General features: G+C 37.1%; 1 protein-coding gene across 1 annotated transcript; it reads left to right on the plus strand.

The window, feature by feature from the left end:
- Positions 1 to 6642: 6642 nt before the first annotated feature.
- PER2 (period circadian clock 2) lies at positions 6643 to 47208 on the plus strand. Its single transcript, XM_010290027.1, has 23 exons — positions 6643 to 6699; positions 16908 to 17382; positions 17967 to 18035; positions 21087 to 21241; positions 21740 to 21861; positions 23486 to 23687; positions 25266 to 25317; positions 26661 to 26803; positions 27146 to 27224; positions 31791 to 31897; positions 32518 to 32671; positions 33092 to 33200; positions 33594 to 33725; positions 35197 to 35290; positions 36029 to 36185; positions 36268 to 36395; positions 38014 to 38187; positions 38455 to 38715; positions 40059 to 40900; positions 42803 to 42989; positions 43511 to 43703; positions 45359 to 45509; positions 46607 to 47208. The coding sequence occupies exons 2-23, from the start codon at positions 17009 to 17011 to the stop codon at positions 46754 to 46756; spliced, it is 4035 nt and encodes a 1344-aa protein (XP_010288329.1). The 5' UTR covers positions 6643 to 6699; positions 16908 to 17008; the 3' UTR covers positions 46757 to 47208.
- The last annotated feature ends 5541 nt before the right edge of the window (positions 47209 to 52749 follow it).

A 52749-nucleotide genomic window follows, 5' to 3' on the forward strand; every position in this document is an offset into this window, starting at 1 on the left:
CGGTTGTGGGGCGCGGGCTGCGGCCGCATCTGTGCGAAAGGTCCGTGCCGAGGTTTGGAGGGGGCGCAACCAGACGCGGGTAGCACCTCTGGGGAACACGCGGGTCCCGGCCCGGCGAGCATGGACCGCGGCCCCGCACTCGGCCGTCCCCCTCGGCTGACTGGGTGGCCTTTTTCGCCTGAGGAGCTGTGCGTCAGTGAGTTACAGCATCTCGGCGCGCTGCTGAGATGCGTGAGCTACAGGTAGCGTAGGCAACAAGTGCTGTGGGTTTCTTTTTTGTGCTTCCCACAGTTGCAAGGACACTTTGTTCCTTGAGACCGTGTGGTTGTGCTGCTGTTGACATTAGTTGCATGCTATTGCATGCATGATTACAAAACAGTTTATGTAAGTATAGTTTCATGCAAATAGATGAGCAGTATGGCAAGAATCAAGCTGACACTTCACAACTGACTTTTTGTAAGAGGTTAGGATAGGGTATAGGGTTGCTCTGTGTACCAAAGCAGATTAAAAAGCCCCCAGAGAGGTCAGTATGAGATCTCTGGTACTTGGAAACTGCAGCGCTTTGAAATTGTATTCCAGTGAAACAGTAACTTGACTGAAACAGTGTATATGAAGGATTTTGTGGAAACATGCTGGTTTATGTTTCTAGGCTGAGAGCTATCTTTTTCTTTTCCAAATGTAAGACTCCGGTTTAGCATCTTGTATGTACATCTGAGATTGAATAGCTACTCCTTATGCATTTACAAGTAAAGGGGAAAAGGTGGAAATTCTGTAATGATTCTAGTGGTGGCATTGTCTGATCAAGTCAAAAGTAGACTCAAAAGCTGATTTAGTATAGTGAGAAACTGTTTCAAGTTGCCAATATAATTTTAACCAGAGTTTGTTTACAGATGACAGTTCATGTTAGTTAACATTTGTCAAAACTGCAGCTATCTTTTGGAGCTGACCTTTGCTTATTGTCAAGGTAAAATCTGAACTAATCACAATGATGGCAGTGAGGAATAGCTGTGTGAATGCAAATGGTTAATTTTGATAATGTAAGGTTGTTGATAAAACTTAAGGGTGCCAAACTGACAGCTAAGGCCTCGATGGTGTGGTCCCATTCCATAAATGGATCCTATTGTATATTAGATGGTTTGAGGGAGTTGAGCTTGAGGAAACTCAAACTGTTCTTGCCTTCTAGAGTGCTTCAGCATCTGTATGTGTCCTTGATCTTCTCAGCCTTGGACATAATGCTGTTTATGCACTTTAGACAGTGGCTCTTGAATACAAAATTTGGGAGCAGGGCCTAGTACTTGACTCATGTTAGGGAGAGTGCCCATGCTATTGTTCTGTAACATCGCATTCCTTCTTGCTTATGCTCAAGTGTGTTTGCATGGTCTTGTGATCTTTCTTTTTGCCCTTTCTTACTGAAACTTGCATTATTTCTGCAAAGTGAGGAAGTTTCACTGGAGAACTGGACTGTGCCCTCGCTTCATCGAAGGCTTGCCATTAGCCTTGTGATTAGGACACTGTCCTGAGGTGTGGAGTCCTTGTTCTGGATTGTGGAGGTTGTTTACCTCACTAGTAAGACATGATGGAAAAGAGAGGACCTTTGGCCCCGAGTAGAGGAAAAAAGTAATATCCTTTAGTTTTGACCTTTTTTTGGCTGTTTCAGGTGTTTGGGTTTTTTTCCAAGGTAGAAGGGGGAATGCTTTAGTTGGGTAGTTGGCATAAGTTTCCAACACTCTTCAGTGAAAGAGCATGGCCTGTCCTGCCCTGTGAAGAAGTAAAGTGTAGCTCTGCTTGACCTAGTCCAGAAGGTAAAGGCATGGAAAGCAGTATTTTGGCTTTTGTGTACTTTCTTCAGATTCAGTAGGTTTTCTGGTTTTGTTTATGATCCAAAGACTACATGGTTTTGCTGGGCTTTTTGTTTTTGTCATTTGGTAGGACTTGTTGTAGGCTTCCTATATTTATTTTAACACATGAATACTATCTGTGAAAATCTAAGTAATCTTCATTTTTACAGCTCTAATGTTGTTCCTCTTGGATTTCCACAGAAAGGCATTAAAGAAACATGATATTGTGGCAGTTTTTGAAGTAATATCTTTTCCACTTTTTTTTTTTTCCAGTCATAAGTTTAAAATATGTAACAACTCAGTTTATCAAATAAACTTACTTAAGCCTGTCCCTGCACAACACTTTTTTATGGTAATAATCTTCCCCTGTGAAGAATCACATTTGTTGAGTAAACGGAGATTTTGATGGAGTTTAGCCATAATATGAAGATAAAGGGAAATGGGGAAAATGATTGGAAGTAGCTCTGTATTTTTCTTTTACCTCAGACTTTATTATGACCAGGAAGTGTTTGGTTTAGATAGAGACTGATAAACCAATTTTCTTTTTCCTGGGCTCTTACCACACCCTTATTTCTGTAACTTCTTTTACAATATTAAAACATGCTTTACTGCAGAAAAGCTTTTTTAACCCCTTAAAGTATAAGCACATGAGCAAGTTACTGTGGGATGAGGTATACTTGTGGTTTAAAAGCAAGTAGATTACCACTAGGCAGTAGAACAAGTAAATTATCACTAGTCTAGATCAACTATAGTGTTTTATATAGTGTTGCTATGGTTGGCCTATGTTAAAAGGGAACATCATGTTCTTAGCAAGGTGTTGTGTAATACTTGGCATGAACATCCTGTAGACACTGTATTATACTCATAACATTAGCACATCATAATTACTAGATAATCAGGTGTATCTGAAAAGGAATTTTTGTGTCTAGTTTTGGTTGCATGGCCTAGAATTCTTCTATGAGGATGGTGGATTACAGAGACTTTTAACTGGATTGTCTTGTTGCATTCGTACTTAAAAATGACTTGCATTTTTGGGTACAGATGAGGTTGGATGCAGAAAATGGTTGTCTTGAAAGTAATGCTGCTGATGTTTTGTGTACTGTGTAAAGGGTGCCTGTCCCCTCTCCTGCTTTAACTGCTGCCTTAAACTTAACCACTGTTGTAGTGGGGGCCAGGCTGTTAATGCTGTATGTGGTGTTGGTAAGTGAAGAACAGCTCAACCTACTGACATGTAGAGGTTTTTTTGGGGGGTTGTTTCTTTTTAGATACAGGTGACATACTTCCTTCTGTGAAGTATGTTCAAGGGGCATGGGAAAAGAGAAGGCAGCAGTCAAAAACATGCTTCATGGGCTTTGTGATCTGTACCTGTGATTTCTCATGGCTCCAGGCCACTTTTGTGAAATACAGTATGGCAGAGAAGACCAAAATGAAGGAGGATCAGATGGCTTGGGTATGTCTGCAAAGGCTGTGGAGAGCTACCCTACCTAGCTCTGAAGCTACCCTTTCGGGTACATTCTGTTCATGCTGACAGTGAACCAGCAACCATATGTAGTACGAAAGCACCTGAACACATGGGAATCCACATGCCTGAGCATATGCACGATGATCTGGTACTCTAGTAAGCAGCTTAGTAGATCACCAGGCATGCTTGTGCAGCCTGCTTGTATTCTGCCTGCCAGCAGTGCTAGAACATGGGCAGATCAGGCTCCTGTGCTTCTGTGTTGTGTTACTAAGGTTATCTTTTAAGTATAGATAGGGTCTTTATGTCTGAATGCTTGCACTGGGCTTGTACCAGTCTGGTGTCTTCTTACTTGGTCCTCTCTGCCTCTTGAAGAGTTCCTGAAGGACAGCAGCAGTGTACTAAGTTTCATGCAAGCTGCACAGGCAGTGATTCTGAAAAGCATGTTTTCCTTGCTTATCCACATATGCAAGTGGGGTTATGCTATTTTTTTGTTGTGTGTGTGTGAAAGCTATTGTAAGGTCAATAAACGTATTGGTACATATGTTTTCAGCTGCTGTTGGACTGTTGCTCAAGTATTGTGTGGTAGTCCTAGAGGAGCCTTCTGATTTCTCTGACACTTTGGTAGTCTGATTTAGACAACTTTGCTTGTAGGACACAGGAAGAAGTGAGGCAAAATTTACCTTACTCAAGATATATAATCATGGAGTATAATTTTCCTTTTTCCTTTATTTTTCCTCCCAGTAGAAAGCAAAACTTTATTGGGGTGCTGAAGGGGTAGAGACTCAACATGCTGCTTTTACATGACAAGTGGACTGAAATACACAGAGAGCATGTTTCCTGGGGCAAGAATACGAGGTTATTCTGCAGATGGTGTGAGCAGGCTGCAGAAGTTCAGTACAAGCAGTACAGGTGTTCATCATGAAAAGATGTAATAGTGGGAAAGAGCTCATTTGTACATCAAAATGTCTGGGAAAGACTTTGAAGTTTTGCTTTCAGCTGTTGTTGGGTGTACTGTGGTCATTCTTAGTGCTTGATTTTTCTTATAGATGGAGTAGTTAGAGATTTCCTTGTACAGATGGCTTTTAAAAGTAGAACTGGCTTTTTAAAAGTAAAACCAAAGTTATACTGCCTTTCAAACATCCTGTCCTAAAACAGAGGCACTTCACTATTAAAGAAGACCTCTATTTTTTCATAATTGGAGCTTAGGAAGACAAGATGAAGTGGTGAGGATGTCCAGTACTTCTCTTTTTTGTTGGTTTTATTTCCTATCCTCCTTATTCCTTGAAGCTTTTGTATTTTAGCATGGTTTTTGTGCTTGATCTTATTACACGTACTTTTGTGTTTCTGCTACTTAGTTTTTTTATTGTACAAAGATCTTCAGTATATAAAGCACTTCTTTGATTTCAGTTAATCTCTACTAGGGGTTACTCTGATGCGAGCTCTCATTTCTCAGTACTAATATAGCCAACTTGCAGGACAAGTACATCATGTTTGTTAGGTTGCCACGCTTTGTGGAGTGTATTACTGATGTGGTGGGGGCTGTATTAGTATTAGTCAGAGAATTTATTTGGCATAGAGTCTTCGGGAATGGGACTTTCATTCTGACTGAAATCTTTAACTGGGTATGAACTGCAGCAGTGTCTAAGGAGCAGCTTTACCCTGAAATTTCTGTAAATATAATGCCCCATGGTGAAATTCTGGCCCCTCTTTTTAAGGGAGGGGAGCAATAGTCATTCAAACATACTGCTTGATGGAGGTGTCAACAAGTATTAAAGTTGAGATAAGGTGTTGTAGATACATTTCACCTTTATTATAGGTGAAAATAGGTCTAAAGTATGACTGCATGGTGGGGTGTGAGATTTTTTCCTCTTCTTTCTGTGACAACACTTCCTCAAACCTATAGTTTTTGTTATTTTGTAGAAAAAGAACAAGAGTTGAGATACGCAAATAGTAAAGAGTTCTGACTACTGATTTCCTACTTAATGATTTCTCCAGTTCCACTCAGGAAGAGAATAGCATTTTCTGCTTACAAAGGAAAATCAAATGTTTTTTTAATTTATACTTAATATAGAGAATTTTAGTTCACCTTTAAGAAGGTACCTATGGTAAGACTAGAAGGAAGCATGTCCAGAAGGATGTCTGGCAGAAAAGAGAACAATTCCTGCTAGACGATGGAGGAGTGTCTCTGACTGCTTTTTGGCAAGGGAGAAGGCGAGATTACTTTGGTACTTGGCTTCTTATAGTTACAGCAAAGAAAATGATGGATCAGGAGCTGACCCAGGTTGGTCAGCACAGTTTAGGTGAGATTGACCCTCCATGAGGTGGACTTGGTAAGTTTAACAATGTGCTGGTATCATGCTGCTCATAGTAAAACTGAGTTGACTTTGTCCTGTTTCCTCAGGCTAACTTTTTGCTGTTAGTTACTCCATGGGGAGAACAGGCAGCTTTAAAAACAACAAAATAAATCTAAAAATGGAAGGAAATTAACAGTGGTGCTGTAGGTGCTTCAGGAATAGAAGTGACTGGTGACATAAGCTTTAGGTCCATTTAGGAACCATCACTTGAGGACTGAGGGATTTCTTTTTTTCCTGTTTGTCCCTCTAGGACACAGCCAAGGAAGCCTCTTTTTTTTTTTTTTTTTTTTTTTTTTTAAAGCTATAAAGTAAAAGCAGCATACACTTTAGGAAGCTGGGAACAGCTTTTGCTTTAAGAATGCATCCTTATATTTTGGAATGTGAAACTAGTCTTGGTCATGATGTCAATGCTTTCACTCAGCTGAATTAGCTCTCTGGAGAGTTTTTAATCTGCTAAGGCTAATTTGGAATTTCTATTTCAGTGGTGAAATGTTTTAAGATTGTAATCTGTAGAAGAAGAAACATAACTTGAATTCAAATATGAGATCCTAAAATTTATACTAGATAATACTCATTCTTCATCTTGGATGCTCACAGATGAGTGAATGGTTGATTTTGAAGTATGCTGTGTTGATATCTGTATTATCTAAACAATGTTCTAACGATAAACAAAGATCATGGAGGTGGAATTTTGAGGGGTTTCTTATGTTTATAAAGGGAGCAGAATTCGGTGAATAGTTATTCTGTGCATGGCTTAAGGAACCGATTTAGAAGTTAGGTTACAATAATAGTAAATATTTTTATCAGTAAAATTTCTTGTATTTCCTCTGACTTTGTATTTGTAGTCTTTATAGCTGTTCTTCATCTGTAGAATGCGTATTTTGTATGGTTGGACTTGTATTCCATTATTAAATAGACTTGATTTACGTTTCATAAATTTTTTTATCTTGCTTATAAAACTTTGTATTTGTTTTTTGTTTTTATATAGGAATACACTGACGACACTTTCAGATACGGAAAGATCATGATTAGTACATTCATTAAGGTGAGTGTCTTATGCTGTCCCCAAGAAAATTACTTATAATATCAGTTTTTTCTCAGTGAGTCTGAACTGATTTTTTTGTTGTTGTTATTGCTGCTTTTGATGTTTCATTTGAGCTGGAATGTCAGAATACTGAAAAATAAAAAGGTATTCAGGGCATTAAACTTTTAAAGACCTGTTGTGTGAATCATGAAGCACATGGAAATGGTGTGGCTTCTCTAAATCTTAAGGAAACTGAAATTTAGTGTAGTATCCAGTATCAAATGCTACATCTGCATTGTTTGCTGTGCGGAAGTTTATTAGTAACTTCCAATGTTTTGATTGCTCTTGTAGGTGTTTAAGAATTTTTAATTATCAGGAAAATTCTTGGGTCCAGAAAATGAAGTAGCTAGTGCTGCTAAGATAATCAGGATGATAGCTCAAGAGAAGAAAAAAAATGGTATGCTTCTAAGCTTTGATTTAGAAAGGAAGTCATAGCATCCAACAGTATTTTTTGGTCAGTTATGCTCTACTTTCTAACAGGTTGATACTGTTCTAATCTCTGTTTGACAAGCTGAATGCATGGCATCAGAGATACTGACCTATGCACATTTATGTTCAATATGTGAGAAGCTGATGACAAAAAAACCCTTATTATGACTCAGGTGGGATGTGCAATGGATTAATAAAGCAGACTAGATTGTCAGAATTATGGAAACATTTTGAAAGTGAAGAAAAGTTGATGGTTTTTGGAGCAAAAAAAGGAAACGGATGAGAGTTTAAAGGAGAATGGCAGAGGCATGTCATCTATGATGAAAAGAAAATTTATCCAAGTGGTTTTGATGATGGGACAGTATTGTCCCGAGACAGGAAAGGGAAGGATAGCAGTTCTGGATAGTAGTGTAATATTCCAATACAGATGAAATTGTAACTGAGGTTTTGGAGATTAATACTACAGTGTCTGGTTAGTCTAAAAGATTGAAAAAACATGTTGGTTTTTTCTATGGCTACAAAATGTGATCCGAACAGGTTCTTAAAGTTGACAATGTTCTCTTTTCAATGCTGCAGGTGTGACTTCAGTTCTTTACAGAAAGTGAACTTGGTTGGGATCCTGTAATACAGGTGTGTTCCCTAAAGCAGGTTGTTCCTTCTTTTCTAATATTTGAAGTCTTCTATGCTTAGATATATGTCAGCATTGAAGGAAATGTTGTCACAAGTTCTATATTCTTTCTATACTGATCAAATTAATTTCCTTCTGTGGAAAAGACCTTCTTGAGATGCCATACATGGATGAACTCTTTTAGTTCTGTGGGCATACTCAGTCACCTGTATGTTTCCTCTGATAAATAATAGAAGACTAGAAGATTAGATCTGACTGCCTTTAATTCTACTCAAACTGATAAAGTGCCAGGTTTGAATGACTTGTATTTAGTTTCAGGTGAAAATCCTTTTGGTTTAGATATGTCAGCTTTTAGTTAAGTTGTAGAAAGGCTTATGAGAATTTTAAGTAGTTTACAAGTACTGTTTTTTCTTAACATATTCCTAAATGCATTAAGTGGATGAAGCCGATATTATACCCAATTAAAATGGTACATGCTGTTACTGCAAATATCCTCTTCAAACCTAGACTTTGTTAGACCTTTTTTATTTTTTTTATCTATGAAAATGTCATAATGGAGGTCATCAAACTGGAGAAGTGCTATGTCACTTCATAAATAGTCAGACAAGACATTGTGGATAATTTCTTGTAGATCTTGATTAGTGAAGGTAGAAACTTAACTCCATTAAGGAAATATAGACTACAGGCAGATGAGTTAATGCTCTTTAAATGAGGATTTAACTAGTGCTGAAAGATATTCCACATTTTCAGTGTCTAAGCTAAAAATTGCAAAATCTGCAAGTAGCTCCAGATAAGGCAATCTTGAACACTTCTCGTGGTCAGAGGTACAGAGCTTATAATTTAAATCCTGTTTTATCAATTTATGATAAAGACAGGGAAAACATTTAAAGAACCAATGTAGACAGATTTGTATCATAATCTGAGACTTGTAGAACTTGTATCGGCTTTGCAATGTTATGCAGAATGGAATGTTGTGAATAAATTCTTCCTTAAGTCTGGCCAACACAAATGTACTTTTAACAGTTGGTAGACATGCAGCATTTTAAATTAAGGCATGTTAACATGGGCTGTCTTCCAAAATGGTTAGCTTGGGATCTGAACACTGTTCCAAATTTTTGTTCCAAACATGCCTTCTGCATATTCAAATGAAACACTTAAAGTGATGTAATTGTTTGCCACACAAATGTTGATCTTCTGAACTTCTGATTTTTATTCTACTATTTCTTTGTGTTATATGGCAGTGGCACGTACCAATGGACTTAGTTTCCTACATTTACTAGAAGAGTTTTCAGATGTTTTTTATCCTGCCGAAATTCCCAGTGTCTTTTTTTGGAAGCTGTGTTTCTTAGGAAGAATAATAGTGTGGATGGACTTTGTTAGTACAGACTTCTGAATGTAAGGAAACACTTTTTGTTTTTAAAGTATTGTGAGAGTAAGTGAGTACTGAACAGATTGCCCAGAGAGGTTGTGGAATCTCCATCCTTGGAGATATTCAAAAGTTATCTGAAAGTGGTCCTGGGCAGCCTGCTCTAGGTGACTGCCTGAACAGGGGGATGGACAAGATGGCTTCCAGAGGTCCCTTTTGACTTCAACCATTCTGTGATTCTGTGAATTGGAATTTTGTAACTGCCTAGTAAACTCTTTAATGCTCATGCCAAGCCTATGGCAACGTAGATGAGTTTAGATCAGGTGTTAAAATGGTATTCTAAGCAAATTTTTAAGCACTTTGAGCTCATGTTGACTACATCAGGCATTTTGCTCCATTATCTATTGGAGAGGTGGCTGTGTCAGCCTATGCAGACTATGTACATACTGTGCATGTACGTAGCATGATACCATGCTGATAGTGAATTGGAAGGATTATTTTATCCACTGTAGAAGATTCTGTTATTTTAAAGCTCTATAAGACCTTGCTTTAGACCAAAAGTGTTTAAAATGCAAATTTGTGTCTGATTCCTCTGCTGGGTGACAGTTTCATGTTTAACCAACATTTATCTGCATAGGCATGGCATAACTGTGGGCATCTCTCTGGTATCTCTTTGAAGAGGACACTGTTGGGGGGCCCAGGTATTTCTTTTATATTTTATAGTTGTAGAGGTGTCCGGACTCTGTAATGGTCAAAGATTTCCGGTAGAAGAGGATGAGGCAAGAATTAAATGCATGTGGGAGACTCTGGACCTAGGCACTTCATGCTTTTGATGCTAGCTGGGAGGGAGCTTGATAAACACTTTTACCAACTTTTCATAGAAAAAACAGGTAAGAAACATGCATAATTGTTACAATTCATGTTAGTAGAAAGCTGGTTCCCCTGCATCCCCCCTTAGAACTTATGCAGTGTATATATTGTTCTGTGTTTGTTTATCTTAGAACTGTGATTTCAGTCATATATATACTCATTCAGAACTATTTTTTTGTGGTATAAACTGTAAGTTAACCTTATTTGAAGCGAAGATATTTTTAGCCTGAACCCATATTTATTCTTAAATTCAGGTTTGAGTTTCTTCACTGCAGAAACAATCTGATTGGAAGCATCCTTGCTATGGATGCAAGGGCCCTGGCCTGGTGCTTATGCTGACCTCTTCCTGTATAAGTGGTGCTGTAAATTCAGGGTGGCACTTGGATGGCTCTGTACCAGTGCTATGTCTTGGTCAGTTCCTCTGTTGTAAAGTGGCAGCTGTAAGCAGTGGTTAATTAGGATCACCTTTATAAAGATATTGCTAACTCTTATTTCAATAACAGTCCTGTGTTCAGGATTCTCTTGAACTGAAAGGTGAATCCTTATCAACAAATTGCGCAATGAATGAATTGAGATTCAGATTTTTATGTAAGAACTTGTGATATTCTAGATGTTACTGATAACTTTATTGACATAAGTAGAAAATTCTGACTTAGATCTCATTCCTTGCTAAGAAAAAGAGCAAAACTTGTTTATGATGACTTGCAGTGAGATGAGGAATCTATTAAAAAAGAAAAAGTTTATTTTGTTCATTCAAAAAGTCTTGCAAGAAATTGTTAAGCATCTTTTGTTACTTTTTCTTATACTGAAGTCTGAGAATACTGCCCTCTTTTTCTCTCCCCATACCCCGTGTCCTAGTGAAGGTATTCTGTTAATTGTTCTGTCTCTTGCCACAAAAAAATTAAGCTCTCGATGTTATTGCTGGTGAAGTCATATAGTTAGACAAGTCTCTGCTTGGATTATTGTTTGTTTTTCAGCACTTTTTCCTAACGTTTTGCTACTACCAAGCATTTAATTATTGTCTAATTGCACAAGGAGAATGCATTCATTGTAGATGTTAATTTTCAATTTTCTCTAAAATTACATGATATGATTAATTCCCTGCTAGTTATGTCATACAAATGAGACAACTTTACCATTTTGCAAAGCAATCATCCAGAAGACATGTGGAAATTCTTCTTGTTGATAAGATCTTCAGTAAAATTGAATCCTGACCATTAGGAATGTCTCCTACTGGTGCTAGTACAGTTAAGAGTCCTCAAATATTCGCATGTCTGAAGTATAGTCATAAACTATGGTGTGCCTCTTGCTTCATTTGTGAATATTGGTAAGTTCATATTAGTTGCAAATTTAGACTCAAATCTTCAGCTGTTCTCTTACTCAGTTCTTGAATTAGATAATTTTGACTCCAGATTTTTATTTTTTTGTTCTTTAAATGCCAGTACTAGACGTGATATTTTTTTGAGTGAAGAAAAAATATCTGGAAAAATCTGTTCTCTGAATACAACCAGATCTCTGCTGAAACAAGACTTTTTGAGTTTAAATGCCATGGTTTCATTTGCCTCCATGGTGTTTTTTCTACAGTCCTTCTTAAGAGGGTTTTTCAAAAGCATTAAACCATTATTTCTTCAAGCGTTTGTCCATACATATTTTGACATGTTTTTCTGGGGACACTAAAGTTCAGTCTGTTTCTATGGTCTTACTGCAGAATAAAGGAGCTTCTGTAGCTAATGAATAACCAGAAGACATTTTCTGCACATCTAACCTGGCATATTAATGCCTATGTTTGTCCTTAGTGCTCAGTGGAAGTATGTTGCCTTTTTCATACATTGCATCAAGATCTTAAAGAGCTCTAGTCTCTGCCAGAGCGACTTTGGGACCTTTGCTCTGTGTAGAAGAGTAGAACGTTTTTGTGAGCACTTGCCTTAAAATCAAGCTTAACTGGTGCCAATTTAAGATTAAAAAGAAGTTTATTTACAGAGTCAAGATAGACAACCTCCCGTAAAAGTTTAGGAAGATGTAGCAGAAAATAAAGAAAAAAATGGCTTAATGTACTTCTTTCAAGATCAAACCTAAAAGAGTTCTTCCTCTGTTTCCATGTGACTGTCTGCACTTGCTTACTGAACTTGGTATGAGATGCAATTACCTTCCTCAAACTGTGGTAACAGGAGAGAACCTCAGACTGGGAAAGCAGTCTAGTGCTAGCTTTTACCTTGTCATTCTTATTTGGTTATTGATTGTAAACTTATTCAAGCATGTCAGTGGGATGAATATGTGCAATTTATGATGGCATTTTGACTAAGATTAGTTTCAATGTTAATTAATCTCTCTGGGATGACAGACCCTCTGTGCTCCTGAAGTGTTTGCATGGTGCTTGTGTATGCATGCAGATGTTCCACTTAAGGTCTTCCTCTGTCTGAGAGTAAAGTCTAGCCAGATGCATTGGTTCTTATCTAAAATTACAGGCATAGAGGATAGTATAGGGTAATCGCCAGTCAGTTCTTTTTTTCACAGTTATTCCAATCTCTTCATAGAAAATGTCTCCAAACTTATGGCATATATTAACATTGCTACTTTTGGGTATCTTGGCTTTTTTATTTATTATATAAGCATTTGTTCTAGAAATGCTCCTCTTCCATCTTTCCCCAGAAGCTCTTGGAATTCTGTCACAATCTTTTTCTTGTTCTTTCCTACTTATTCTTCCTGTATTCCTTACTCTGGTATGTGCCTCTGGCACTGAGGCTTTTGAAACAGAAGAAATTTTGTGCAAGACTGACTTTGAGTGATATTAATCTTCCTGTCCTGCCTAAGAACACCGTTCCACCTCAAGAACTTGAGCCAATTCTTCTTGAAAGATACCTTTAAAAAGGTCAAACTTGTATCTTCTCCGTTACTGGGATACTCATTTTTGTTTCTGGCACCATTGTCCTTGGGGTCCAAATTGTAGTCACTGTAATGGAGTTATAAGCATAGATACTTACTGCGAGCAAAGCTGCAGAAGCTCCAGCATGTTGCTAGTCAGAGACAGAAGTAACACAACTTAAGCGTTTCCTGGCACCAGTTTCTGCCAGGTATCAAGAGGAAGAAAATTCACATGGTGTCTCCTATAGGCCAGTACCTATTTCTTTTCTACTGGTGATTCTCTTAATTTGAACTAATTGCTTAAAATAAAAATAATTTTAAAGACCTTGAAATCTTGACTCTTTATTGAATTACTCTTGTGCAAGGAGGCACAGGAAATTCCTTAAAAGCCTTTGGACAGTTTATATATATTTTTCTGAGGAACAACTCTCTCCTATCTAAGGAAGCGCTATTGAAGTTTCCTACAAATACTGGACAGAAGCTAGGCTAGGTGTCAGGAGAAGAAGAGAGGAGATGAGACAATAGGTGATATTTGGAGGTGGGAAAAAGTTACTTATCAGTGGTTTAACAGATCAGAATTTCAAACTGTAAGACTCTACTTACTAGCTATGGCACAATTTTATTGACTCTTAAACTTCCAAAGATTACAGAAAAGACTTTGTGGAAATAATTTCCCAAGGAAAGATTGTTCCAAAAAAGTATTTGTGGACAACTCTTGAGGCTGAAAATACTGTAGCATATGTGATACTCACTGGCTTCAGAATTCCGGAGAAGAGGTTTCTCACGCTTAAAGACTAAAGTGCAAAATGTTTGTGTTCAGAGTAGGAAAGCTGTGGTACAACCATTGCCCTCCCCATATATAGCACAATTTTCCTGATGTATGCATTGCTGTAATATTGGAATAGTTATCTTTAGAGAATTTAGGACTACACTAAGAGTCTATCTTCTGGCAGTTCATGTTTATGAACCTGTCAATAGTGATTTAAATAGTTTTCTTTTAAGGGATTTAAGTATAGCAGCCCAAAGTTTGGTTTTATGTTGGTTTTTTTGGTTGGGTTTTTTTTTTTTGAGAATTTTTTTTTTCCCCCCCTACCTCTAAAGAAATCATTTAACAGTTTACTAGCAGATAGCGTTGTGTCGGTTATGGCAGTATCTTGTATCTAAAGCTCCTTCTAAGTAGCATTTGGTCAGAATAATAGGAGGAAACCCCTACATTAGGCACAGAATATAGTAAGAGGAATGTTTGATTTCACCTCAAAATCCTACACGTCAGACCTTCTTTTCAGGTGATGCTGTGGCTCTCTTTTTTTCCAAAAGCTTGATTTTAATAATGATGGGATTAATTTGTATAATTTTGAGGTGCATAAGGCATTTATTTGAAGTGGAAAAAAACCCCCATAGTTTCATAGAATCTTTGTGTTGAAAGGGACCTTTTAAGGACATCTAGTCCAACCCCTCTGAAATAAGCAGGGACATCTTCAACTGGATCAGGTTGCTCAGAGCCCCATCCAACCTGACCTTGAATGTTTCCAGGGATGGGGCATCTGTAGGTGATCTCAGAGGTTACCTCTAACCTTCACAGAGAACGTAAAAAGCCATCCCATTGCTAGCTGGGTAGTTCGCTGGAGTACCTTTACTCACTGAATCCTCTATAGAACTTTACAGCCTCAGTGCCCTCTTGAGAAGAAATAGTACAGATGACACATGAGAAGTGGCTTCTTGAGAGTGGGTGCAGTTACTTAACCAGACAGCTGCTCTTATTTCTGCAATACTGAAGAAGTGGTAAGAGCATTTCCTGGGTGAGAATAGATCAACACATTTATAAATGCTCCTCACCTTTACAATAACAAGTTTGTCCCATGTGCTGTCCATATAGGTATTCCCAATGTGACCTTCTGTATTTGGTCACTGAGACAAAATAAGTTGTGGCTAGCCCTGCATTCTTAAGCACGGGCCATGATAGTGCAGATAGTGGCATGGGTACCACTAACCAGTTGGGCTCATTAGGAGCATGTGTGTCAAGAGTGGGCTATATACAGGGACAGAACTTCATTAAAATGTCTAGGGAAGTAAGGCAAGTGAAAGTGTGAGCTCTATCTGCTGCAGAGATTAAAAGAGAGATGAACTGACTGATCTAGTTAATCATTGGCCACCAGAGTATGTGCCATTGTGAAATACTACTAGAGTTTCATCTAAGAGTAAATATTCTTTTACTGCGTGTTCCAGTTATGTAATTTTCAAGGCAGAAGTGTCTTAGTCCAGAACAAAACGTTAGAGCTACTAAACTGTAATTTACTGCCTGTATACTGCCGTTCAATGCAACGGCATAACAATGTCTATTTAGTCTGGATTAGAGTACCTGAAGTGAATACATGCAGAAGTGAAATGTTGGTATATTTTAACTGTACCCAAAGGGGTTTTGTTATTATTACATATAATGAAGTAATAGTGAATAATTTCCTAAAGGGGAAAAAAAAATGTTTGTTTATTTATATTTGCATACCATTACTGATAGGTTAAATGAATGTCCTTAAACTACACTTCCTCTTTCAAATGCAAACAGATATCTTGCATATTACTTTGGCCAAACAAGGAGACAAGTAGTATTTTCTTCTGAAAAACTAAAAAATAAATGTAAAATGTCTGGAAAAACAGCAATTAGGATGGTAAGAAAATTAGTTTCAATGTTTTTTTTAGGGGGGGAGAGGAGTTGAATCATAGTGTGTTTTAAATGAATATTAAGTTAATGTTTTCTGTTAGAGGCCTTCTAAAAAAAATATTTGTATTTAAAAGGAAGCTGCTGCAGTTAATATTAGCAAAACTTAGTGTAGCTTTTTTCATTGACTTTTGTTATTCCAGTCAGAGGTTTATTAGTCAATAACTGTAATCTTGGATATTTTAAAGGAACTAAGAGGAAGGAACAAACATGTTTCTGTTGTTTTAAAAACAACCTTTTTTCCTGATTATGAATTACATTGTTCAGAGAATCTTAGTTCATGGGTTTGCAGCATTGTTGTCTCTGTGGGTTGCTGAAATAGAGGAGGAAATGAGTCAGATCATTTCGTATCAAAACACCTGTATTCATAAAGTTGAACTGCTCTCTAGTACTTCTTCTCTGATGGCTGTTCAATATCCGTCTGTTTTCAATTCACTTCCATATACACTCTGATTTTGAGCCTGGTGCATTAGAATTTGCTTTAAATGCAGGGTTTTTTGTTGTTTGTTTTTATTTAAGCTTACTTTTCTAAACAATGCAGAATTCCACCCCCCATCCCACCCTCTTAGTGGAAATCAGTAGATAAAATTATCAGGCATATTTGTGTCTTAGAATTTTTGTTGTTGATAAGTAGGTGGGTTTGTGTACTTGGTTTCCCCGTTCCTACTGTATGTTCAATCTACCTACGTACATGGCTCTTGTACAAAGAAAGAAATAAAGAATTGGTCAAAATGGCATAAGTGACCTTAAAAAAAACCAAAAACAAAAACCCCAAACACAAACAAACCACTCCCCCCCCCCCCCCCCCCCCCTGCTGCTTGGGGGCATAGGTGAAGCAGAGGGCTCCCCAAAAAACAAACCTAAACCTCCAAACAAAGTATGGAATCCTCTGATGTCTGAATGGAATCTTTTTTTTTATCAAGCTAAACTGGAAGCCAGGGGAATGGTTTCACTGAAAATAATAATAGCTGTTGTCCAAATCTAGGCAGTGAAATTGTCAAGTATTAAGTAGGAGAATAGAAAACAACTGAATATTTAAACTTTTAAGGAGTTTTGCATGTTTATTCCACTTCCTCTTTCTGTGTGGGTTTTTACTAAAAAAAGAAATACCTTTTCCATGATAAAACATTGTTAGATTTGTGATTATGTTTAACTTCAGCATTTTGACAGTGAAAAGTTTAATATATTAAACATGAGTATCACTTATCACTATTAATTTCATCAGTCAGTGAGAATTCCAGTTTGTCAGCAAAACCAAACAAGAAAATAATTTTTTCCTTCCTTCCCTTCTTCCTCAGATTTGTGGGTCTGTACTTCCAAACAGAATATGTACAGAGAGAAAATTCTGAATGTGGCTTGATTTGCTCTTGATCTTGGCAGTTTTTCTAATGAGTGTCCCATGGACTCTATCAAGTTCAGAGGGTTCTACTCTAGCACTGAGGAGCAGAACCCTGAGCAGCAACCTGGTATCAGTGAAAACATTTCTTCGTCATTCTCTTTAAAAGAGCAGCAGAAAATGAGTGATTATTCTGGACTTGCAAATAACCATAGCCAGATGATTGCTGAAGATTCAGAAATTCAGCCAAAGCCTGAATGCTCTCATGAAGTTCTTCAGGAAGATATTGAAATGAGTAGTGGATCCAGTGGAAATGAATTCAGCGGAAATGACACAAATGAAAACTACTCAAGTGGGCATGATTCTCATGGCCATGAATCTGATGAAAATGGGAAAGATTCAACAATGCTCATGGAATCTTCAGACTGTCATAAAAGGTAGTAGCTAATATTAAAAATATTTCACTTTTATCTTTGTCACTGGCTTCTTCAATTTGAATCTAATTTCTGAATAATAACTACGGAATAAAGTATTTATTATTCTCAGATTGAAGCTGAGTGTTCTTTTCCACTAGTTAACTTGTACTCTCAGATGATGTAAATTGTGTAATATATTATAATTCGTAAAGAGAAGGTCTCTAGTGTTCTGCAGGGCCAGCTTAATTTGATTCTTTCTTCTCATCATTGTGTGTTTAATTGGCCTTATTTATATATTTTCTTGTAAACCAATGTCTATAACTGTACATCAAAAAGCATCAGTCTGTTTTTATGTGCAAGAATGCAACTGTGCTGTTTTCATTTTGTAAATAATAGCTTTGTGTACAGTGCAAAGCTACAGTAAGAACCTTCTTAGACAAATACGTAACAGCTATAGTTTCCATTTGTTGTACAAGGCAGAAGCTTTTAAAGTTGTTTTTTCCTAGATAGCCAGTCATTAATAGGAAAATATAGAGCTAAAATGAACTAAAGGTCATTTGTTGGGTTTACTAATATTAACCTCTTTCTATCTTCCCTTATTCTAGTTCAAGCTCAAATGCATTTAGTCTGATGATTGCAAACTCTGAACACAATCAGTCTAGCAGTGGATGCAGGTAAATTCATGTGCATATATTTTCATTAATTTGCATGTATGTAATGCTAAATCCTGAAAACTAAATGGTATTGTGTTGGGTTTTTGTTTTGGCTAAACCTGGAGGAATACACAAGAAATCCTATCTTTGATTTCTTTTCCTGCCTGTAAGCAGTAGCATGTCCTATTAACCACTTGGTTGAATTAGAGCTTCTTGTTGCTGTTCCATGCAAGTTGTGTGATAACATTTCAAGTCATCTTTCTTTCTTTTGTTTGGTAGCTTAACTCTGTAATTTGATTTTTGTGGTTTGCTTTGAATATTGCTTCAGCTATAGTGTTTTTTTTTGAAGCTTTTCTTTAAATTTCTGGCTCTTCAGACATTAGTCTGAAGCCTTTGCCTGGGGACTACCTAGTAGTGTTTTAACATCAGAATTCACCCATTGAGTTGGATGTGTTCTGATGTCCAGCAGCCATATCATCTGCCTCTCCTGTGTTCCATTCGCCAGGATTCAAGCCTCAAGTTTGTAAGGATAAACCAACATCAGCTGCAGAAATCCCTCTGTATGAACTCTACTTCTGACCCTGATAGCCTTGAGAAACCTGGTGGCATTGAAGGCCCAAATCTGGACGCTTCAGAGTGCCCTGCTGTACTTGTTCAGTTTTTTTTTAAGTCAAATTCTGATCAGGAGACCAAAATATGATCCTGAGCAGATCAGCGATATCTAGCTATAGCATACTGCTGTTAAGACCCCTATCTATATGTACCTACCTGAAAGTGTTTTCACCTGATGCAGTTCCTAGAGAAGTACTAAATTAAAATGACCCCTTTACACTATTTGGTGCTTGATGAACTTACTGTCTGTGTCTGCCTTTCAGGCACCTGGAGATCTTGTTCCATGCTGTATTTTCAAGTGGAAATTGTGTTCTGGAGTTCATGTTGCTTAGTATCAACGACAGAGTAACCTTAAGGCATTTCTTGAGCTTCCTTTCCCATTGATTCCATTTTCTTCAATGCAAGATTTTTCGGGGGGGTTACTTATTACAGTTTTTCTGTAATTTCTCTTTATTTTAAATTTCATTAATAGCGCTCTGCTCAGAAATAAATAGGAATCCAGACGGTACAGCGTTTTCCCCAGCTGTCAGGCACAGTCCTAGAGGGTTACAGAGCAGAATCTGATCATCTTCTGGGCATGGGAGACTGAGGATATCTAGAGAACGATCTTAGAGAAGACTAAAATAGCGTGATAACCTATATGTTTAGTCTTCATTGGCACCAACTAACTACTTAGTTTAATGACTGTAGGTACCTTTCCAGTTCACTGTCTACATAAAGCAAAATGGAAAGCTCCTGTCTTTATAGAACTTGCTTACTCTGCAAGTCAAGCCTTCTCTGTGGTTGGCTGCTGTGCTTGACCCTACTGATCTTTGGAAAACCATTTTTGACTTTTATAACTGATTTGCCAAGGAGGCCCATCTTCTATATTTGCTGCGGCTGTAGACTAATTTGGAAAGGTTTCTATTCTTGCAAAAGGGTCTGACCACTCTTGTGAAGCATACTCAGTACAAAAACAGCAGTATGCGAAGTTATTTCATAATTTCCCCCCCGCGCTTTTCCGCCCTACTGCCAGCGTAGACAGTTTTTCTATTAACAAGGCCCTGTTTGATTGCATCAGTCCAAACTGTCAAGCCACATTGTAGATGTGATTTTAATATGCAGCATGAACATAACGTTTCCCAAGGGAGTACTATGCTCTTTTGTCTTATCCCTTGCTGTTACTTCTCAGTACAAAATGACCACTGATTAAGAGACTGCTGTGTTTCTTGTAGTACGTTGTAATGTAAACAAGAACAATGTGTATTCTCTAGTACAAGCCAGCTGTGTCACTGCCCAAGCGTTTTTGGTGAAACACACCCAACACCTGTCAGATGATTGATCTACCTGAAGAACTTTTCAAACTTCCCAGAAAAATGTTCAGAAATCCTCTTGAAAATTACCTGGAAGCTGAAGCCACTTTATTGAGCACTTCAGACAGGACAGTGCAATTGCCAAGACCATTGTTTTCTACAGTGGTTCTTAGGGTAACTTCTTAGACACTACCAGCCATGACAATCAGGTGGTAAGAGATGATGTTCATTTTGATGGGAAAGATTTTATTTTCAGGAAGATTTAAGAAAAGCTGTAGAATCCTCTGATTGTTGTGACTGATTAGCTTTTAAAATCTACTCCAATGAGAAAGACAAGGTGATTTTTCATTTTAACTGCTTCCTACCCACCTGCCACCCATCTTTGTCATCTTCCCCCTCCCTTCCCTTACCTCTTTCTCTCCTCCTTTTTGATTTTGTCAGCTGCTCTTAATAATGGAGAGAGATATCAGGAACTACAAAGGAAGGCGGTAATTTTCTGATGTTGGCACTGATAATCTCTGTAGTTTGACCTTCTACACTGAGATAGCACTTCTGAACATGGACCTGAGAAACATGAATGCAATTTCTGTCTCCAGCCTCCTCTGATTCTTTACCCTACATATTTAGTCAAGTTTCCTTTTTTAATGTATTGCCATGCTTAACGGGGATACATTGTTCCAAGGATTTCTCCATTTGTTTTGTTAACTTGATGCTCTCACACTGCCATTCCCTTTTTAGGGACCTTTCTTATGAGAACCTGCTCGAACAGGAGGTGAAGACTTGAATGGACCTCCTGCTTCTCTCCTTTGAAGTCCATGAACATTTCTATGAGTTTGAATTTTAAAGGAACTAAGGAAAATACTACTAAAAAGGGAGGAGGGAGACTGGCAAAAAAAAAAAGCTGTCTGGTGCTTGGGTATATGTACTGTTGCACATACAGAGTACATTTTACAATAAGACTTCAGGTGGTGGTAATCTTTAACTTTTCCAGTACTTAGTACCAACATTCAGAACTTACAATAATTCTTAAATTAGCTAGAATAATTTAAAATTAATGTGGCTAGTTGTACAAATTTAGGTACATGACAAGTGTCAGAGTATATTTGGGCTTTTATGAGGATGGTATGTCACTTAAGTGACGCTTTATTTTTTGTCTTTAATCTTACAGTAGTGAGCAGTCCACTAAAGCCAAAACACAAAAGGAATTGCTGAAAACATTACAAGAGCTGAAAGCTCACCTTCCTTCTGAAAAGAGAATTAAAGGCAAATCTAGTGTCCTAACGACATTGAAATACGCCCTTAAAAGCATTAAACAAGTTAAAGGTAATCAAGTATGATACTACCTAGATAATGCTAGCCTGGATAAAATTAAACATTTAAAATAGGAATTTAAATGTGGTTGTCTGTGTAAAGCTAAATTTGCTATCTTTGAAAACCTCTCTAAACAGATGTTTTTACAGTGTTCCCATTTGTTGGCTCTGTTAACTTATGTTCCTTTGGGAGTTAAAACAGCTTTCTAGATGCTTGATATTTTACTGATATTTGTTGAGTTAGAAAATTAGTTTGAAAACAATTTAGAATTTCATGCTATTTGAACTGTCAAACAGACCAAAATGATGCACATATGGGTATATTAAGATGGGTAAATTTGGGTTACTGATGAGGAAGTTCTACTGAGGACAAGCTAATTTGGAGTTTCCCAATTGCCCATTCTGTGCTTACGCCAAAAAAGGGTTTGTCCATTTACTGATTCTAGGCTGTCTCATGTTAACTGATGAGATTTTTAATTCTGAATATAAGTTGTTTAATGTTCTCATATAGCCAATGAGGAGTATTACCAATTGTTGATGATTAATGAATCCCAGCCTGCGGGACTCAATGTATCATCTTACACGGTGGAAGAAGTGGAGACTATAACCTCAGAGTACATAATGAAAAATGCGGTGAGTATGATGACCCAAGTCTACAGTGTGTATTGAAAATGTTTGCTAGAACTGGAATTCTCAGGCATGCCTTCTTTTTACAGGGTAAGAGTTGGGAGGTAGGCCAATAAGCTTTTGCCTTGCAGGGGATGTTGAGTAGAAACATTTTTTTTTTTTTTTTTTTTTGCAAATGTGGGCAATAGCACCTTGATCTAAGTTGTGTTGGTTTTTTGTTTTTTTGTTTTTTTTTTTTTTCCTTTTCTCTTTTTTTTCTGTCAGTTAGTTGGGAAATAAGGAGTCTAAACTTCTTGGTCCTCTGAGTTGTACCTTATGCTTAGAGATTGTGGTGTGACATATCTCAACATGTGATATAATGCACTGTAAGACATCATTAGTTTTCATTTTAGAACATCTGCTTAAGTTGGAGAGTAACTTTCCAAATTTTGGTCAAGGCACGCTGTGAATTGTTTCACCTTATCCTTATCAGCAGGGATTATTTGATGTTTCACCAGATCTTTGTGTTAGTGTGACTGAAAAGTGATGAAAGTGTTGGAATCACTGTTGTATTCTCTTCTGTAGTATTTGTCTAGTCTTTGTAACTGGCATAGGCTTACTGTGTGATCCAGTGATACTGTCTTCTCATCTAGATAAGAACAGCTATGATGATCAATGTAGTTTTTAGCAGTAAAGTGGTAGTCTGAATTATTTTTTTTTTTAAATTATTTTCCACACTCACAGTGCTTTAGGATGCTTTTATGGAGTCTTCAAAAAAAAAATTGCATCTGAACTTATTAGGGTACCTTTCACTATTTATATGTATTTTTTCCCCCCTCGAAGCCTCTGCCTGAATGTGTGAAGTTCTGAAATCAATACAATAATGACATGATGGGGGATGTTCCCTAGCTCGAAGTAGGTGGGTTTTGTTGTATCTGTGAAGAGTAAAGGTTGCCTACAAGGTAAAATAAATAGGAAGTCTAGAGTACAACTGAGATCTTCAGCCAAAATACCATAAACGTTGTTCAATTGATCTGAAGCTTCTGAGCTTGTGAAATCGGTGTTCTGACGACAGCTCTTAAGTTTGTGTATAGTGTTAGTGGGTAGCACACTGATGGTTATGATGCAGGAAACTCTTCTGTGTCAAGAAAAAAACCAATGTGAAATGGTATAAGTGGAGTGTGCGTATGGCTGTGTGAGACTTTTTTCCACCTGTCTGCTCATTATTTTACTGTGTGGTTTAGAGCACTTTTTTCATTTGGCAGTGGATGGACAAGCTAACATAAACTGCCTTTCACAGAACAGTTGAATTTCATAAATTTAAAATATGCCTGTGACAAGCACAAGGAAAATGTGCAGTTTTATAGCTGGAAACTCTTTAATTCTTCATTTGTAAATTCATTCTGCATCGTAAAATTTTAGGCAATGTCATTTAGTGCTTGTAACCCAGTAAGATGCTAGTGTATTATTGCATAGTTCAAAGTTTACTGCCTGTGTCTACTTTATAAGCAGATTAATTTTATTGCTCCCTAAACAGAAGTGGTTTAACATTGTTTTCTTCATTTTTATTTTGAACTTATTAATGCCTTTATATCTTAAGTGTTTTTCTTAGAAATACATAGAGGAATAATTTGAGATTTTTTGTTTTTAGGATATGTTTGCTGTAGCTGTTTCTCTGATTACTGGGAAAATATTGTACATCTCTGATCAAGCTGCTTCTATTCTCCGCTGTAAGAGAGGTTATTTTAAAAATGCCAAATTTGTGGAGTTCTTGGCGCCTCAAGATGTCAGTGTGTTCTATACTTCTACTACCCCATACAGATTACCGTCATGGAATATTTGCAATAGAGCTGGTGAGTGGTCTCAATAGCAGATATTTTTCTGACCTTCTTTCAGTCATGCAAATACAAATACTTGGACTGACTTTTAAGATCCTTCCATCCTTCTCTGTCACTATTTGAGGGTATAACACAGATGCATTGTTAGAACATCTCTGAAAAATACTAGATGTATAACATAATTTTATAAATCAGCAAGGCTTGTCTGTTGGCTAAAAGTCTTCTGAATGTCATTGTTTATTGGGCCTTCCGCCCCTTTCATCCAAATAATGAATGAAGAGGTATTCATGCTGAGTAATGGGTTTGCTTTCCACTTTAACTAGCAGTCAAATGACCATAGTTTTTCTTTAAAATTTATTATCTTCAGATATAAGGAGTGTAATAGTTTGCCTCCTTTCTTTTAAAATGGTTATGGTTTGAATTTTGGACACCTTGATCACAGTGTAGAAAAATGTACTTCAGCTAACATCAGTATGCATTCACCAAGTATAACCATTTTTCTAAGGCTAAAAGAATAGAGATTGGATGTTAGGCATGCTAATGCTGAAGGATCAGACATGTTAGGGCACTTGATATTTGTTTGTGGGAGGATTGTTTTACTAGTGTAGCTACAGCTGTTAGGAATTGAGAAATAGCTGCCAACTATTTTAACCAAACACTTGAAATTCAAGATCTTCTCTAAATATTTACAATTCCAATCTGTTGTATACTAAGTCTATTAAGTTAAGTCAGAGTGTGAACCATATTTCATCTGAAAAAACATTTAGCAATAAGTATATACTAAGTAATGGGTACATAAAGCAAGTTGGAAAGGACCTTGTGAGGTTTCTAGTCCAATCTCTGGCTCAAAAAAAGGGCCAATGGTGATTTCTGACCATGTGATCCTAATTACAGATATTGTTCAATTATGCAATTTTTTTTTCCTGAAACATTTTCTGTAGTTTTATTATGTTTGTGTGTAGCTTCAAATATCAAAAATGCAGTAGGTGGAACTATGCACACTGTCCCATGTATCAGCTGCCATAGAATATAATATCCAAAAGTATTGTGCACTAAGGCCTTTGAAAGACCAGAGCTTGCCTTGAAAATCAGTCTGTGGCTACTCTGGACAAGGAGGGAAATAGACTTAAAAGGTGAGAGGAAGCCTTCATGAAAAATACTTGTTTGTTTGTTGGAGGTTTGGGGGTGTGGGGAGGAGTTGGTAAGTGGATTTGATGATCTAGCTGCCCTCGTGCCTTTCTAGGAAAAAAGTCCAATTTTAGGGTCCCAGATAATTAAACATTTTTGACCAGCACTATAAAGTACAGTGGAAAAGCTGGTAAGAGTAAATATCTCAAACTGGATAACTGTTTAGATATGTTTTTGGTAAAAGGCTTAATAAGCAAGCAGCTGTGATTCACATACCAGCCTCAGAATCTAAGTGGTATTCAGGTTTAGTTGCTTATGAAGTACATTGTTTAACAAACACATCCGGAGACTTCAGGGAACATAAAATTTTTAAAGAGTTTTTCACTTAAGGAAAAATTTTTGTTTTAAATATCATAATCTCATAGTAATTTGTAACTTGTTATAAAATACATTTAATATTTCTAGAGTCTTCCACCCAGGATTGCATGGAAGAGAAATCTTTTTTCTGTCGCATCAGGTAAGACAACAATGTTATAAAGCTTAGTGTTATATTATGAAAACATGCATTACAAAGATACTTGACTTTTGTAAGAACCATATGGTATGTAAATTTCTTTTCCATAATGTGAACATAAGGCAAAACATATGCATGTCCTCTAGTTGATTAACTCCTAGATGCTACAGAGAAAACTGCAAAGTGATTTCAGGAAGTTATACAATCAGTGTGAATATTGACCTCTGCACCATAGAGGAAGCTGATACGGTATCTCCTGCTGCTATGGAAAGTCTTCAGTTCATGTTAATTGAGCTGTTCTGTTCAGCGTCTGCTACAGAGTCGCTTTCATTCTAGAAGACTCATGTCAACCTTAAATTTATCTCAGAGCCCTATAGAGAAAGATACATAAGGATAACTTGACTTGTCTCTTCTGCAGTTACTAGATGACATGATTCCTTTGGTTTTGCTTTTCTTCCTTCTTTTCCTGTGCCTGCTCCTTTTAGTTGCTTTTACTTAGGAAATGCTGGCAACTTATTTCATGTTCTTTGTGCAATTTGATTTCTTGCTGCTTATTGCCTCTCTGGTAGCATTTCCAAAAACAGAAATTGTGGATTCTATTACTTAATTACTTCTGGAGTAAATAAATACTTATCATTAAGTTACAAGTAAATGTTAAACTGGAGACTATGCACCACTCCAGAGCATTGGATTGGATGTACTGTAAAGGTATTGCTGGTGTTACTGCAGACTTTTTTTTGTCCAACTAACATTGGTTCCGAAAGCTTTAGTTTTCTAAAGCTGTGCTGTTATAAACTTATTAAAACTGAAATTTTTTTATTTCTGGTCACTGTATAAATGGTTGTAATTTTTATTACTATGCTTTGGATCCTTGAACTGTTAGTATAGCTAAGAGCTGCTGAGTCTTTGTTCTTTTTGAATCGGGATAAATATTGAGTAAAACAAGGTCTTTATGTTAACTGAGGGGATATAGCGGTCTTCATTAAATACCACTATAAATTCATTCCTCTGAAGGGTATAATGTCACAGATCAAGATTATTGCATCAACAAAATAACTTAATCTATCATAGAGGGTTTTTCTTTTTACATCAGATTTCCATTTAAAGCAATTTATTTCAGGCAGTAGAGAGGACAATGTATTCTTTACTGCAGTTGGTATGCAAAGGATGCCATCAGAATTAGATTCTCTTCTACCAGAAAAAGAGAATTCAGAAAGCTAAGTTCTTGGGTGCTGTTTTAGGAGTATCATGCAGTCCTTGTGTCATGAGGAAATTATAATACATGAATTAAAACTTTTAGTGTAAGATGAATCTGTTGAAATAATTAACTCTGTTTTAATTATTAGTGCGGGAAAGGAGTGTGAAAATGAGATTTGCTACCACCCATTTCGGATGACTCCTTACCTTATCAAAGTGCAAGATCCGGAAATAGCAGAGGACCAGCTTTGCTGTGTGTTGCTCGCAGAAAAAGTACATTCTGGTTACGAAGGTAATCCTTTGAATGCACAGAGACTGGTTTGGTTTCCTGAAAGTAAGAACTGTTCTATGTTCTGCTACAGGAATTTTCATGCCATGTAGTACAACTGAATTTCAGCCTAAGAAAGCCAACTATATGAGTTACTGCCAGTGATCTCCAGTTTTATTAAAGTGAAAGATAATTGGTGGTGTTCTCTGCCCTTGCTGAGAGACTGTGAGCTAGCAAGCTGCTTTTCTATGTGCTCTTAGACAGACTTTTAGACTTTACTCAGTTTTTAATGGAAACATGTAGTTTGAAGTATTTTATGTATGCAAAAAAACCCCACTTGTTAATCTGCTTTTATTTTTCTTTCAGCACCCAGAATTCCTCCTGACAAAAGAATTTTTACAACTACGCACACACCAACCTGTTTGTTCCAGGATGTAGATGAAAGGTAACTTACAAAAAAAATACTCTCTTTCAATTTACTGATAAGCAAGTTATCCAGTATCTTTACAGGTATTTTTAGAATTTAATTAAGATGTCTGTGTGGGGTTAAAAATTATGTGACCACTGAAGAGTGTTTAACCTGAGAAAAGTACATCCCCCAATTTTCACTAAGCATGAAAACACGTTACACTGTGGTATTTACGTGGAGAACTATTTGCCTGCTAACAACTTGTTCTTCCATTTTCCTTCCATCTGGGGCAAATGTGGACATAAATTCAATGAAACACATGGTCAGGAAAATTCCTGTACTAACAGTCATTACCTGTATGAAACTTAGGGTTTTTTTTTTAAAGTTTGATCCAATTAATAACAAACAAAACGCTTCTGTTGCTGCTGGCCCAGCTACAACTAGAGGTGTGTCTTTTAAATGTAACATAAAATCTTAAAAAAATTTTAAGTCTTCATAATTTTTGCTGTTGTCTGTATACAAAAACTGCTCAAATTATACTGGCTGAAGACTTCACATTGCTTTGAGAGTCATGGGAGCTGATTAGAGTAAGCATTCACATTTCAGAGTAGAACCAAATATGCTGCCTGTGATCTTAGGGCATACATAGAGGCTCAGGAACTAAGGTGTAAACCAAGCTTTCCTTTAGTCTTCTGGATCGCTTTTGCCTGGGGCCTTTCAAAGGATGTTTAGGTGAAACATGGGGTCTTTGAAAAGAATGGAAGATATTCCTTCAGTGTTAGTGTACTTGGCTGAGGAGGAGACAATGATCTCAACGAGTGTTTAAGACAGGGATGCGCTTTGGAATATCATAGTGTTTTGAAGACTTGACAAGAGAATTTACTTGTTCCTAAGTTGAAAACACAAGCTTCTGAGATTCTCCCCTCCTCATGTTTTAAGCATTCTAAGAGTGCTAAGATTTTCTTTGTAGGTGTAGGTGGGGAGGACGTCTGCAGACAGCGTAGCAGTAAAATGGACAGTTTTGGATTTTTGTGGTATCGTTTGGGTGGATATCTTCCTGTTTTCTGAAGAAATAGGCTGCTCTTGGCAAAATCTTTAACTACAGCAGAAGAGAGAGGGAGTGGGGGAAAGGAGGTTATTGAGAAGTTTGGCTAAGTGAGAGTCAACAAGGTAAATTACTGTTTGACTGTTGAGACAATTTATCTGCAGAGAGGTCATGCACATTAGTATTACTGCAGCATGCATGCAGTATGATTTATATGGTATGTGTTATACAGTTTCTCTAAACAGCTTAAGTTGATAAAAGAACTACTTAGTTCTGTCCTCTTCATGGATTTTTTTTTTTTAATCTCTCCTTCATTCCCACACATGTTCCAAGCCAACTGCAACTTTGTGAGGTGGGTTTATCTTTTCAAATAAGATAATGGCACAATGTAAAGCTTTCTTTCTTCCATGCACCCCAGCTCATTTATTTCCAGTTAGTCACTTAACAGAAATGTCATGATTACTGAATGGAGAGCTTTGCCCTTATTCTTGAGCTTGGGTGGAGAGAGTATGGTAAATCCCTTCTCTGTAGCTACTATGGAAGCTTTTTTTCCTGTTAGTCTGGTGTTACCACTTATTCTCAGCTAACATTTTTGAACACTCAGTGAGGGCTGATTACATCTTGGTCTGATATTAGGACTTTGTTTCATTTATTCTTGTTCTTGTGATCTGTGTGGTTATTTTGCTTTTAATTATTTAAGTCCTGAGAGCATTGGCAGCCAGATAAATGTTTACCAAGATATGCATATGCATAGGGTTTATTACTCTTAAGCTCTCCAGGGTTAGGTGGAATACACAAAACAATAGATTCTTAGAGAAATTTGAGTCTAATAGTTAAAAATATACAACTTAACACCTTCTGTTGAGTGAGAATTGTTCATAATATAATGCTGAAACTGTTGCCTGACTTGCATAAAATAAAGTTAATTCTGTAATCAGTATGTGTTCATGGGTTGAAAAGATGCTTATTTGTCCTAACTCTGCAGTGGATCTCTGCAGAGAACCTGTTAAGTAAAAATAAATATTTTCCTGAAATTAAATGGATAATTCTTGTATATCTTTGTCTTTGAAATGTGTTTGATACTTGATGTGTATGATGGGTGTAAGGAGTTCTATACAGTTCACAGTGGAGTGATCTTAGTAAATGAATTTAAAGCAGTTTCCTGTTTAACTTGTAATAAAAATACAGGGACTTTTATTCATGTTGTTTTGACACTTTAAATGTCATTCTATAAAACACAAACCAAACTTGCTGCCTTTCCTCATCAGCCATGCTTATGCCATATGTGCATTTGCATTCATAAAATGAGTTTATTAAGTTAAACTCTAAATGATTTTGAGTTATTCATTATAAGGAAGCATAATGATGCTGAGGTACTGCCTCTGGTAGGTAGTAAATTAAGTGTTCTCAAATATAGCATAATACACTCACAGAAATGCTGGTTGGAAGGGATTGATGGAGGTCTCTGTTCCATCACAGAATCGCTAAGGTGGGAAAGGACCTTCAACATCATAAAGTCCAACTGTTAACCCAACACCACCATGCCCCCTAAACCATGTCCTGAAGTGCCACATCCACATGTTTTTTGAATACTTCCAGAGATGGTGACGTCCTTTTGCTTGAAATGAAACCACTGCCCAGTTCTAGGTTAAGTCAGCTGTGACCTTGTTGCAGTAATGCCTGAAAACCTCCAAGGTCAGAGATTACATAATCTGTATTGAAAACTGTTACTGTGTTGCACTGCTCACTTTGTTAAAAAGCTTTTCCTAACATCCAGCATAAGCTTTCTAGACCACAATCTGTGGCCATTGCCCATAGTTTTATTGTCTGGCAACAGCAAGAAAATTTAACTCTGTAACTCCTCTTTCCAGTAGTTACAGAAAGTTCCTGGATCATTCCTTTGCCTCCTCTGCATTGGAACAGGGGAGCCCAGCGCAGTCTCTACTCAATGGTTTTATGTTTTAGAACCCTGACTTTTCCAGGGATCTTCAAATCAGTATAAAAATGTGTAGGAAATTTTTATTTTAATAGAAGTCCCTGAATTTGCATCTTTCTTTATAACTAGGTTAATAAATAACAGTTTAAAATTTGATTCCTTTTAGGGTAGGTGTTCTGTTGCAGCAGAAACAAGCATAGAGTTTGCCAGGCTTACATACAGCAGGTGGCAAAGAATAGGAACAGTGTGAACAAAACCTCATGTTTTCTTCTGCTTCATACAACGTTATTTGATGAAGTCCTAACTGAAGTCATTCAGAGCTGAATTTGTATTTTAAATTGGTATTTTAAACTCCTCTAGTAGCAGAATTTATGTGCTTTGAACATGACAGCATTCTTAAATGTCAGTGTGTCAAAATGATACAATTTGTTATGAGTTTCATGCCAGTTTCAGCTTTGTAAAGTTGTTGCTTTAGATCATCTACAAGCTTTTAAGACTCATTAAATAATGAATTGCTTCAATAATAAGGTATTAGTTGCTATCCTCATTTTCCCCTGAATATCTCGGCCTCTTTGCCAGAAGGCTATGTTTGATGTTTTGGGAGCCTGATCTGATTCCAGCGGGTTATTGGAAGGTGCAATGTTGGAGGCAATTGTCCCATAACGCTTTTGTGTTCCAAACCAAAACAGATCCTGTGTCTGTGGTGCACTGTGGCTAAGCTTCTGGTCCTGGGCCTTTGTCAGTGAATGGGGCTGGGGGGGAAGTATACAGAGCTTTGAGTTTACGAGATGAGTTGTTGGTAGCTTTTTTTACAGAGCATTTGGTAGCTTCTTAAACATTACTGACTAGTATTGCCTTAGTGCATTGGTGGTTTTTTTTTTTTCCAAAGCATGTTTTTGGTAGTTATCTTTCAGGGTAAGGTGCAAACTGACAGTTGTGAACTTCTGCTCTTTCTCATTCGTATGAATGCTTTAAGTGATCAATGAAAATTATTTCATTGCATAAATAAGTGGTCATTGACAATGTGCAGGAACTCAATAGCATTACTTCTAATTCTCTATTTTAATTAATAGGCTTGCCTCCTTGCAGCTCCTTTATGGGTTGAACTCTTAACCTGCCTGTGAGAAAGTTCTCTTGAGTCCTAGTCAACTACCTTGTTGCTAGTTCAGCTATAATAATCCTGTGATCCTTAGCCTTGGCTTGCAGCCCACAGATTGAGGGACTATTTACCTTCCTGAGAGTTTTACAAGATTAAACTTTATTAATACTCTTTTAAAATTAGAGTAAGTATTTACCCTGTAGAGCTAGGCAGCGTAGAAAAGACAGAACTGCTGTAGCAGACTCCTTGTTTTGGTCTGATCACATTGTTTTGTGAAGTTACAAAAAAAACCCCAAACAAACACCAAAAAACAACCACCCCACAAACAAACAAAACCGCCCTTGTTAAAAAAATACTGCTGCTATTAAGTTGGCACTGCTATTTCCCCAAATTTAAAATTAAAATTATTCATTCTCTCTATAGGAAAAAGGGCAAAAAAACCTTAAAATGGAAACATTTTTAAGATTAAATATACATTTATTCCACTTGATTTTTTTTTTTTCTGTGTTTTTCTTTCCCCAGAGCAGTACCTCTGTTGGGATACCTACCTCAGGACTTAATAGGAACACCGGTCTTGGTGCATCTTCACCCAAATGACAGACCCTTAATGCTAGCAATTCACAAAAAAAGTATGTAATCTCTTACTGTGGCAGAAATACAGTTTTTCTTCTAAAAGTTAATAATGACTACAGAGACCTCAGCAAGTAGGAGGTGAAAATTAATTGTAACTATGGACTTGTCTGCAAGTAAATACTGAATCCTTTACAACTTGATTCTTAATGCAAATAGATGAAAATGAGAAATCACTCAATTTTGTGTTTGATATAAAGCATATATGTCTGCTGTAAACATTGACTGTAAATGAATTTTTCATACATAAAGAAAATTTTATTAATAATGCAATGATAGAAGTCGTCATACTTTAAACTGGTAGTCTTTCTTATTTCACAGAGAAGAAAATAAGAGCCATTCTGGCAATGTTAACTTGTTAAACTTTGAAAATGTAAAGTTGTTTCTTCAGTCATCTTTAGCTGGTTGTGTTCTGAAGGTGATTTTCTTGACATAGTTCGGTAAGTTATGAAGGTCTGCTTATTCTGGTAGCCCAGCATTTCTAAATGTATAGACATATCTGGTATTTGTTCCTTCAAATATCATCTTCCTTTTTTGCAATTCATTGTAAAATCCTTAATCATTGAGTAGAATTTTTCAAATATTAATCTGACATTTCTTTTTGAATCGTTAATTGCAGTACTTCAGTGTGGAGGACAGCCTTTTGATTATTCACCAATCAGGTTTTGCACTAGAAATGGAGATTATATAACCATGGACACTAGCTGGTCCAGTTTCATCAACCCTTGGAGTCGAAAAGTTTCATTTATTATTGGAAGACACAAAGTTAGGACGTAAGTCAATAAACTGTTGGGACTTTAAGATTTTTTTTCTTAATTTATTTTTATTTCCCCTCCCCTTGGGGGAGTGATCCTTAAGGAAGACGTAAGGGATTTTTTTTGGGGGGGGGGAAAAACCCCACACATACAAATTGCGTCCTTTTTAAATTTGAGGTTTGTGATGTAGTTACTGCTTTAAAAAGAAATTTGAAGTCCTTCAAATTCTGCCAATACTGGCAAGAGTTGCTTCAGAAGAAGAAAGTTGTTCTCAAAGTGAGTAAGTGTATGTATTTTGTCAGATTCAAAGGCTGTAGATGCAGTAGAATAAGCATCAGATTCTGTTTACTATATATGGATGGTAAATTGAAGTTGTGCTCTCTCTGTGATTGAAGTACTTGCATTTGTAACGAGCTGGGATATGTTTGATTTATGCAGGGGTCCCTTAAATGAAGATGTCTTTGCCGCTCCCAACTATACAGAGGATAGAATCCTTCATCCTAGTGTTCAGGAAATCACTGAGCAAATATATCGGCTATTATTGCAGGTACAGCATGTGCTTGAATGTTACCCTTTTCATTTCCCACTGAATAAAGGGCATTTATCTTCATGTGACATTTTGTTTAGCTGTCTACTACTGTACTGGAATTTCTGGCTACGATCCTGGAAATTACTTACACTCATGATTACCGGACAAGACTTGCTGAAGTATGTTAAAGCTCCAACTGGTATTTTAAGTATTTCATGCAGCTATGGAGTGCTCTCCAAAACAACAAACAAACAAAACAAACAAACAAACAAAACCAACCACCAAACCTAAAATAAATTCTTTTTTGTTTACATGGAATCACTGGTAACAATTTCAGTTTTGTTTAAAGCAGGTGTGCTAAGAGATGTATATATTTGTGTGTATATTATTTTTTGTTGTTGTTCTTAACAGCCTGTACACAACAGTGGATCCAGTGGCTATGGAAGTCTAGGTAGCAATGGTTCACATGAACACTTAATGAGTGTGGCCTCCTCCAGTGACAGCACAGGAAATAATAATGAAGACACTCATAAGGATAAACCAGTAGGTTTGGGTTTTCTTATTCAAGTATGTGGCACAAAACAAACTAGTAGAAGTGGGGTTTTTTACTTTTAGCAGAACTCTTTCAAATTAGGTTTGGAAGAAAGTATGGCCAAAAAGTCATCTTTCTTTCTTTTCTGTTTAACATGGAAAAAACCTTTCTGTGTAGGGCAATAAACATTTCTGGTGTAGATGAAGTCTCAGGGTATTGAGGCACAGTTATGGGCATGAAAGTTGGTGTGTGTAAAGAATTTAAACCTGTACAGTGTGTTATATGTTCCATGCTGTGTTTCTGGGAAAACCAGCTGGATATTTGAAAGTAGTTTCTTCTGGGAGGGGAAAGTCTGTAATTACTGTTTTTCCAAACGAAAACTGCTGTTTTTCCAAATGAAACTAAGAAGATAAAATGCAGTAATACCCGCATAACCAAGTGATAGCTTGACCTTGATAACTTTTTATGTTGCAAAAATGCACTATATAATATGGAATGAAATAAATTGAAAGTAATAAAATAAAAAAATTTTTGAGCTTAAAACTTAACTTTACCGTAGATTGGGCTATTGCTACATCTAGTTAATAGTGAGATGTAACTTTTTAAATTCCATTAGTCTGAACAAAACAGTAACATTAAGTTTGTGCCTATGCTTAACAGAACTATTCCACAGGCAAAGTAAATCAGATGGACAGTAATGTACTGAATGTGGATGCAGTCAAAGGAACTGTGCCTTTTAACATCTGTAGTCATTTTGGCTTTCCTGTTGTTCTTCCCAAATTTGTTGTAGCTCACAGAGTTGCATTTAATTCTGAAAGCCAAGTTTTTCCTTTATTTGGTTATATTGCTTATAGGCTAATTCTCCCAAATCATGCTGTGATCAGGCATGGCAGACTGCTGCTCTTGCCAAGGTGGTCACTTTCCTGATTTTTCAGTCATTAAACACTAGTGGCTTAAGTCTCTGCATTTTTTTTTTTTTAACAGATAACTTATTTCAGAGCTATGCAGTCATGTTTAAGGAGATCTTGGTTTTGAGGGAAATGGATACCTCTCTTTCCTTTGCTATTTCCATAGATAGTGAAGACTCTTATAGTTCTATAACACCCTGTCAGTGCTAACTTCTAGCACAAAAAGTTCTCAGTCTTGGCAGCAATATTTTGTTTGCCAAGCAATACTGTTTTTTTTTCTGAAGTCTTCTTTGTAATGTACCTTTATATTTTCTTCTCCAGGTCTTTCACCCATATTAAACAAAATAGAGTGATTGTGTACAAGAAACATACTTCAAATTTCTTCTTTTTCCAATTACCAAAATTCTGCTGCTGCACAATAAAATTCTGTACATTCGAATTTCTCTTGTGATCAGACTAATTGTAAGGTAGAGATTGACTAAGGTTCGATTTGGCTTACTGAGGAATTGCTATACACGATTTTTTTTATGCCAGAATTTTGTAATAACTCTTCCTAATGACCTACTTTCAGGAGATTAGTCAAGATGCCTGTAAGGTCAAAAATAAAGGACAACATATTTTCACTGGCAATAAAGCAAAACTGGAATATAAGAGAGAGCCTTTTGCAGGTAAGACATTAGCAAGTTAATTAAGTATTAGTCTATTGTGCTGGTGCCTCATCTAATATGACAGTGGGATTTTTTTTTTTTTCTACTTCGGTTCTAATCAATGCATAAAGACAGCATTTTTATAAATTAAAATTTTATTGTCCTGTGTCACTCCACTGTGTTCAGGAAAATATTGTGTTCAGCTATGTCTGAATTGATAATGGTGTAACACACAGTTAAGGCATGTCCTAAAGCTGTTGTTTCGAAGTACCTAGTTTTCATACAAGTCAAACATCTTTTCTGTTAGGTGGAGAAAAATGTTATGGATGTTGTCTTTCCTGTTTATGGTGTAACCTCAGGAATTTAAGTGGATAAATTAAACTCTTACTAATGAAATTTTAAATTCTGCATGCATTAATAGGTTATTATTCTAATAATTTGTTATAACTTATGGGCACTAGAGTTGTCCTCATACTGAGTGTGTTTCAACTCTAATGATATCCATTCTCTTGTAACCATAATATCTGTTCCCTCTGGATCCATATGCATCAACCTAACTAAACTTCACACCTCCAAGAATCCATAAGGACAGGAAAGTATTTCATGTTCATCTATTAGTGCACAAACATCTTGCTTTACAGCAATTAACTTGTGACCTGTTAAGAAATATGTATAAATGAGAACATTTGCTGTTGCTTTTAGGGGAATTTACAAGGATTTAATACCACAATTGCATAATAGCAGTATCTTTCTTCCCAGAAAAACAAAATGGTCCTGGTGGTCAGGTGAAAGATGTAGTGGGAAAGGATACTGCAGTAACAGCTCCTCCTAAAAGTGTGACTACTGAAGAGCTGGCTTGGAAAGAACAACCCGTATATTCTTATCAACAGATTAGCTGTTTGGACAGTGTCATCAGGTAAGCAACCAGTGTATAAATTACTCTCAACCTCTAGACTTAAGACTTACAATGATTTAATAATATTAAATGTGTATTCTAGGTACTTGGAGAGTTGTAATGTGCCTGGTACAGCAAAAAGAAAATGTGAACCTTCATCAGGTGTTGCATCACTGCATTCTGGAGTTCATGAGCAAAAACCAGCTGATAATGCTATACAGCCCTTGGGAGGTACCTCTACATCACAGCTTTTTCTTGACTGATTTTTGCTAGCAGCCAGCTGGATGTTACTTCTTTGCAGAATAATGACAAGTGTAGCTTAGGCATGACCTCATAGCTGTTTTCTCAGTGTTAGGTGTTTGGTGATCTAACTTTTAACATGAAAACCTTCCCTACAATCAAAATACTGAGTACCCGATTGACTATGTGGATTGTAGATGCAGTAAACTTATTTATACAGTACAAAATACAACAGGATTTTGAGTTTTAGTACTTGAATCATTATCAAATGTAAAAAGTTTGTTTCACAGTTGGGACTTGTAGGAAGAGCCAGCTGAAGAACCTGTCGGCTAATTAATTGCAACAAAAATATGCATGTTAGACTTCTGTTTCTCCGTTTTGGACATTTTAAAAAAAAAAAAAGCAGAGGCGGGGAACAAGAGAGGGTAAAATGCAGCATCAGACTGCTCGCAGTGTTGTGTGAGGCACAAGAACCCATTTGAAAGGAATGTCCAGCCATGAGAATAAAAGACTGGGATTATTGAGGATAGCTATCTAAAAAACCTGCTGTAGGCAAAAACATTAACTTAATTTGTTAGGACTTAAGTATAGCATTTGATACGGCCCCTGTCTGGATGCGAAGCTAAAGTAAAGTAAGTAACTGTTCGGTTAGTACCAGAATTGTGAGATTGATAAAGCACTACACGTAAATGAGGCATTTGCTGATTCAACCTTGTCATTATATGAGGCTGGAGGGGAAGTTTGTAGTAGAGTTTCTCAAACATTGGTCTTGGGAATGATCTTGTCTATACTGCCTTTTGATGAGCTTCAAAAAGAAGTTCTAACGCAGCTTTTAGAATCAAATTGGAAGGTATCACTATACATAGGAACAAAGCATCCTGTAGAAGGAATTTGAATGCCTTGAGAACTAGAAAGGAAGAAATGGTGGAACTAGCATCATGCAATTAGGAACACAATTTCTGCTGTTATGTGGAGTCTATGCAGTTCTAGTTGACAGGAGAAGGTATGGTTCACTAGCTTTTTGGTGCACTGATGGCCAAGAACAGCAAAGCCACCAGCATACTTGGGGAAAAAGGCAAACTTTAGGTCTTAAATATGTGTTGTGTCAAGTATTCCTAGTGGAGGAGGAATGCTTTAATGCTGTTTTATGAGGCAGTGGTATGACCTCTGCTGGATTATTGTGTATATATTTTAGGTGAGAGAATTCAGTGGATGCTCAGAGCAAAGCTGTTAGGATAACCAGCTAATGACAGAGATTAGTGTACAACAAATGAGAGCTGGGTGGGACTTAATCTTAGGATGGAACGGGCTAGAAACTTTCTTCCAAAATTGTGTCATGAAAGAAGAGTGAAGGCCAGGAAAGAGCAAGAAGCCCCTCATTGAAAAGATTTGGTTTGGCTCTATGTGAAAGTAGAGGATTGGATTTGGTTGCTCAGAAGTCGTTCTACTCCTAAAACATTCTTGGTGGAATGCATGCAGTGAAATATTCATTTTGTGTCTTGTCAAGCACAGTGCAGCTTCTACTGTATAGAGCGCCTAGCAACATATAACTTGCATTCGCTCTTATTTATGTTCAGTAAACTACAACTTTACTTCTTTTTATTTCTAGATCCTGCTGTGTTGAAGGCATCTGGTAAACCAAATGGTCCCCCAGTGGTTGGTGCTCACTTAACATCTTTGGCTCTACCTGGCAAGCCTGAAAGTGTTGTCTCTCTCACAAGTCAGTGCAGCTACAGTAGCACCATTGTTCATGTTGGAGACAAAAAACCACAACCTGAACTAGGTATGATTTTTTTTTTTTGCTAATAAATTTTCTCCAAAATGGTGATTGCTAGCAAATTTAAACTTCAGCCATGTGAACAGCTAGTATCTACTTGTGATTTATGTTTTCTTACAGCTAAAATGTTCCTATGGAAATTGAATAAATAGGGACAGAATTTGTACCTTGAACTCCCAGGAAAATTATTACAGAATTGTAATAGCTTAAAAATGCATATACAGAGCTTTTTTTGCTTCATCTTGATTTATTTTTTTCCTCCTGTTTCTGTAGAAATGATAGAAGATGGTCCAAGTGGAGCAGAACTCTTGGATGGCCAACTTCTTGCCCCTCCATCCAGCTCTGCACATGTAAATCAAGAAAAGGAGCCATTTAAAAAACTGGGGCTTACAAAGGAAGTCCTTGCAGTGCATACGCAAAAAGAGGAGCAGAGCTTTTTGAATAAGTTTAAAGAAATCAAGAGATTTAATATTTTTCAGTCCCACTGTAATTACTACTTACAAGATAAACCAAAAGGACGGCCTGGTGAACGTGGTATGGCAATAGTTTTCGCGATAAAACTTGTATTTATATAGGAAGTAAATTCTGTTGAGAGGGCATTTCCATTTTTAGCTGTATTGTGGGGCGACTGTAAATAGTGACAGTTGCATGCTATTTTTGAAGTCCAGAGAAAAATTCTTACTGATAGATCTTGCTTGAAGATGGAGAGTGGAATATAGCTATTAATATAATAACTGACATTTTAGTAACTAATGTTTTGGTGTTTATCTGTTCACTATACTATTATTGTCATCTACTTTCATGTGACAAAAACCATGCTTTAGCATATTTGCTTTACTGTATCTATGATTGTATTCCCTTGCTTTTCCTTCTGTCTTTTTTCAGGGTTGTGGTTTTGTTTTCAGCCACTTTCTTTTACATACAATTTCTCCCATTCCACTATTGTAATTGGTGAAACAATCTGATAATTCTTTGGTTGCCTTTTAAGTTAATAATGTGATCAGTGGGATGGAACTGGCACTGGCACAGACTAGCTGTAATAGTGAGATTGTTTTGATTGTTAGGACTAGGGACTCCAGATGGCATTTTCAGAAATGCTTGATACTGATCTGACTTTGTTCCCATTTCAGTCCTGATTTGACTTGGAACAAAAGTCAGGTGCTACTAAGCATTTTTTGCAGATTCTTATCTTTCATTTTTTATTTAAATAGTTTTGCAGGTCCTTGATTTAGGAAACCCGTTCTGGAACCCTTTAGTCCCCTTGCATTCTTTATACTTGATAAACTTTTAGCCTATCTAAACAGACAAACTAAAAGTTTGAGCAGCTTGTAGTGCTAGAAAATATTTTATGGATTTCCTCATGTCTGTAATCATATGAACTGACAGCCTTCACCTAGGGAAGAGTTGTAAAGGTTGCATGCTTTTTTCCCCTCAGGAAATTATTTTCTTTATGTGTACTTTCTCTTCTTTTGCTTATTATCCCCACACTTTCAATTATGGAACTGCATGACCTTAACTATCTAGAAATATGCTTTCATTCACATCCCATATTGCTTTCATTGTAATTGCTGGAGTATTTAGAATTTTGCCGCCCTGGGATCCGCTGTTTTGCAGCTTTGTGCTGTTTGGGGAAACACATTCGAGCCTGAACTGATCCATTGCTGCTCTCTTCTCTTCCATATGTCAGCATGGTTTTCACTGCCCAGTTAGCTCAGCTCTTGGGCTAGAGGTAAAAGTGAACCTAACCCCTTTCCGAATGCTTCCACTTGGGTAGGCTAAGTCCAGAACTGTGGTTTTGAGCAACTTCTATGGATGACAAGGTGAAAGGGATTCATCAGATTGCGAGTAGGATCCTTCCTGATGGTTTCTTTTCGCAGGTGGCCGTGGCCAAAGGAATGGCACTTCTGGAATGGATCAGCCTTGGAAAAAAAGTGGAAAGAACAGGAAATCAAAGCGCATTAAACCACAGGAGTCTTCGGACAGTACAACTTCTGGAACTAAATTCCCTCATCGGTTCCCTCTTCAAGGTTTAAATACTACTGCTTGGTCACCATCAGACACTTCACAAGCGAGCTATTCAGCGATGTCTTTTCCCACTGTTATGCCTGCATATCCACTTCCTGTTTTTCCAGCAGCAGGGACTGTGCCACCAGCTCCTGAGACTTCACTCTCTGGTTTTAATCAGTTGCCAGACTCTGGAAATACCTGCCCTATGCAACCATCCCAGTTCCCTGCACCCCTCATGACACCCCTTGTAGCTCTTGTGCTCCCCAACTACGTCTACCCAGAGATGAACAATAACTTACCTCAAACACTTTACCACAGCCAACCCAACTTCCCTGCCCATTCCACTTTCTCTTCACAGACAGTGTTTCCGACACAGCCACCATTTGCTACACCCAGCCCTTTCCCACAACAGGCGTGTTTTCCAACACAGCCATTCCACTATAATCCACCAGCAGAGAGTGAAAAGGTTCCTGTCACAGAGCCACGAAATGAGCCATCCCGTTCCTGCACTCCCCAGTCAGTGGGTCCTCAAGACCAGGCCTCACCACCTCTGTTCCAGTCAAGGTGCAGTTCTCCTCTGAATCTTCTACAGTTAGAAGAAACCACAAAAACTGCTGACAGTGGAGCTGCTGCGGGCTTACATGGAGCTTTAAGTGAGGAAGGAGCAAAAATCATGACGACTGATAACTGTAGTGGAAAGGGATCCTTACCAGTAAGTATGCTGATGGTTGTGGGGTTTTTTAAGTCTTCACGTTCTTGAATGTATCTGAAGTTGTTAATATTATTACTTGCAGACCATAACTTTATTTTTGTTTTATTTGGTGCACTGAAACTATGCTGAGCTATTTAGTAATTTCAGTTTGGTTTTTTTATTTCCTGGCTCCTGCAAATTTGAAATAACCTTACAGAAACTTCACGTGAAGTAGTATGTCCATAAAAGTTTTTATGACAGAAATATGTAGACTAATATTTTTTTTTCTAAAGGCATCGTAGAGTATCTTTGTAAATGGTAAGTCACTGATGGGATGGAGTTGCAACCTAAACTTTTTAGACTGGCTTCTTCTTCCCTCCTGCTTTTCTTGTGCTGTGACTTGTAACTGCATCTGCGTCTAATGGTGCAGTTACAATGTAGAACTTGGGTTCACTGCAGATGAAAGGAATTCAGGCATTGGAAGGGGTGGCTTTTACTTTTAGGCATGTCTGAGATCTAAACTACTGCAATTAGTCAGTAAAAAGCATTGTTAGTGTTGATGCTAGCAGCTAATAGATGAGTTTCTTTGTGCAGTGAGTCACAAGCATGTATCTACATTAGAAGTTATAAAGGAGGAGGAAGGAAAAACTTCAGAAAATGTTTGTTTCCAACACTGTGGGGAACATTTAGATCTCCGCGTTAATCTTTCCTCCCTGGTTAGTTTCCAGATGATTTATTTTACCTAATAATCTCGATGTTGATCCTAGGAGAGATGAATGAAGGGAGAACAGAGAAATGAATTTTGTTATATGCATGTTTTTCCTAGGGAAACTTCCAAACTTGATGGATACAGTGCAAAAACTTGTCACATTCTGTTATTGCATGCTTGTTATCTCATGATCTTGAAAACAAATATATTTGATTTTCACTTTAAAAAAATATCTCTCATACTAGTCGTTCAAATGCTGCCTACAGAGAAATTTTCAGGGACATACACGTCCAGTGCCATCTTTGGAGTAATCTATTCTGTGTGCTACAAAACATCTCTGAAATCTTATCTCTATAAGGGCTTCTGACTTGTGCTGTGCTATAACAGTGCATCTGTGACAGTCTGTAATTTACAGCATGCTCTGACATGCCTCTGCTGGATTAAAAGAAGCTCAATAACAAAACTTAATAGTAACAATTTTGCTGGCAAATTCTTTTGAATTTCCTCAAACTGTTAGGTGCTATTCTTTGGAAATCTGCAAAATGTTGCTTTCTGTAATTTCCTTATCGCTTACTGGAAAATGAGGATAATACAGGCATTTGTTCAGGAATATGTTAATGATAAAGCTACTTCTTTTCATTATTATGTATTTTGCTAAGTTCTGTCAACCGTAATTTCTCTTTAAACTGCCTTGCAGTGAGATTTTGCTTATGTGAGAAATCAGCATAGTTAATGCTCTTTCCTTTAAAAGCATACAAATAAATTATCTTACCTAGGAAGCTTGCATCTGGGAACGCCTTCTTTCGTCTCATCATGTGTTGAGACTAGTAACAGTGATGGACTGTTGATGCAAATCTCTTTGAGGTAGATTATAGTAGGAGCAACTTGGATGGCTTGGGTAAATTCTGACTTGTCCAGGACAGTAGGGGCTGTCAAAACTGAATAGCAAATGTCTTCCTTACTTCCTCGCTAAACTATGTTGTTTTTTTTTTAAAAGTGCATCTTACTGAGTATCAATCCACTTCATTATTCCTCAGATGATCTTGGCATATGTTATTGATGATTGTCTGTCTTTGAATAACTGTGTAAACATATTAGAATATAAAGTGAAATGGATTAATACTAAATGTAAATTATTAGTAATGAAATAGGCTTGTTTTTGGGGTTTGATTTTTTTTAAATTTTATTTTTTCACCTCCCGTTCTTCTCACTAGGTTGAATCTCCAATGGATGCTCAAAACAGTGATGCGGTCTCCATGTCTAGTGTTCTGCTTGACATTTTACTTCAAGAAGATGCATGCTCAGGCACTGGTTCAGCTTCTTCAGGGAGTGGTGTATCTGCAGCTGCTGAGTCTCTGGGGTCTGGATCCAATGGCTGTGGCATGTCAGGGAGCAGAACAGGTAACACTGGCAGTGAGTATTCTCTTAGCATTTTAGAAATGTTGGAGAGTAAGGTATTGCAAACACTACTTGAACATCACGTGCTTTATGTAAAAATCTTTATTGTCTTTAATCCTCATTGAATAGTTTATTCTTGATTACATAACATGAAAGTTTTTCTACTGTGCTTGTTTTACACTATAAAACCTTTTCTAAGTGTGTGTAAAATAGCCATTAACGTATTATGTAGATATGATAAAATAATGAAGAGAAAATAACTGTACTCCATGTTTCATTTCAGAGCTTTTAATTTAAGTAGCTAATTACTTTGTTGACATTTAATGGAGGCTTAGTTTGAGAATTTGAGTTTTAAAAATATTAATGCAGTTACTTAGAGGTAGTAGTTCCCTCTGTTTAAAAATGAAAAAAAATAGTGATTGTATTTGTACTTTTAGTTCTCTTTAATCTTTTCTTTTTTCAAAAGTATTCAGATATTCTACGTATTTGACAATTTATAATGAAACTTTAAATTTTTTTTACAGGTAGTAGTGAAACTAGTCATACCAGCAAATACTTCGGGAGTATTGATTCCTCAGAAAATCACCATAAAACCAAAATGAAGGCAGAAATGCAAGAAAGTGAGCACTTCATTAAATATGTCCTTCAGGATCCTATATGGCTTTTGATGGCAAACACAGATGACACTGTGATGATGACTTACCAGATACCGTCACGGTAATTCCGATGTCGTAGTCCTTCATTATCTGTATATATGTTGGGAGTAGCAGGGTGTACAGAAGGAAAGATATATATGAATCTCTGTCTCAATAGAAGTAAATTGGTTTTAATGTTTAGCTTAGTGTCAAGAAGAATTCTTGCTTCCTTTATATCTTTTGTATACTCTACAAGAAGTTCTCAAAAAGTATAAATTATTTGGTTTGGCTTACCTGTATTTTTAGATCAATTACCTGACTGAAATTAACTGTGTATATTTTTTTGAAGCTGTTTTATAGTTAGTGGCTTGTAACTACTTGCCTAGAAGTCCTCGTAGTCTGATTAGTAGATCCTGGCAAGTATGCTTAGATCTAATGATGGTCTGTAGCATGGAAATGACAGTCTGTAGCATCTGTTGTCCTTGAGATGCCATATTCAGTGGCACGCTGCTTTCTCTGCCTTGTGGGTTTTTTTCCTTGTTAACTTCCACATGTTCGTTCTTCTCCATAAATTCCCATTCAAATAGGACAAGGAAGCAGAAGCTAAAAATTATAAGGTTTCTAAAAGTAAAAATCTTTATTTAAAATAAAAATATCCCCTGCTTCAATAGTAAAGAGCAGATTTAGGCGGCGAGAGGGTGGCAAGTCTGCAGATTTTTTTTTAATCTTCTAGTTTATATTTCTTGGGAGCAGTGAATGGTATTTTGAAAGGAATAGGAAGTTTCAGTAAAGAAGCCTTTTGAAAGGGAAAAACAAGGAAAACAAGCTGTCAAAATACAGAAGCAGAGAGATGATGGGGGGTGGGGTAGAATAGAGAACACATAAGAACTTTAGAATTTTTCCCTAGATTTAAAAATACCTTGGCACTTCTCAGTTTTTGTAGCCGGAAGGGTTGACAACTATAGATGATAATTCCAGTAGACTGCAAGAGTAGCAAAGCCTGCCAAAGAGAACATAGTAGATATAAAACAGGATACTGTGAGTTAAGCTTACTGTCAGAGCGTGATGCCCAAGAAAAGAAGTGTAAAGCCAACCTGTTCTTGGGTATGCTGTAAGGAACAGAAAAGGTACTGGATTTCTTGGAACTTGCTTTCAATTGTCATCTTTTATAGATCTTGTAAATGTTTGGTGTGGTGTGGGTTTTTTTTAAGTTTCTGAATCGAGGTGGGGCATTGTGAGGAGAGAGAACTTTGACTGCTGAAATAGAGCAGTGTTTTCTAAATCTCTCCCTCTCAGTCCTGAAGTTAAATGCATTCTTGATGACTTTCTTAAACATACCTTACTACTACTGCTTTAGTATCTCATATGTGCATCTAGTGTCTGTTTTGGGTTGTCCTCCCTGAAGGGGAATGTGGAACTTACTGCAGCAGCAGCAGAGGGAAACTGGAGTTCTTCGTGATTTCACTAGTGTTGCTGCCTGAATAGCTCTAAGAAAACTGTTTTCACTGTTGGGATTTGAAAATACAATGAGCCAGCAGAGATGCATTAAAGTTGTCTGCAAATGCAGAAAGCTGCTGAAATAACCACACTTAATTTTCTTCCAATATAAGATTTGTAAGCCTAACATTCCAGAACAAAAATAGTCTTTAAAAATGTTAGTATTTGACTGTGTAACCTTATATAGGCATAAAGCCCAGAAACTGTTGAAGCTGAATTTCTAAATACGTTTCATTTTAGAGATTTGGAAACAGTTTTAAAAGAAGATAAGCAGAAATTGAAGCAAATGCAGAAACTACAGCCAAAATTTACAGAAGAACAAAAAAGAGAGCTTATTGAAGTTCATCCATGGATCCAGCAAGGTGGACTGCCAAAAACTGTCGCTAATTCCGTAAGTTTAAATGAGTTAGTTACATTTGTGTGTATAACATTGCTTAAATTATTAGCTATGTTAGACTTTTCTATTCCTGTTGCTGTGAAAGCTTGGTCAATTATGCAGAGAGAAAAATTAATTCAGACTTCCATGCAGTGGTTTGTGGCTTGATTTAATTTACCATAAGTCGTCTTTCCAATAGGAAGTCGAAGTAGTGGTAAATACAGTATAAGAAATTTCCTTCCTTTTTCTAAATTTCTGTGTATCTGTTAGAAATCCTTTATCAACACAGACAGAAACGTCAATACATAAAAATATCTATTTTGTGCACAGAAATTTATGCCCATTGCTTTTGAGAAAGTACAAAATTAACGGGAGTACACTTTTCCTTTTTCTATCACACTTCTCCTGGAGGATCATCTCTTGCCTTGACTCTATAAGTGGATTAATGGCCTGAAAAGCGAAAAAAAAAAACCCAAAAAACCCCCACAAAAAAACCGCAAAACAAAACATCCTTGCAGTTTTATTTGTTGTCTGTGTATTTTACTTATTCACACACAAATACCTGATTGCATTCTCTTTTCCCTAAGCTTTCCATCATTTGTAGTTTTTTTTATACATAAGTTATCAAATGCGGAGGCTCTCTTTGCACATGAGTATTTCAGAAGTCAGTGTAATAGAATTGCAGTGGAATCCTAATCCTGTTGTTAACGTTACTGCAACGTTAATGCTGTACTATCCAACTTGGGTAAGTGCACAGTTGCTTCAGTCTCTTAAGCACTGCAACTGCCATGAACATACTACTGCAGGGTTAGCAGCCAAATGGAGGAAGAGGTGTTTGGAACTGCATGTAAAATGTCAGCATTATAAAAGATCTATGACATAACTGCTTCCAGTAGAGTTGTCAAGTACCTGTATTGATTTACTACATATTAGAAAACAATTGTGTGGGGGGAAAAGTTGGGGAGCGGAATAGATCTGGCAGTTGCAGCCCAGATGTAAAGGTTCCCTTGGAATCAGGGATTGCAAATGGGACTGTTGTTTGGAAAAGCTTTTTTTTTTTTTTCTTTGACTTATGAATGTTTCTATATTTTTCTTTTTTTTTCCCTTTTTAGGAATGTATTTTTTGTGAGGACAATATACAGAGCAATTTTTATACATCATATGATGAAGAAATCCACGAAATGGACCTTAATGAAATGGTTGAAGACAGTGGAGAAAACAACTTGGTTTCCCTGAGTCAAGTCAGTGAAGAACAAACATAGCCTTTGAGCCTGTTGTTTGCAAAGCTGCTTCAAAACTAAAGTGATGATCCATAAAGGTTTTAATCTTGTTTCCAGCAAGATGAATCCAGTTCATAAAAAGAAATGTGTTTTTCTTGCTCTAGAAGAGTCATTTGTGAATGAATCTCTTTTTAAATGGTGGCAATCTCTTCCCAATAAGGACATTGTTGAAGATGGTATAGCTTTTCTTTGAAAAAGACAGACTCATATTTTGCACTTATATGCCTCAAGTATTTCTTTATAAACTATAGAAACCTTCATTGATGCCTACTGTTTTTTGTAGAGTGGGTTAATGAGTACTGAAAATCCCCTTACGTACGTACAGTTCTTCATATCTCCTTTTGGTAATGATTCAGCGTTATAAACTGTTCTAGCAATTTCGCTTAGTGGCTCTTAGCATTGTTCTTAATATTTGAAGTGGTCCAGCATAGTAGGAGAAATAACAAATCAGTTCACACTTGCCCTTCTCATACCAGTTGACCCCATCCTCTTTCTTTGTTTCCTGTAGTTTTGAATATAGGAACTTCTTTTGTTTAAGAGAAATGTTGATTTTGTAAGATGGTTTTGGGCTAAAATACTTACATGAATGTGTAAGAAAGTTTAGATGAGCGCTGAAAACTTTGTAGCCTTTTATTTAAATGGATGCTGCAATACTCTGAACTGTTTATTACCTTGAAGCATCATTTCTGAGAATTTATACACAAAAAATCCTTATGCTTAAAGATTTTAAAAACTAAGACCACAGAGGATGACTGCGTATGCTCCAGTGACTGTTAGACAAAGCTTGGTATAACTTTAAACTTTATTTCTGATTCGTTCTGTCAGGAGGTTGGCCATCATTTTTTCCTGTGTGGCTAAACAAACATCAAACTTGTACATGGCAAGAGAGGATTAGACATTTCTTGTCATTTGAAGACAGTTCTTACAAAAAAAAAAGTGATTTTGAGAATAGTGTTGACTTTCACTATATTTGTTATAATTGCATAATCTAAAACTTATCGTGGCTGAAATCCTTTGCTCTCGAGGATTTAATTTTAATGCCTCTGAGATTGTATTGACTTGAATATGTGTACTTTATGTTCTTGTGCTGTTTATACATGTTGGATGTCGGAAGAGAACACAAAAGAGCAACTTTACTATATCAGTTAGTTAAAGGACACTTAGTTGCAGTACTGCTAGATGTCAGCTGTAGGTCTTGGGGTGAAAAACATATGGAGATATTCAATTAACTTTCATATGTTTGTCTTAAAATATTTTTCATGGAAAGCATTTCCTTTTTTATTAGGATAACATTTCTTTCACTGAAATTTAAGGTTATTCTCATTCTGTAAAAATATTTCTCTTTGCATACAAAGAAGGTGTGACGTTAGATCTGACACCACCAAAAGTATGCAAAAGTGATTGGTGTCTGCTTAGTGGAAGAGATAATTTGTGTAAAGTGATTAGTTATTAATTGGACAGTGTCATGAGGAAATTTTGCATTGGAGACAGATTCTGGAGACAGCAGAGTGTGTGAACTTGTGAAACAAGAGGAATCACAATTTAAAAAATAAGTATCTGAAATGTAGTGTGAAGCACTACCCAGCAAGATCTGATTCCTGTCTTTAATAGTTTAGCAAGGTCAAACTTAAATATATGTAAATATAAACTGAATGAGAAAATTTAAAATGTTGGTGTTCAAGTCTGTATTAAATGTTTAATCATAAATGGAGCAGTGCAGCTATACCAACATATTAAATATATATTCCGTTTTTACATGTAAACACAAATAGTTTTAATTGGACCAGGGTTTGGGAAAAATAAAAGCTTTATATAAAAAGGAGTGCATCATAATTATCCAAATTATTTTCAGGGACTTCTCAACCACTTTGAACTTCTTTGCTTTAGCATGCTTTTTTCTGTTTTGCTTTTTTTATTATTTGTTCTCATTTCTCCCCACCCCCCCCGACCATCTTGTAACCATAACTTAGTGAAAGGAAGAGAAAAGTATATTTAGAGCATTTTGTGGATGTGCTTACTTACGGACTTAATCTTGCATCCTTAAAGTGTTTGCATTTACAGGGTGGTATTAAAATATTTTCCTGTAACTTTAAATCTACATGCCTCCATTTATAGATAAGATTCTGAAGCTGTAATTTTTCCAAACTGTTGTAAGATGACTTATTTGTGATGACACTTTGTCAACATGTCAACAATGTTTTCTGTACACTGTGCAATATATTTTGGTTTTGCCACTTGTGACTAATTTTTATGACTTTGCTTTTTAGAAAACTGGTAAATAAAACAGATATATTTTTAGTTGCCTTTTTGTTCCTTGAGCCTTCTACTCTGTGTAAGAAGCAAAAAGATATGCATTACTGATAGTATGTGAACTGGTATTCCAAACTGAAGAACTTGCAAGCTGTGAAGTTAGTTGTGGCTTACTGTCCTGAGGTAAAATTGTTGCTAGCTTGTCTGTCCTGTAAGTTTAGTGGTTAAATGGAAGATTGAATCTTTATGATAATTGCTTTGAAAACATGTACAAATTTACTACCTGGAAGACTGTATGCAGCTGGATTCTCTGTGTTTCTTGTTCAAGACCACTAGAAGACACATTGTCCTTTTTGCTTTGTTTAATGTCACCTTTGGATACCTTTTCTCCTGCAACCCTCCATGGTTTTCTACTGGTAGGTTAGTGGTAGAGTATTCTGGTTATGACCCTTGAATTTGCTTTGTACAGTGATTATTGGTCTTCTGTTGTGGTGTGAAGTGTCTTCGGAAGATTGCTGAAACTTGTCAAGCTAGTGTACTTTCCTGTTGATGTTTTATACTCTTGAGTGAAGAAAGTGGGGAGGCTTGAAGATTTCTGTTTTCTCACTTAGAGCAGTGATGTAGTTTAGTGGGATGCTGCTGTGGACTGCCCCTCCAGTTTAGGAGGTACTCAGGTTATGAAACCCTTGTTAGGTCTTTTTTCCGTGACTCTGTTTTGAGAGGTTTGTGGGTGTTTTTGTTTAGTTTTTTGTTGTTTTGATGCTTGGGGTTTTTTATTTTATTTTAAAACAGAACAAGCTAGTGCAAACACTAGTTTGGCCATGAGGGACCCAGATATTTGTGAGCTGCAAAATCGAGGTGTTTCTGAACCACAAAACAGTTCACCACACAGATTGCCTTCACACCAAGGGTAGAATTGTAGTGTCGTGCACTCTGTTGCCGAGACATGCATTTTAAAGCATGCTTGTTCAACACATCATCCAAGTCCCTTTTGAAGTCGTCTGAATTGACCCTAAATACCTGAGCAGTTCTGAAGTGAAGTCTGAAAACACTTTTGTCCTAGTAGCACTTTGGTTCCTTGCTTAGCTAAACACGCAGAGGAGAGATGTATTGAAGAATCAGCTTAGAGAATTACAGATCTGAGTGTCATGCTTATATACAGGGTATCTGTGCAGTTCAGTAGAGGAGGTATCGTGCTAGCATATGGATGTAAGTGCGATAATTATCTGTAACATGAAGCCCAACTGAAGCGCTGCTGCTGCAGTAAATTACCAGGTAGTGTTTCACAGTTATTTCTGCATCTGGTAATTTTATGCAATTGTAAATGTAATAAGAGTATGAGTTAAATGTGGCTTCAGGTATTCATGTATTCCTCCTTGGCGATGTGGCTTCTGTCGGCACTCGAAGATAATGGCTGCTTTACACTGCAGCACTGCTGGGAACAGCCTTTGTCAGAGAGCTGCTCCCGCGTCGGCAGCCCCTAGGCGTCACTGCCGTGCTGCGGGTCTGCCTGGCCGTTTTGTCACCCCGGTTTTCCTCTCTTCACTTCTTGTGTTTTGGGGCCGTTGACATTATTTGATGTAAAGGGGAAGATCTGTGGCTTGAATTTCAAATAAGATGATGAGAAAATTCATCATGAAGCGCTGTGGGCCCAATGATAGTGAATGCAAATACAAACTTTCTGCTTGGAAAAGGGAAACGGGCTACTGAAAAGCATCAGATTTTAGTCTGCTTAACCGGTCATGAATTTGGAGGAAAAAGAAGTCTCTCCTTACTGAGAACTAAGATCCTTGTTTGTTCTTTTGTCTCTCTAGGAAGGGTGGAAAGAACCTAATGCAGTGATAAGCCTCTGACTCAAGGAACATGGTGAAATGAGGTGCATTCTTCTGGCAAAGTGACAAACGGATGACTTAAAAGGAGAGTAACGTTTGTAGGTGTAATTTCCAGAAATTCCAGCATTTACTTGCTCACAAGTGGTTAGGAGCTTGAGAAGGCTATTTGATCTGTTGAATAAGGAACAGCTCATCAGCTTCTTTTTCTTGGGGGCTGTGGAAGAAGACAATATTTTTAGCGGTGGTACACAAGGTGTATAACAACTTTGTCAGTGTGCTTCACTGGTGCAACTTAAAAAATCCACAAAAACCTCTGAAACAAACAAAACCACAAAAAAGCACACAAAAACCAACTTCTGCCAGGCTTTCTCAGTGGAAAAGAAGTACAAGACTGTGTAGAAACGGAGAGAACTGAACTCTTAATCATGCGTATTTCTCGGCATCTGCTGAAAAAATCTGGGGTATATCAGGCTGCCATGTGCAATTATAGTGTGCGTGCTGGGGCTTCATTCTATAGTATTTCTGGCTCTGGATTATATCGAGCAGTTGCAGACAAAAAGAAGTTGCTGTGGCAGCACATGAATACTGTTTAACCTCAGTGGACAGTATGGAAGTATGAAAACACTTGCCATTCACTACTGAAGAAAATGTTGAAGGACATGCTGTGAAGGAGGTCCAATGTTCCAAGGCAGTACAAAAGAGCAGGTAAGCGGCAGGCCCTTTGCTTCTGGTGTTACTCACAGGACATGTGTTTACACCTGTAAAAAAACCAAACCTCCCCTCTGCCCCAACCCCTCAACCAAACCCCCAAAAACCCAACAAACAACAACAAAAAACCCCAGAACAACCCAGGACTGTTTTCAGCACTGGTTTAACCAAAACAAACAGGTGCTGTGGCATAACTGTGATGCATTTCCAGTGGAGGGTACAATGATTTCTGTGTAGTACAGAGTGGGAAAACCAGCAGGGAGATGGTCCTCAAGCACCTGCCGCAGCTGGGGAGCCGTTATACCATCAGCCTTAGAGGGCCCTACGACTAACAAGACAAAAGGAGACAAATCTGAGGATGGATTAGAATTTCCTGGTATTCCAGGATTTTTCAAGGTGTGTTTCCTTCTGTAGTCTGTGTATTAATACAGTAAGACAAAATATAGTGCACTTATTACCCTCTGTAAATTGTTATAATGGTCTAAGTGTAAATTGTTTGTGTTGCTATTGCACTGTCAACTTCAAAATTTCTACGTCTCTCCAAGAAAATACTGGCTGTACTTTTTTTTTAAGTATATTTGGCCATTGCTTGTCTGAGGTAAGGTCTACTGCTTTCCCTTCTGCTTTCAGCAGCTGATTCCCTTTGAAATTTCCTGTGCCTTTTTGCATAGGAAAGAAAAACCAAGCCTAGAAACCAGAAAACCCAGGAACCCAATCATACAAGTGCTGGATAAATTGAGCAAATATGTTTCTCTAGGAGGCTTTAATCTTTAATTTTCTTAGCTGCAGGAAGCAGAAGAAGGGTTGGGTGCCCTGTGCTTACTCCTGCTCCGATGTAGATGCGTGCTGGGACTGGAGCGGCTCAGTTCTGCGGAGTCCTGGCGAGACAGACTCAGTTCTTTCAACTTCCCAGGTAAGAGCCACATCCGTGGAGTGGGTTGTACACAGGCATTTGTACTAATGATTTAATCTGAACCATCTGTCTGTTCTGTACACTGTGACTTGTGTTCCTGCTGATCCAGCTTTTTAGTTGTTGGGAGCATATAGAAAATTACTGGAACATACAAAGACTGAAGCTGATACATAAATTGGGCTCAGTGCTTTTCTTGTGCTTGTGTTAATAAACTTCTCCCACCTCCCTCAACTGCCAGTTTGAATTTTGGATACTGACAAATCTGTCTTTCC

The sequence above is a fragment of the Phaethon lepturus genome, unplaced genomic scaffold (assembly GCF_000687285.1).
Source record: "Phaethon lepturus isolate BGI_N335 unplaced genomic scaffold, ASM68728v1 scaffold42070, whole genome shotgun sequence".
In the NCBI taxonomy this organism is placed as follows: Eukaryota; Metazoa; Chordata; class Aves; order Phaethontiformes; family Phaethontidae; genus Phaethon; species Phaethon lepturus.

Excerpts from the sequence above, each read along its gene's own strand:
- PER2 (XM_010290027.1), top strand. The coding sequence starts at position 17,009 with ATGGACTCTATCAAGTTCAGAGGGTTCTACTCTAGCACTGAGGAGCAG. Across the intron at positions 36,186-36,267 it reads TGTTTGGACAGTGTCATCAG|GTACTTGGAGAGTTGTAATG; the intron begins GTAAGCAACCAG and ends TGTGTATTCTAG. Across the intron at positions 38,716-40,058 it reads AGGACGGCCTGGTGAACGTG|GTGGCCGTGGCCAAAGGAAT; the intron begins GTATGGCAATAG and ends TTCTTTTCGCAG.